We start from the raw sequence: 68,602 nt of genomic DNA, 5'->3' as shown, positions 1-68,602 counted from the left end.
CCACTACCATTTTCATTAAAGTTCTCGAGATGTGTTATAATTTGATCCACCCAATCTATGAAAGCTCCCTAAAAATTTTCTAAATTTGAATAAACCAAACGCATCTCGGAATGTATAAAATGATAATAAACCTCACTTTTTCCCACATTTATATAAAACACTTTTAAAACAATGGAGACCTTAATTGAATCCCTCCCCCACAACTGAATTTGATTCTCCAGAAGTGCACGAATTTTGTCTACATATGCATGCACAATTTCTACCGGGTCAAAAACAAAATTTCCACACAAAAGCGAATTAAAAGGATCCCCAAACATTGTAGTGAAAACAACTATATTATATAAAATTGTGTTGGATAGTTGATATTCTGGGTGAGATGTTCCCTCCACCCCCTGTGATATCTTATAACCTCACCCCCGCGGGTAAACACAAAATTGTGAATGCTCCAATTACGGTTTGCGAAATGGAATCGAGCTGAGATAGGCGATTTGAGGGCTACCGGTTAAATCATTTAAAATTTTTAATTTGTTCGGACTCAAGTCTACCTGCTCAACAGTGCTATTATCTACTTTTAAAAATTAAGCATAAAACTCATCAATATTAAAAGGTACTTCAATGCTATCGTCCCATAGTAAATTGTCTTGAAACTCCAGTGGCGGTGTTAGAATTGGTTCTTCCTCTTCTTCACTGGACGGCGAATATGGGACCAATGCAATCTATAAATGAAAAAAAATAGCTTATTTTCAGAGTGTTCAAATCAGCCCTACTGTTTTAAAATTTGGATTATTATTGCTTAATAACATTTGGTTAATTCAACTGAAATAAAAACAAATTTAATATAAGATAAATACAATCTAAAATGTCGCTTTACATGGAAGGCTGAAATTTTATTTTGTTCAAAAAAAAATAGCTAATTTTAAAAGTGTTAAATTTTTTTTTTTTTTTTCACAACCATGTACCCACTTTCCCTCCTGGTACGCTTCTCTGAATCGGGGCACCCCCCTAGGGCGCGTACCACTCCCCTGGCACGGGTCGGGGCACACACGCATCCCTGTGGGACTTCGCGGGCCCCCCAGCGCGACCTCCACTGCGTCACGGTCCCGTGGCGCTTCCCTGACCCGGGGCACTTCCCCCCCCGCTTCCCTGACCCGTGGCGCACCCCTGTGGCGCTTCCCTGACCCGTGGCGCTTTTCGGAGCCACAGCGCATCCCTGTGGCGCTTCTTGGACCCGCAGTGCTTCCCACAACGCTTCCCCGGCCCACCGGCTCCGCGGGTCCCGGGCATTTACATAATGTCTCAAAAAAAGTTGAAATATTTCTAATTCCGTTCTACAGGTTCGGTGAACACATGAGTTGTAAATTATGGAGGTTAGATGAACGAGTTTGAACTTCAAAATGTTGAGAATTGTTAAGTCACTTTCCCCATACACTTCTTATGCATTAAACCGCTATGTTTTGACATAAAGCACCCTGCGCGAGGTTATAAATAATTTTGGCATCTCCTTTCCCTGTTTTACATTAGCGGTTTTTAGTCAATCAGGGTTTCAATGGCCTTTGCGTAATTCTGTGTTTTCTGAAATGGCGGAGAACAAATTGTCTGTAAAATTAATATTTTAGGACATTGGAGTTCTTTTATTCTATGTAAGAGCGAAACATGGCACAATAGAAATATTCAGTGTAAATTAGAACGACAATGTGTGACAGATGGGATAATCTCTCTCTAAATTATGTGAAAAAGAGCATTCACGGAGTTTCAAAGGTACCTAAAAATATATGTGATAGCAATAGAGAAAATAGTAAAGATTAGAAAAAATAGCATTTTGAGTTTCAAAGGCAGTGATTATTAATAGAAATTACCTAAAAATATTTGCTTATGAAATAACGAAGCGATAGCAAAGATTAGAAAAAGAGCGGTTTCTCTGCATAAAAAATTACATTTAGATATGTAATAGGGGTTAATATCTCACAGAGATATGTTTATATTGGGATTGAAAAAGAAAAAACATTGGAAGAAATAGAAAGGTAGGAAAAAATGCTCACATTTGCATAATCCCTCTGTGCTTGGGTGCCGGATGGTCCAGGTAACGTGTGTTGGAGGGTGGACGGGGTGGCGTCGCTATTTTCTTGCGCGACTGGGCCGGGTCCAGGTAACGTGTGTTGGAGGGTGGACGGGGTGGCGTCGCTATGCTCTTGTGCGACTGGGCCGGCTATTTCACGATCTTGCATAGCTTCGGTAGGGTTGGTAGCCGTCCACTCTCTCTTTAACTTAAACCCAGGCTGCATTGGGGCTGGCACTGATGGGGCTGTCTTGTCATCTCTGGCTTTCTTAGCGGGCGGCGGTGCCATACATTCTTCATAATTGGCCTTAAAAAGAAGAGAAAAAAGTTAGTATTGAAATAATTTGCCCCTTTTCACAGAAAGAACGTTAGTACCCTCATCCATATAATTTTGTTTAGTTTATCACTAAGAAAGCACAACGTAAAAAATTTCGTGAAATATACTAATTGCATCCTTTTTTGAATCTGAGCATTACGACTCACTGAACCATTCAAAAGCCAGCCTAGTTTGTATATTTATCACACCCCCAGAAAAACAGACCACGGACAATAACCCCCCCGGAAAATATCACTGAGAAAAGACATGGAAAAATATCCCCTCCCCCCACCGAAAGATATGGTAAAAATGCTATTCAATTTACGCATAATAAAGCAATGTATCTTTTTCTTAAACTCACCCCCCTTACTTTTCACGCGAAGAAACAGTTTGTTTTCACCTTACAATGATGGCGATAGAATTGAGGCATGGCCCCCTGCCCCAAACGCCAATGTCCTAAATATATTATTAGATCTTAATTTGAAAATAACGAGATTTCGCCGGTTCTCCAAAAAGAGATTATATATGCCTGCGCTTAATTAGTGTTTTTATTTGACAGAAGAATAGTTCCTTTGACTTGACCGCGTTTGTAAGCCGGAAAGGGGTGACAGCTAATTTTAGCCACGCACTGGAGTCTTGTGTCAAAACAGAACGGCATTTTCACTAAAAATTGACAGAAGTCAGCGGTCACTTTAGCTGGAAATATCGATAAAAAGAGTATTATTTCTATTGCAAGAATTAAAGTCGTAAGGAGTGGAGGGTTTAGATGGTTAAACAGAGCATATTTTATAGTCTTCTAACGACTATAAAGATAGCATAGTGGAGTTTGTATTAGAGTGGGAGGCGGGGGGGGGGGATTTAGCTGGAAATATAGAGGGAAGCAATTTATCAAAAGGGTATTTCTTTTTGCGAGAATTTGGGGTTGTAAGACAATGGGGGATGGGGTTAGGGTAAAATGAATATATTTTATGTTTTCCTAGTGAGTATAAAGATGTTTGTATGGTTTGGGGGGGGGGGGGGGATTTGGGGTAAAGGAATATATTTACGTTTTAGCTGAATATACTGGAGGATTTCCAAGTAAAATTCGTTTGAAAAAAAAAAATGTACTTACATGGTAAATTGAAGTTGCCAAGGCTTCAAGTTCATCAAATTTATCCATTGTTGTTTACACAGCGTCAAAATACTTTCTGATAATTGAATCACATTGCATGTCCGTTATATACGAAATCTCAAGGGTGAATTGTTATGTAACGGGGAAAATCATATGTAAGCAGGTCTCTGATTGGCTGAGAAGGAGGATGTATCCGGCTCGCTGATTGGCTGAGAAGGAAACTCGTGATCTAACTGTTTCCGGGAAAGTCATAACATTTTGGCTCGAGAGCAACAACAACAAATACTATTTCTGGACACCATGACATTCGCCTGGTGCATGTACATGACCAAAACAACAACAAATACTATTTCTGGATCATAACATTCGCTGAGAGCGTGCACTTACAACAACAACAAATACTATTTCTGGACACCATGACATTCGCGATCGATTACGCAATCAAGTTCTCGGAAATTCACTTCCCCCTAGAGTCCTAGATCAATAACATTGTTCCCGTTAGAATTCAATGCACATGTGCAACCTTCGTCCCGGAGTTTTTACACATAGAAACAACAAATAAATCGACCTTGGAAAAAGAGGTCATTGACACACTTTGATTACGCAATCAATTTCTCAGAAATCCATCTCCCCTAGGGACTCTATGCCCATATTAGGACCATAAACCCCGTGGTAATGTCACGACTGGCACCCCCACTTCTACTCTCGCATTTTTCACAATTGGCCTTAAAAAGAAGAGAAAAAATTAGTATCAAAATAATTTGTCCCCTTTTCACAGAAAGAAAGTTAGTACCCTCATCCATATAATTTTGTTTAGTTTATCACTAAGAAAGCACAACGTAAAAAATCTCGTGAAATATACTAATTGCATCCTTTTTTTGAATCTGAGAATTACAGCTCACTAAACCATTCAAAAGCCGGGCTATATAAGTCAGCCTAGTTTCTTATTTTTAGGCATTTCTGTTCTTTTCTGGTTTTAATCTGTATTGAGCGTGCCTTGTTTGACACATTTAAAGTATTAACGCTATTTTTATCTTTCCATATCCTTTTACGATAGCTGGTATTTACCCTACCCCCAGAAAAAACAGCCCACAGAAAATAACCCCCACGGCCAATAAGCCCTGATAAAAGACCTTGACAAGTATCCCCTCCCCACCGCTACTGAGAACACATCCTTTTGAATCTGAGAATTACAGCTCACAGAGCCTTTCAAAAGCCGGTCTAGTTCCTTTTAAGAAAATACCCCCTCCTAATCCTAAACGTTGAAAATGTGTATATTTAGTCAAAAATCGAAGCATTGATCTGAGCTATGATTCTTTTTTTGTTATCCAATAAATAAAAACATGTTTTTAGTCGTGTCCTTTTGAATCTGTGAAATCTTTGGAAACTAAACTGCTAATGAGCAGGAAATGCTCTAAAAAGGGTCAGAGCTAATTATATGCCTCGCACCGGAGAGCCTTGTGTCAAAACAGAACGGCATTTACATTAAAAATTGACAGAAGTCAGTAGACACTAAATCACAATAGAGAAAAGTCAAACTTTAACGAAAAAAAATTATTTCTTTTTGCGAGAATTTGGGGCTGTAAAACATTGGGGGGGGGGGTTAGGTTTCGAGGGTAAAAGAATATATTTTATGTTTTCCATTGATTATAATGATGTTTGTATGGTTTGGGGGGGGGGAGGATTTGGGGTAAAAGAATATATTTACGTTTTAGCTGAATATACTGGAGGATGTCCAAGGAAAATTCGTTTGAAAATAAAAAATGTACTTACATTGCAAATTGAAGTTGACATGGCTTCTAATTCATCAAATTTATCCATTGTTGTCTACACAGCGTCAAAATACTTTCTGATAATTGAATCACATTGCATGTCCGTTATATAGGAAATCTCAAGGGCGAATTGTTATGTAACGGGGAAATCATATGTAACAAGCCCTCTGATTGGCTGAGAAGGAGGATGTATCCGACTCGCTGATTGGCTGAGAAGGAAACACGTGATCTAACTGTTTCCGGGGAACTCATAACATTTGGGCGAGAGCAACAACAACAAATACTATTTCTGGATACCAAGACATTCGCCTCGAGCATGTACATGACCAAAACAACAACAAATACTATTTCTGGACACCATGACACTCGCGATCGATTACGCAATCAAGTTCTCGGAAATTCACTTCCCCCTCGAGTCCAAGATCAATAACATTGTTCCCGTTAGAATTCAATGCGCATGTGCAACCTTCGCCCCGGAGCTATTACACATAGAAACATCAAATAAATCGACCTTGGAAAAAGAGGTCATTGACCCCATTACGTAATCATTCTCCCTAGGGAGGCTATACCCTTATATGGTGTGGGCGTGGGAGTTTTAAAAAAAGTGTCCGGATCGGGATTCGAAGGGGTATTGTGGGCGTGGGACCTCATGATAGGGTTCTACTATTACCAAAGTAACAATTAGAGACGTACATGACTTGCAGCCCCTATCCCAGGGGATCGGGGGGAGGGTGTTCGCACACGGAAGCATGTTTATTTTGCTTCTGGACTATTTTGAACAAAGTGGCTATCTAAAAAATTTGACCAGATGTATTGGGAGAAAAGAGGATGGGGGGACTGGTTGCCCTTAGATCACTTTTGACTTTAAAAAAAACTGGAAATTTTAATTTCCAATTGCATGAGCCCTCTCCAAATTCAATGCATCCATCCCTTCTACGAAAACCTTATGTGTTGACAATGGGCTAGTTGCATAAGCTACAGTCCTTCCCCTTGGGGCTGTGGTAAATTCGTCGACCCCTGAGTTACAGCTATTTGACTTTTGAACTATTGTGTACAAAATAGCTATTTCAAGATTTGGTCAGATGCAGTTGGAGAAAAGGGTGTGAGGAGAGGAGATGGTTGCCCTTTGATCACTTTTTACTCTTAAAAAGCGCACTAGAAATGTCTTTTTCTTACCAAATGAGCCCCATCCAAGGTTATACGACCACCCCTTCCATAAGAATCTTATATGTTTACAATGGGAAAGAAGCATAACTTATAGCCCTTGCCCGAGGGCTGGGCGGGGGGGGGGGTGCCAAACCTGGAGCCACTGTTTTTTGACAATTGGGGTATTTTGAATAAAGTAGTTATCTCGAAATTTTGATCAGAAGCATTTGGGAAAAAAGGTCGTGGAGGGGTCTTGTTGCGTTCCAATCACTCTTGACTCTTAAAAAGGGAACTAGAACTTTCAATTTAAAATCGGATGAGCCTTCTCCAAAGTCTCTACGATCACTCCTTCCATAAAAGCTTTATATGTTAACATTGAATAGCTTGTAAAACTTACAACCCTTGACCTGGGGGTTGTTGTTTTTTTTAACCCCAGAGGCATAACTGTTTGACCTTCGGACTATCTCGAACAAAATCGCAGTCACAAAATATGTATTGGATGCATTTGGGGAATAGAGGGCGTGGCGTGGGATTTATTTATGCTCCGGTCACTTTTAACTTTTAAAAAAGGCACTAGAATTTCCAATTTTCAATCAAATGAGCCCTTGTCAAAGTTTATGCAACAATCCCTTCTGTATGAACTGCCTTCGTGTAAATAATAAACTTCTGATTTCTAATCGTATGAGCCCCTTCTGAAGTTTATATGATCACTTTTTTCATATAAAGTGCCTATGAAAAAGAAAAAATAAAAGATTAAAGCCTTTTGGCCTTTAGTATAACAAACGCTAAAACGTTGGAAGAGGCTCAGTTGATTGGAAATTGAAACTCTAGTTGCCTTTTCAAGATTAAATGAAACCTTCATTTAAGATTAAAGAACAAATATAAGATTAAGATTTAAAAAAAGACAAAGAAAATAAATTAAAGCCAGTGATCATAGCAAACATAAAGATGACATCTGCGAATAAAGATGAATAAATAAATCTTAAATAGCTTCATTGTTTTATAACTTATTTATTATTTCTCCCTTGAGGCACTTCATATCGAAGGAACTACCGTCTAAGCCTTAGAAGGGGCTCGAAACGTATAATTTTAAACGAAATGATTACATGTTTTATTTGGAGAAAAATATTCGACACGAGAAAACTTCGCTGACGAAAGAGTTTTTACAGATCCTAGTTTAGATTCTGAGGGCATTATGAAATTAGTTATGCTGGTAAATCAATATTCCTTTATTTTGGTTTTAACGGAGAATTTTACAAGCAGGCATTTGGTTTGCCTATGGGGCATTCCTTAGTCCTGTGTTGGCATATATTTTCATGTATTCCATTGAAACGTCCGCTATACGCAGTTTTAGGCTTTACCCTTGTTTCTGGGGCAGATTCATGGATTATGTAGTTTGCATTTGGAAACACGGTTTAGATTCCTTAGAACTTTCCTGCAAACATTTAAATAGTTTTGAAAAAAAAATATAAATTACAGTGGAGTTCGAAGAACAGGACATTTAATTTTTCTTGATATCTTATTAATTAAAAAATATTGCCATTTACTTTTCTCAATATACAGCAAACCTACGATAGATATTTAAATTTTCATTCGTGCCACCCAGTTTCGGTAAAACGTGGGGTTATGATCTCACTAGTGGATAGAACTTTCAGAATTTGTTCTCAGGAATTTTTGGATTCTGAATTATTGTATTTGAAGGATATTTTATTTAGTAATAGTCACCCAATTAAATTCATTGATAAAATAATAGAAAATAGACGTATTAAACATAATAGTAAGATAATTGGGGTTTCGCAGTCTTTGGAATTAAATTTGTCTAAAAGTTTCATTTCTTTGCTATATGTACCTGGTTTGGGAGAGAAGCTTAACCGAATCTTGCGGAAATATAACATTGATACATGTTTCCTATCAATGAGACTAATAGGTAGTATCTTTAATTCTGGGCAGGATTTAACCAGGAGAAATTTATTATGTGGGATGTATAGGGTTCCTTGTTCTTATGGGAAGTTTTATATTGGTAGAGCTCACCAACAATTTCTTGAAAGCTTTATTGAGCATCGTAACTCAATAGAAAAAACTCTACAATTCAGCAAGCCTCCAGAAACCTTTATTTCGGCTTTGGCAGAATATAGTTGCTTTCATCTTGAAAATTTTGTACAACTTGATGAGGCCACGGCTATTTCTAATGATCGAGGTATTTCTCAATGGGCGATGGAGGCTATGGAAATAAAAAAACATATGTTTGCTAATCTTTCAATAAATAGGGATACAGGAAATTTAAATATTGACCCAATTTATAATATTCTTTTGAAAAATGAACCAATAGTTAATAAGGGAATTAAGATTTTTACAAAATCCCCAGGGGACGAGATTACCTACCAGACCAAACAGAATTACTTCCATAATAGCTGACAACAGGATTATTCCGCAAATAATACAAAATAATTAACTTCATTTCTATTTTTATACTTTTTTATCCAGTTGCTATTAGCCTCTGTGACCTATGTGGATCAATTTTGACAATTGCATTTTATTAATATTGGTGGTGGTCTTCTTCTTCTTCTATTTAACAGCAGGCGGGCTTTTCAGTAACACTATTTAGCCCTTTTCCTTTTGCTTCACTCTGTGGGCTACAGAGCTACTGGCTTGATTGCCTCATATTTATTAGATATATTCAGATATCTTTCAGCAGATCTTTCGACTCTAGGAGTTCAAATATAAGATGATAGATGTCGATTTCTATACTCTGTGTGCAGGTATAGTTGGCTAGGCTCTTGGCTGATAGTGGGATTTTGTGGTGTTTGAAGTATTTTAACAGTTTAGAAAGCAAGGTATGTTGTGCAGACGTCAGCATATTACATTCAAATAGGCAATGGTCAATTGTTTCATTATTCATATTACAATGCCTGCAAAGAGGGGACAGGGGAATTGAACCACTTGAATTAGAAAGCTTATATGAGAATGCAAGGAAATTTAGTCCATTTGTTCCAGAACGAATTCTATGATAAATTTTAGAAAGATACTTATTGGGAAAGGGGAAAGGATAGGATTAATCTTATTAAAATTAATATCTGATAGCCTCCATCGGTAAATATCTCTAATTGGGATTGGTCTCCCACTTGGCTGGTCAATATTTATAGCATTTTTTGCTATTTCATCAACCTGATGATTACCACTTATGCCAGAGTGGCTAGGAATGTACTGAAAGTAAGTTTTTATGCCACTTGAAGCAAGATTATCAATAATACTAAGACAATGATAAGTGTCAATGTCCAACTTATATTGAGGAGCTGAGGCCAGCAACTCAAGGCTTGATAAAGAGTCGGAATAAATGATAATATTATTCGAATTTTCAATCAAAGATTGGTTTTGCTTAAGGTGTTCTAATGCCATGATTATAGCATTTAACTCAGCAGACATTATAGATAAATTATTAAATAATCTCTCACCCATTGCAATTTTCAGGTGAGGAAGGAAAACACCACTTGCAACCTTCTCATCCATTTTTGACCCATCAACAAATATTTGGAAGTGATTTTTATAGGTAATTGTATTAAGTTCTGCAAATTTTTTCTGAACAAAAGCAATGGGGGTTAAATCTTTATTCCATTTTGAGAAATTCAGTATTTATTATGGGAAATGACCAATTCCATGGAGGGGATTGGGGGAAAGTAGGTGCAATTGACTTTGCTGGTACAGGGAACTTCTTTTGAATATTGGCATACTCATCTGCAATACCTCTATACTTGGCTGGATTTCTTAACCAATTATGTAATGTGTGTGAGCTATTTGATTCAATTTTTGTAAGATGTTTTATCAAGAAAAAGCTACGTCTCTCCCTTATTGTTGTTAATCCACTCTCCATAAGCAGAAACTTGGTGCTTGTGGGTTTCCTAAGACCATGAGATGTATTATATCATTTTGTGTTGTTTCAATTTTTTACATCTGGGTCTTTGCACATGCACCATAAACAGTGAGCCCATAGTCAATCTGGGGTCTTATATGTGACTTATAAAACTGGAGTAAGGTTTTCTCCTTACAACCCCAGGGTGTGGAAAGAAGTCTTTTAGTATATTTGCTTTTCTATCACATTTTTTTATTGTGTTTGAAATGTGGAGGTGGAAATTAAGTTTTTGGTAAGCATGAGACCTAGGTAATTAATATTATTATCTTCTGGAATAGTTGTTTTATTTAGAGTTAGTTTTGCATTAACATGGTTTCGCTTCCTGTGAAATTGGATTATTTTTGACTTGGTGGGTGCAATGGGTAAATCTGAATGTTGAGAGAATTTTTCAAACTGGAAAAGTGACTTTTGCAGATTTGACTGTGCTATCTGAAAGGTGTTGCCAGATGACCATAGCACCAGATCATCAGCATATTGTAGATTCGTGTGGGGTTGGTTCATGTCCCAGAGATATAGGGCAAATAGGAGGCAACTGAGGACTGCTCCCTGAGGTAGGCCTTTGGATATTGTCTTTTGGGGTGAAGAGGCTGAACCAACACAAACAGTGAAACTTCGCACTTCTATGAAGGATTTAATAAAGGATACTAGCTTGGGAGGTACTCCAAGGTTTGCAAGTTTATTTAAAAGGATTTGGTGGTTCACATTGTCATATGCTCCTTCAAAATCAAGGAAAGCTGCCACTAGGATATTATTTTTTGAGAAAGATTCATTTATTGCATTTGTTAGCAAAATGAAAGCATCTGTTGAGGAGTGGTATTTCCTGAATCCAGTTTGAGTGTGTGGGATCATGTTATTTTTCTCAACAAACCAGAGGAGTCTGTGATAAATCATTTTCTCCATTATTTTCCCCATCACAGGTGTAATCATTATGGGCCTATAAGACTCAGGGTTATCTTTTGGTTTATTTTTCTTTAGGATTGGTAGGAGGGACGAACATTTCCATATATTGGGGAACCTAGAGGATGCCCAAGCGTGATTATAACAATTTAGCAGTTCTTGTTTGTATGAAGGTGTGAAATTCTCTATCCATATAGGGTGTATATTGTCATAGCTGCTGCTAGTTTTGGACCTAATATGATGTATTGCATTATTCAATTCCTGGATTGAAAATGGATTAGTTATGTACTCGGATCCTGGGCGTGGTTGGTAACGAGGGTTCATAGGAATTGTGGACAGATTGCTTTGATTTTTTGATGTTAGCTTATTAACAAAAAGAGTTGCAAATAGGTTAGCCTTTTCAATATCATTGTCATAATGGGTATTATTATGTATAAGCTCATACAGGAATGGGTTGAGAAAAGTCTTTTTCCCACATATGTGGCTTATGACTTTATGTTTAATTGGCTCATGCGTTTCTCTGGAGAGATTATTTGCAAAATTATTCCAGTATTTATATTTAGCATCTATTATAGTCCTTTTTAGATTAGATTCTGCTTGTAATTTTTTTAAATATGTAGTAGGTGTTGGTTTTTTTATGAATTCTGTCCTAGCTGCCTTTTTTATCTTCCATTTATTTAGGCACTCATTTGTCCACCATGCTTTAGGAATTTGTTTAGGGAATGTTTTCTTAGGTGTTGTCCTGGGGATAGCATGATTAGCTGTATTTATTAGTAAAGATGTCAAGGCTTCAGCATGTGTGTCAACTGTTGTGTTAGAAATGCATGAACTTTGGGTGAAACTTGTAATTTCATCATTTAGCTTATTTTGGAAAATAGACCAATTTGCTTTAGTGTTGATATATTTGGAAGTATGAGAAGAAGTTTCAGCAGGTTCACTTAGGGAGCAAACTATAGCAAAGTGGTCTGTACACAGACTATCAATTTTATTTATGTAAATTTTGTTCAAAAAATTTAAAGACACAATTTGTAGGTCAATTGTGGAGAATTTGGCACTTTTGGGGTTAAAATATGTCTTTAGGTTTGGAGGGGTAGCAACAGCTAATTCATTATTATTTGAAATCATATGCTCAATAAATTTACCAGCTTTATTTGCTGGTTTATTCCCCCACAAAAGGCTGTGGGCATTGAAATCACCACAAATAATGATGTTTTTTAACATATTAGAATTATTTATATAATTAAAGAAATCCTTGGCATCTGAAGTTTGGCCATTAGGGTTATAAAAGCTTATTATGTAGGTTTTTAAATTATTCAGCCAAACACTTATACCAATTACATCAACATCATTTTCAAAATCTGGAAAATTGATGCCACAAAATTTTATATTATTATTAACTAATAAAGCTACACCACCTCCTTTTCTCTCTGAAGATCTATCCTTTCTCAGGATAGTGTATCCCAGAGAATTAATTTGTTGATTTTGGGTTAAATGAGTTTCCTGGAGGCAAGCAATATTAATGGACTTATTATTCATAAATGATATTAGTTCATTTAGCTTATTTTCTGTGAGTGATCTTACATTCCATTGGAGTATTGATAAATGTTGTGTTGTTGATTTATTCTTCATATGACTGTGTATCAATGTTCAGCTTTGTTAAAAGTAAAGCAAGATCTTTTTTTGCTTGAATGAGCATATCATCTGGGATGTAGATTTTTGCCAATTCTGCAATAATTTTTGTTTTCTGTAGTTGATGTATGTTCATGGCCTGAACTACATTACAGTTTAGAATGAATAAGCATATATTTGGGGATTGCATTTTTGGTAGTGCTTCCTATTTGTTGGTTAAGGGATTGATTCCAGGTAGTGTTTCTGGTTTGTTTCTTCTTGGGAGGGAGGGCCAGGCTGGCCTCATCTCACCGGAAAACAAGGCTTGCTGGCTTGGTGATTCCTTCTGATAGGGATTTGAGCTAGGGGGCTTAGAAGATGTTGTCTTATATGGGGTGCTTGATGCATTTGGGGCATTTGACTTGGGGGTTTTGGTTGGTTTCATTACAGGCTTTATTTGGTATTGTTGGGCAGCATTTGCTTCCATTGCTGCAAAGGGGTATGGGATGGCCTTCTCTGTTGATATTTGGAGTGTTAGAGCTCTTTTCTTGTATGCAGGGCATAATGATTTATTTGTAGATTCATGTGGACCTTTGCAATTGATGCATGTAGGCTGGGTGTTTTTGCAAGTTGTCAGCTCTTTAGGATGGAAAGATTTACAATTACTACACTCTTGGAGAATTTCATTGCATTTGTTTGTCGAGTGTCCCAGTTTGAAACACTTCTGACACTGAATAGGCTTAGGTTTGTATTCCTTGTGTGGTTTGATTTGCCCAAATAGGAATAATTTTTCTGGGATATCAATTTTATCCTTTAGTGTGAATAAGAAGGATCTACTAGTTTTTAGGCCAGTAGAGTTAGGTTTTCCAAGTTGGGTAACATCCTCAACTGGGATTGTGTTTCCAGCCCTATCTGAGAGGCCTTCTTTTAACTCCTGAGTAGATATCTCTGGGGGAACATTATAAACTACAATTTTTGTTGGTGATTGTTTTGGGTTCCAATTAGATGCAATAATTGGGATATTCAGAAGGGATTTAAGGTTAATTATTGTATCTGCTGATCTTTGATCTTCTACAGCTATAAGCAGAGATCCATCACGGTTAATGTTAAGAGAGAACATTGATTTTAGCAATTTAAAAATTGCAACTCTTATTGCAGTGATCAATTTTATTTCAAAGGGGGTAGTGGGAGTAATTTTAAAGTAAATTCGTAAGTTTTTGGAGGGAGGATCTTGGGCAGGGAGAGGGGAAATGCTTTTAATTGGGGAGATTTTTTTTCTTTTTTTAGAGCTTCTAGAGAGGACCTCTTGAAACCCATTATCATCATTTATGGTTGCATTAGGACCTACAGTTATCATTGTCCTATTCTCCGAATCGGAGCCATCATTAGAATTTTCAGATAATGTGCTTGACCAGCCAGGATGGGTATCTTTCACTATGGAATTTGATTTGGGATCTGGGGGGACGTTTTTTTTGGAGGACTTCTGAACATTACCTATTGGAAAAAGCTTTAAACACAAATATAAAACTAAAATAAGAAGGGAAAATAGATGATATCAAACCGTCTGCACTATACTATGGGAAGGATAAACACCACAGTATAGCCCTGAGGATGACTTGAGCAGGATAGGTTTGGTACAACTACTGATTAGAAGCGATAATAATCAAGAAAATTAATCAGGTAAATTAAGCGATAATAATCAAGCCAGTCAATATTTAATTCTTCCAGTTTTCGTTTTGAAATAAGAATTTCGATTTAAATCTTCGTTTTGTTACTAAGCTACAATGTCTTGTATTTCGGTGGTCTTCTTCTTCTTCTATTTAACAGCAGGCGGTTTTATTTGTTTTCTTCTTCTTCTTCTTCTTCTTCTTTTATTTGTTTTTCGTTTATTTTAGTTTTTTGCTTTTGTTTCTTCTGTGCTGAAGACGCCTCGTTTACATACAGGCAAAGTATCGTTCATTTTAATTTTTGATCTTTTTTCTCTACTAGCTACAGTCTCGTTTGTTGTTTTTATTGAGTTGTTTCTCCCTTTGATGTTTTAGCAATACAATAATAACATATCAATTTACAAATCCCCACAAGAATCCATGTCCTCTAGGAAGGAGATTATGAAACAGATCTCATAATTTTAAAAATTTAAACATTTAGCGTGTAAAGCACTTGCTTCATAAAAATGGACAAAAAACCAATAAAATGATATAAGGAGAGAGAATTCACTAAATAAGCTTTATCAAACTGCAATTAATCACAATATCTATAATTATAATAATAATAAAAGTAAAACACTGGATAGCACTATATATGTCAAGAAAAAATTAATTATATGAAAACAAAATTTTTTTACACGTCTTTTGAAGGTACCAAAGGACTGACATTTTTGATCCGAATCAGGAAGGGTTTTCCACGTCAAATAAGACGCAACGAAACGATTAAAATCGGATCTTATTGTTGGTAAATGCGGAATTTGAATATTTAAAGAACTACGGAGCTGATAATTGGACAGGTCAAATACAAAAGAAGATGTAAATCAAAGGCACCTAATAATATCACCGTGGGGCTGAAGAAAAGCGAAAGACGCACAGGAAAGAAGATAAAGTTTTTAAATAAGGGATCAGAAGGCACGACTTTGTTTCGAACACTCGACTAATGGCACTAACAAATTAGACCCCCAACTGTCGTTAGTTTGCTGTACGAACCTACGCTGGTTCGGTCATTAGGTCTGCAATTTAGCAGAAACACCCATCAACTCACAGTTTAATTTTGATCCGCCGGCATATAGCTGAAAGTGCCCTTCACAAGGCTGGGTTCAGATGGAGGAACAGCTTAATCTACAAGAAGCACTCACGCTTGCGCAAGAACGTTTCAATAGGACTTGTCTTTAATTAGAGTAAATGCTAATACACAACTGATTAACTTGTTCGTGAAATCTGGGAACAAGAACAAAAGCCATAAAATAATGATGTCCAAAAAGCACAAATTTGGATTTAAGAAAGCATAATTATCACCATCCCATATGTCAACACTGGATAAGTTTGAAGCGGGCAAATTCAAATCTAAAACATGCTAAAGCCGAAAGCCTTAACTGAACTTTTAAGTCAAGCTAATACTGCTGGTGTACAAAGCACTTTGTATGTATATCAGAATTTAACCGAATCTAGGGACTATTCTTGGTGTAAATGTATGACCATTCTACTACATTAAGGGACTTGTGAAGAAAACAATTCTTACTTCATAATAGGCTAGCCTATGGAGAATAATCCTAGTTAGGCCTAGTATATTTTTCAGTGGGAGAACCTTTATCATCACTTCTTTCACTGTTTTAAAATTTTTTTAACAAAATTTTTAAAAACAAACAAAGATTTGACTGCTTTTACCCATTTTCAAATAATCTATATATGAAACAATAACCATCACTACCATAAAGATAGTCCCTATTATTGGGCAAATATTGATAATTAGGTTAAGCTAGATTCGATTAGTTAGATGGCTCTTGGGTGTTTGTTTTATAAACAATTTTCAAGACTTGGAGAATAGACATAGGCTAAATACTGAAAAATGGGAAATCCAGGGAAAAAAGTGAAGGTAAAAGTTTGGGTAAGGTTTATATTAAAGACTAATCAGATAGATAAAAAAAACATACCACTAGCATCAGAATTTCATCCTGAGTCCAAGGTAAATATCTACCAAATCATATTATTGACTTACACATAAAGTGAATATACCACTTGATGGCTTTTTTTATGCTGATTGCAAATATAATAATCATTTCTATCAGAAATGAATTTCAGCCCCCTATATATGCCAATTCAGACTATGTATTTCTACATTAGGGGGGGTAGGGTTAAAGTTTAAACTTACCTCCCATTTACATCAGAAACAAAATTTGTCCCAACCCCCCCCCCCCTAATTTAGAAATATATACCCAGAATTGGCATATATAGGGGGGGGGTTGAAATTAATTTAAGATAGAAATGATTATTATATTTGTAATCAGCATATAAAAAGGCATCAAGTGGTATATTCATGTTATGTGTAAGTCAATAATATGATTTGGTAGATATTTACTACTACTAGTACTAACAACTCACCACAGCACCAAGCCGCTTGAGGCCAACACAGCTATGCATGCTCCTCCTCCATCCCAATCTATTCAAAGCCTCCCTTTTTACACCCGCCCACAAAGTTCCCATTTCCTTCAAATCTTTCTTTATGACATCCTCCCACCCCAGACGGGGACAACCTGCTTTCTGTTTAGCCCTAGAAGGTTAGCCAAACAGAACAATCTTTGCCAATCTGTCATCCTTCATCTGCACAACATGCCCTAGCCACCTCAACCTTTCTTTCATTATAGCCCTAGAGAGCTGTATTGAACCACATTTTTTGTATAGCCTATTGTTTGAAATATGGTCAGTCAGCCAGGTACCCACAACAATCCGTAAGCAATTTCTCTGGAAAACATCTAGCAAATCTTCATCCGCTTTTCAGAGTGTCCATGCTTCAGAGCCATATTTGACCACTGTTATCACTGTAGCTTCTAATATTCTAATCTTGGTTTGCAGATTTATATCTTCCTATTCTTCCAGACTTTTTTTAACTGTGAAAAAACACCTTGAGCCTTGGCTATTCTATTTTTAACTTCTTCACTGCTCCAACCATCTTTACTAATAATACTACCAAGGTAAGTCAAGCTGCCCACCTGATCAATCTTTTCATTACCCAACGTCACCTTTTCATCCTCACTTATTCCTAGCTTTAGTGAATTAGTTTCCTTAAAATTAATTTTTAAGCCTATACTATCACCTCGAACTCGCAAAACCTCTGAAATGTCATTCATTTTGCTCATAGTTTCATCTAGGAAACTTAACTCATCAGCATAATCCAATTCTAGGAGAGTTTTCCCTCCCCATTTGATTCTATGGTCTCCCATTGCCTTTCCTGTGCTCCTTAAAACAAAGTCCATCAAAATAATCCATATAAAGGGGGATAGAGCACAACCCTGCTTAACTCCTGATTTAATACAAAACCAGCTACTAACCTCATTTCCTACCTTAACTGCAGCAGTGTTATTCTTGTACATAGCAATAATCACTTTAATGTATTTGTCTGGTATACTATGCAAGGATAAAACCTTTGCTAAGGCTCTTCTATCAACAGAATCGAATGCTTGTTCATAATCTATAAAAGTGAGGACCAAAGGTGTTTGAAAACTCAGAATCAGAATCATTTATTAACATAAAAGCTTTCATAGTCAGGGTTTAAATCCCAACTAAATCGCGCTATTATTTACAAAGTGAACAAAGACACAAAAAAATTAATACCCATGTCACTTATTGTAGACAGAAACATAAAAAGGCACAAACAAATTGATGAAGCAATTAGTGCAACACTTGGGCTGGGCTAGCTTTGTTGCTTTTGATCTTGTAGTTACTTTTTTTGTCAGCATTGGGGGTAATATATTTCTGTGTTTATCACTTGTCAGAAGAAACTGTCCAAATTTACAGATAAGTTGAAAATGGCGGTCGTGGAGTGACGGCAAATTTAGTTGAGACAGTGCTGATTCGTAATCGGTGTACTGATCAGACAGTATGGCCTTCACTGCTCTTTTCTGGACTGATTCGAGTACTTTGCTCATATAGGCAGTGTTCTGAACCTGTGGACCCCATACAGGGCACGCATACTCTAATATCGGGCGAATATATGTCAGGTAGGCTGTTTTCAATTGCAGCACTGAAAAACCAAATCATCGCATCAGTAAAAGGGTACGCATGGCACAGTTTGCCTTTTTCACTACCTCTTGGAGGTGGAGGCTAAACAAACAGTCAACACTGAACGTAACACCGAGAATAACTGCCGACGATACGCTTTGGTATGGTGGAGGGGGGCACTGAAAATCCCTTTTGAGAGGGTTAAATTGAAGAATTTTGGTTTTCGTTTCGTTGATTCGGAGGCTGTTTTCAGAACACTGGTCTCTAAAGTTGTCGATAAATGATTCACTGAACTGGGGAACGGTTTGAGACTTCTCAATGAGGTATTTTAAGAGGGTGGAAAGGTCATCTATGAATTTGAACCGTTCATCAAAATCGGCAAGGACAAAGTTGATCACTGCCAAGAACAACAATGCAGCGAGTTTAGTGCCTTGTGGGGCACCACACGTAAGCTCAGACCATTCCGAATCAGTATCACCCGGGTAGAGACCATATACACTCTATAGTTGGTCGCGTAAGAAATCTATTATTAATAAGAGAATATGTCTGCAAGCTCCCATAACCTTCAGATTGTTCACTGCAGTATAATGGCGTATCAAGTCGAAGGCTTTTCTATTGTCGGCTAGGAGGAGATCTACAATTGTGCCTCCTTGGTCAAGCCATTCAACAATAAGGTGATACAGATGCACAAGATAAACAGTTGTACTACTACCTTTCAAGCACCCGTATTGGTATGGATCAAGAGAGCCCTGGACTTGTGACATAAGTTCACGATATATAAATGATTCCCCTACCTTAGAGAGGTTCGGAACTATCGAAATTGGGCGGAGTTGGTTGCAAGATTTCGGGTTTTTCACTTTTGGAATGACGTGCACATAAGCTCTCTTCCAAACACTGGGGAACACTTGTTCGCGAAAACACTGGTTAAGAATAGAGCTGAGTCGCTTTGCGAGAAAGATGGAGAACTCGTGTAACAACTTGACAGGGAGTTCACCAGGGTAAGACGCACAGTTTACTTTCAGTTTCTGAAGTTCCTTAAAGACGGCATATTCAGATACTTCAAATATCTCATCAGTCCTGGTGTCAGCAATGATACTCTCAATTTCTGAGTTTGTGATTGATGGGTATGTGGTGCATATGCCGGTGAAAAAATTGTTCACTTCAGTAGCTGATGTCAGTGTGCCGTCATCTTTGAGTAGTCTCATGTCCTTTGGCGTTGATTTCCCTGCAAGGGTTTTGACCAAGGAGTGCCATTTGTGAGGGTCAGTGTGTAGTAATGGCGTTATTTTCTCTTTTACATACTGTCTTTGGGCTAGTCTGTTTAACTTCACAATTCTGTTACGCAAACTGGCTGCAGCCACTTGATCTCCAGCTTTGTGGAGACTACAGCAAGTTTTTATCATCTGCTTGAGTTTGCGGGTGATCCATGGTTTGTCAGTGTCACAAACTGTAATAACTTTTATTGGAAAAAAAATCATGGAACTTTTCCAACAGAAGGCTGTTCAGTTTGCTGACTTTGACATTAATGTCGGCCTCTGCACAAATGTCCTCAAAATCGTAAGTACCAATCCAGCGACCGAATTGAGCTATTGAAGACATTGTGATGGGCCGAATTGTGGTTTTTGTTCATTTCGGTTGTGGGATACTTGCTTGTGCTTCCCAGAAAATTATAAAATGGTCAGAATTCTGAAGGGGACCTAGAGATCGGGGAGCGTTATAAAGATCTGCCGAGTTCGTAAAGATCATGTCAAGAGTACTGCCATTTTGGTGAGTTGGAATGTTCACTACTTGTTTCATATCCAAAACGCTTGAGACCCACTGACGACTGGTCTGATTGAAATCGCCAGCAATCACAAACGCAGGGGAAGTGTACTTGTGGCGCATTCTGTCGACGAACATTTGTATGTGCTCAATAAGTTCTTTTCTGTTCCCAGCGCTGTCTGGATAGTACACTGACGCAACTATTAAGCAGGAGAATCTTTGTGACAGATGCGCCGGTCTGCGCTCTACCCACACAATCTCATGGCTCGAATCATTGGGGCTACTTAACAGTTTTGATGGTAGGTCGGCACGTATATAAAGTCCTACGCCACCTCCGCGACGGTCAATGCCTCGGTCACGTCGAGTGTTGAGGTAGTTTCTGTAACCTTTAATCCGTGCAGTTTCCTCAGTAATAATTTCGGAGACCACACTGCCTTTCCATGACGATAAATAAAAGTTCAAATAGGGATAAAATCCTTTTAATAGACAGTGATTGATAGAAATTCACAAAAATACTAGATATTTCGGTCACATATACAGTGACCGTCATCAGTAGTAAAACTAAAATAAAACAATATAAAACAAAAGTTCATATACTAAATCAACTAACACTACATATTGTTTGAATCTCTAATTCTTTTCCAGCGACCGAATTGAGCTATTGAAGACATTGTGATGGGCCGAATTGTGGTTTTTGTTCATTTCGGTCGTGGGATACTTGCTTGTGCTTCCCAGAAAATTATAAAATGGTCAGAATTCTGAAGGGGACCTAGAGATCGGGGAGCGTTATAAAGATCTGCCGAGTTCGTAAAGATCATGTCAAGAGTACTGCCATTTTGGTGAGTCGGAATGTTCACTACTTGTTTCATATCCAAAACGCTTGAGACCTACTGACGACTGGTCTGATTGAAATCGCCAGCAATCACAAACGCAGGGGAAGTGTACTTGTGGCGCATTCTGTCGACGAACATTTGTATGTGCTCAATAAGTTCTTTTCTGTTCCCAGTGCTTTCTGGATAGTACACTGACGCAACTATTAAGCAGGAGAATCTTCGTGACAGATGCGCCGGTCTGCACTCCACCCACACAATCTCATGGCTTGAATCATTGGGGCTACTTAACAGTTTTGATGGTAGGTCGTCACGTATATAAAGTCCTACGCCACCTCCGCGACGGTCAATGCCTCGGTCACGTCGAGTGTTGAGGTAGTTTCTGTAACCTTTAATCCGTGCAGTTTCCTCAGTAATAATTTCGGAGACCACACTGCCTTTCCATGACGATAAATAAAAGTTCAAATAGGGATAAAATCCTTTTAATAGACAGTGATTGATAGAAATTCACAAAAATACTAGATATTTCGGTCACATATACAGTGACCGTCATCAGTAGTAAAACTAAAATAAAACAATTTAAAACAAAAGTTTATAAGCAAAGTTTTTCGGCTAAAGCCGAAAGCCTTAACTGAACTTTTAAGTCAAGCTAATACTGCTGGTGTACAAAGCACTTTGTATGTATATCAGAATTTAACCGAATCTAGGGACTATTCTTGGTGTAAATGTATGACCATTCTACTACATTAGGGGACTTGTGAAGAAAACAATTCTTACTTCATAATAGGCTAGCCTATGGAGAATAATCCTAGTTAGGCCTAGTATATTTTTCAGTGGGAGAACCTTTATCATCACTTCTTTCACTGTTTTAAAATTTTTTAAACAAAATTTTTAAAAACAAACAAAGATTTGACTGCTTTTACCCATTTTCAAATAATCTATATATGAAACAATCACCATCACTACCATAAAGATAGGCCCTATTATTTGGCAAATATTGATAATTAGGTTAAGCTAGATTCGATTAGTTAGATGGCTCTTGGGTGTTTGTTTTATAAACAATTTTCAAGACTTGGAGAATAGACATAGGCTAAATACTGAAAAATGGGAAATCCAGTGAAAAAAGTGAAGGTAAAAGTTTGGGTAAGGTTTATATTAAAGACTAATCAGATAGATAAAAAAAACATACCACTAGCATCAGAATTTCATCCTGAGTCCAAGGTAAATATCTACCAAATCATATTATTGACTTACACATAAAGTGAATATACCACTTGATGGCTTTTTTTATGCTGATTGCAAATATAATAATCATTTCTATCAGAAATGAATTTCAGCCCCCCTATATATGCCAATTCAGACTATGTATTTCTACATTAGGGGGGGTAGGGTTAAAGTTTAAACTTACCTCCCATTTACATCAGAAACAAAATTTGTCCCAACCCCCCCCCCCCTAATGTAGAAAAATATACCCTGAATTGGCATATATAGGGGGGGGGGGGGTTGAAATTCATTTCAGATAGAAATGATTATTATATTTGTAATCAGCATATAAAAAGGCATCAACTGGTATATTCATGTTATGTATAAGTCAATAATATGATTTGGTAGATATTTACTACTACTAGTACTAACAACTCACCACAGCACCAAGCCGCCTGAGGCCAACAAAGCTATGCATGCTCCTCCTCCACCCTAATATATTCAAAGCCTCCCTTTTTAAACCCGCCCACAAAGTTCCCATTTCCTTTAAATCTTTCTTTATGTTATCCTCCCACCCCAGACAGGGACAACCTGCTTTCTGTTTAGCCCTAGATGGTTGGCCAAAAAGAACACTCTTTGGCAATCCTTCATCTGCACAATGTGCCCTAACCACCTCAACCTTTCTTTCATTATAGCCCTAGAGAGCAGTATTGAACCACATTTTTTGTATAGCCTATTGTTTGAAATACAGTCAGTCAGCTGGGTGCCCAGAACAATCCTTAAGCAATTTCTCCGGAAAACATCTAGCAAATCTTCATCCACTTTTCAGAGCGCCCATGCTTCAGAGCCATATTTGATCACTGTCATCACCATAGTTTCTAATATTCTAATCCTGGTTTGAAGACTTATCTTTCTATTCTTCCAGACTTTTTTTAACTATGAAAAAACACCTAGAGCCTTGGCTATTCTATTTTTAACATCTTCACTGCTCCCACCATCTTTACTAATAATACTACCAAGGTAGGTGAAGCTGCCCACCTGATCAATCTTTTCATTACCCAATGTCACCTTTTCATCTTCACTTATTCCTAGCTACTACTACTAACAACTCACCGCAGCACCAAGCTGCCTGAGGCCAACACAGCTATGCACGCTCCTCCTCCACCCCAATCTATTCAAAGCCTCCCTTTTTACACCCGCCCACAAAGTTCCCATTTCCTTTAAATCTTTCTTTATGGCGTCCTCCCACCCCAGAAGGGGACGACCTGCTTTTTGTTTAGCCCAAGATGGTTGGCCGAAAAGAACAATCTTTGGCAATCTGTCATCCTTCATCTGCACAACGTGCCCTAACCACCTCAACCTTTCTTTCATTATAGCCCTAGAGAGCGGTATTGAACCACATTTTTTGTATAGCCTATTGTTTGAAATATGGTAAGTCAGCCGGGTACCCAGAACAATCGTTAAGCAATTTCTCTGGAAAACATCTAGCAAATCTTCATCCGCTTTTCATAGTGTCCATGCTTCAGAGCCATATTTGACCACTGCCATCACTGTAGCTTCTAATATTCTAATCTTGGTTTGCAGATTTATATCTTCCTATTCTTCCAGACTTTTTTTAACTGTGAAAAAACACCTTGAGCCTTGGCTATTCTATTTTTAACATCTTCACTGCTCCAACCATCTTTACTAATAATACTACCAAGGTAAGTAAAGCTGCCCACCTGATCAATCTTTTCATTACCCTACATCACCTTTTCATCTTCACTTATTCCTAGCCTTAGTGACTTAGTCTTCCTAACATTAATTTTCAAACCTATTCTAGCACCCTGAACTCGCAAAACCTCTAAAATTTCATTCATTGTGCTCACACTTTCATCTAGGATGCTTGAATCATCATCATAATCTTATTCCAGGAGACTTTTTCCTCCCCATTTGATTCCATGGTCTCCTATTGCCTTTCTGTGCTCCTTAAAACAAAGTTCATCAAAATAATCCATATAAAGGGGGATAGAACACAATCCTGCTTAATTCCTGATTTAATACAAAATCAGCTGCTAACCTCATTTCCTGCCTTATCTGCTGCAGTGTTATTCTCGTACATAGCACTAATCAGTTCAATGTGTTTGTCTGGTATACCATACAAGGATAAAACCTTTACTAAAGCTCTTCTATCAACAGAATCGAATGCTTGTTCATAATCTATAAAAGTGAGGACCAAAGGTGTTTGAAAACTCAGAATCAGAATCATTTATTAACATAAAAGCTTTCGTAGTCAGGGTTTAAATCCCGACTAAATCGTGCTATTATTTACAAAGTGAACAAAGACACAAAAAAATTAATACACATGTCACTTATTGTAGATAGAAACATAAAAAGGCACAAAGGAATTGCTGAAGCGATTAGTACGACACTTGGGCTGGGCTAGCTTTGTTGCTTTTGATCTTGTAGTTACTTTTTTTGTGAGCATTGAGGGTAATATATTTCTGTGTTTATCACTTGTCAGAAGAAACTGTCCAAATTTACAGATAAGTTGAAAATGGCGGTCGTGGAGTGACGGCAAATTTAGTTGAGACAGTGCTGATTCGTAATCGGTGTACTGATCAGATAGTATGGCCTTCACTGCTCTTTTCTGGACTGATTCGAGTACTTTGCTCATATAGGCAGTGTTCTGAACCTGTGGACCCCATACAGGGCACGCATACTCTAATATCGGGCGAATATATGTCAGGTAGGCTGTTTTCAATTGCGGCCCTGAAAAACCAAATCTTCACATCAGTAAAAGGGTGCGCATGGTACAGTTCGCCTTTTTCACTACCTCTTGGACGTGGAGGCTAAACGAACAGTCAACGCTGAACGTAACACCGAGAATAACTGCCGACGATACGCTTTGGTATGGTGGAGGGGGGCACTGAAAATCCCTTTTGAGAGGGTTAAATTGAAGAATTTCGGTTTTCGTTTCGTTGATTCGGAGGCTGTTTTCAGAACACTGGTCTCTAAAGTTGTCGATAAATGATTCACTGAACTGGGGAACGGTTTGAGACTTCTCAATGAGGTATTTTAAGAGGGTGGAAAGGTCATCTACGAATTTAAACCGTTCGTCAAAATCGGCAAGGACGAAGTTGATCACTGCCAAGAACAACAAGGCAGCGAGTTTAGTGCCTTGTGGGGCACCACACGTAAGCTCAGACCATTCCGAATCAGTATCACCCGGGTAGAGACCATATACACTCTATAGTTGGTCGTGTAAGAAATCTATTATTAATAAGAGAATATGTCTGCAAGCTCCCATAACCTTCAGATTGTTCACTGCAGTATAATGGCGTATCAAGTCGAAGGCTTTTCTATAGTCGGCTAGGAGGAGATCTACAATTGTGCCTCCTTGATCAAGCCATTCAACAATAAGGTGATACAGACGCACAAGATAAATAGTTGTACTACTACCTTTCAAGCACCCATATTGGTATGGATCAAGAGAGCCCTGGACTTGTGACATAAGTTCACGATATATAAATGATTCCGCTACCTTAGAGAGGTTCGGAACTATCGAAATTGGGCGGAGTTGGTTGCAAGATTTCGGGTTTTTCACTTTTGGAATGACGTGCACATAAGCTCTCTTCCAAACACTGGGGAACACATGTTCGCGAAAACACTGGTTAATAATAGAGCTGAGTGGCTTTGCGAGAAAGATGGAGAACTCGCGTAAGAACTTGACATGGAGTTCACCAGGGTAAGACGCACAGTTTACTTTCAGTTTCTGAAGTTCCTTAAAGATGGCATATTCAGATACTTCACATATCTCATCAGTCCTGGTGTCAGCAATGATACTCTCAATTTCTGAGTTTGTGATTGATGGGTATGTGGTGCATATGCCGGTGAAAAAATTGTTCACTTCAGTAGCTGATGTCAGTGTGCCGTCATCTTTGAGTAGTCTCAGGTCCTTTGGCGTTGATTTCCCTGCAAGGGTTTTGACCAAGGAGTGCCATTTGTGAGGGTCAGTGTGTAGTAATGGCGTTATTTTCTCTTTTACATACTGTCTTTGGGCTAGTCTGTTTAACTTCACAGTTCTGTTACGCAAATTGGCTGCAGCCGCTTGATCTCCAGCTTTGTGAAGACTACAGCGAGTTTTTATCATCTGCTTGAGTTCGCGGGTGATCCATGGTTTGTCAGTGTCACAAACTGTAATAACTTTTATTGGAAAAAAATCATGGAACTTTTCCAACAGAAGGTTGTTCAGTTTGCTGACTTTGACATTAATGTCGGCCTCTGCACAAATGTCCTCAAAATCGTAAGTACCAATCCAGCGACCGAATTGAGCTATTGAAGACATTGTGATGGGCCGAATTGTGGTTTTTGTTCATTTCGGTCGTGGGATACTTGCTTGTGCTTCCCAGAAAATTATAAAATGGTCAAAATTCTGAAGGGGACCTAGAGATCGGGGAGCGTTATAAAGATCTGCCGAGTTCGTAAAGATCATGTCAAGAGTACTGCCATTTTGGTGAGTCGGAATGTTCACTACTTATTTCATATCCAAAACGCTTGAGACCCACTGACGACTGGTCTGATTGAAATCGCCAGCAATCACAAACGCAGGGGAAGTGTACTTGTGGCGCATTCTGTCGACGAACATTTGTATGTGCTCAATAAGTTCTTTTCTGTTCCCAGCGCTTTCTGGATAGTACACTGACGCAACTAATAAACAGGAGAATCTTCGTGACAGATGCGCCAGTCTGCGCTCTACCCACACAATCTCATGATCCGAATCATAGGAGCCACTTAACAGTTTTGATGGTAGGTCGTCACGTATATAAAGTCCTATGCCACCTCCACGACGGTCAAGGCCTTGGTCACGTCGAGTGTTGAGGTAGCTTCTGTAACCTTTAATCCGTGCAGTTTCCTCAGTAATAATTTCGGAGACCACACTGCCTTTCCATGACGATAAATAAAAGTTCAAATAGGGATAAAATCCTTTTAATAGACAGTGATTGATAGAAATTCACAAAAATACTAGATATTTCGGTCACATATACAGTGACCTTCATCAGTAGTAAAACTAAAATAAAACAATATAAAACAAAAGTTTATATACTAAATCAACTAACACTACATATTATTTAAATCTCTAATTCTTTTCAAAGCAAAGGCGGAAGCTATTCTCTTTGATCTTCTTTGATTCGGTTCATTAGCGTTCAATGATATAACATTTGGACAAAGGTCAACTACATTGGGTGAATTGAACTTTACTCTGTTAGATTTTAATAAATAATCATAGATAGAGTTCAGGCCATATTCACTTGTATCCCGATTCAAAGCAATATTCTTGAATAAGATTTTCTTTATTTCAAAAATATCACGAAAAATTTGCTTCAAACCCCGATCCATAGAAATCAAAGAGACATTCTCGAACAAAATAAAGTGGTCTGGAAAATTAAAAATATGTTCTGAAAGGGCTGAAGTGAAATCTTCAGACTTAGAATCTTGCTTTAAAGCCGAAGAAATAGAATCTTTGTGTTGTAATAATCTCATTTCCAAACTCTGGTTAGTACGTCCCACATATGAGCTTCCACAAGTACAAGGGATCTGATAAACCCCACTTTGTTGCCCCAATGAAGTTAGATCCTTCCCAGAATTTAGAAAACTACCCAAAGTATTATTACTCTTTAAAGCTACCCTTAGACCATTGCTTTATAAAATTCTTTTAAGTTTTTCACTTAGCCCGGGTACATATGGTAAGGAACAAAAAACATCCTTCTCCTGAGTTGTCTCTAAGACTTCCTTAGAAATCTCTAGAAACCTTTTTCTTCTTTTTGAAAAAGTCTGGTTAATCAACCATTCTGGATACATGTTACTTATTAGTATTTTCCTTAGAAAAGACAACTCCTCCTCAACAAATTTTGGAGAGCAAATACTAAAGATCCAATCAGTTAAAGAAATGATCAAACAAATTTTTACTTGGCGAGCGTGACCGGAACTATAAGACAAAAATAGATTGTTATTTGTCGGTTTTCTGTAAATTTTAAATCCAGACTAATTTTGATTTTTCAAAAGAAGAACATCAAGGAATGGAAGTTTCCCATTCTCTTCCAATTCAACAGTAAAATTTAAGTCCCCCCCCAAACAATTAAGATGTTACAAAAATCCTTTTAATTCCTCCTCCCTATAATCCCTTACTGAAATTATGTCACCAATATACCGGCCCCAAAAAATATGGTTAAAAAAATATGAGTCCAACGCAATTTTTTCAATATTCTCCACAAAAATATTAGCTAATAAAGGGGATAAAGGGACCCCATAGGTAAACCATTTATTTGTTCGAAATACTCCCCTCTGAATTGAAAAAAAATAAGAGAACTTATTGCACAACCTCACTAAATACATAATTACAGAAACTTCAAAATCTCTTTTGCCACTAATCAAATCCAAATTTCTTAAGAACTTTCCTTCTAGAAGAGTTTCGGCTGCTTCTACATCAATATTAGTGTACATTGATACAATGTCGAAGCTTGAAAGCAAAGAATTCGAAGAAATTTCTACTTTTTTCAGTTTTTCAACTAAATTCGAAGAATTCTTAATATATGAAATTTGTCTAGACAAGGGGTTTACAGATTGACACTAACTACTAGCTCAAAACACTTGTTGGCGACCTTGTATTTTAAACAATTCGTCGTAATGGTAGGTTAGGCTCATGAATCTTGGGAAATACATATAATTTAGGGCACAAGGAACTGCGTGGCAGGCATTTGTAATAGAGTTGAGGTGTAATTTTTCCTTCATCCTTTAAGCACTTCAATTCTCTCTTAAACTTATTTGTAAAAGAGTCTGTTGGATTATACGATAGCTTCTTGTATGCTTATTCATCCTTTAGTAAACTTCTTAATTTTGATTCGTAGTCCTCAGTATTCATCACAACTAAAGTGTTACTCTTATCTGCTTTTGTAATGGTAATTGAACCATCCTTTTTCAAGTTTTTAAGAATTCTTATGTCTTTGATGGTCGTACTAGGAAAATTTGGTTTCAATACATAATTAGACAGGGTTTTTACGGTAGAAGCTCTTACTAAGCTAACATCTTTTATTATATTTGTGTTCTTATGCAAAGATGTTTCTATAGAAGAGATAATGTCTTCCAAGGGGACTTTATCCGGTTTAAAACAAATTTCGGACCCTTTTCAAGCACTGATTGTTCTTGTATCGTTAAAGTTCTTGATGAAAAATTAACCACACCTGGTCCAAGAATTAACGAAGGTATTACCGCATTATTTGTTGATAATTTCGAAAATTTTTTTAGCAATCTTTCTCTGGAAATGCAGAAGTCATGATTGAAGTGATTTTTTCCTGTTTGTTGAATAAAACAAAAGTCACTTACACTAACCTTTTTTGATATAAGTTTTTCCAGGGAAAGTTTATCTCTCACTATTAAAGCTCTTTTTCGACTTTTATCCTTAATAATGTGATTCAAAGCCTTGAAATGTAAGCTTCGTTCAAACTTTTCTTCCTTGAAAGTGCCCAAATGTAAATTGAATTTTAGTGAAGGTGGTACAATTCTCATCTTCTTACATCGTAGAAGAAAATCCTGTTGGTTGATAACATTTGCATGTTTTTTCTGAGTGTTTATATATTTATCCACAATTTTGGTCAAATCATCCCCATAAATATGACGTAGATAATTTCGGAAACCACACTGACTTTCCATGACGATAAATAAAAGTTCAAATAGAGGTAAAATCCTCTTAATAGACAGTGATTGATAGGAATTCCCAAAAAAAATAGATATTTCGGTCACATATACAGTGACCGTCATCAGTAGTAAAACTAAAATAAAACAATTTAAAACAAAAGTTTATATACTAAATAAAATAACACTACATATTGTTTGAATCTCTAATTCTTTTAAAAGCAAAGGCGGAAGCTATTCTCTTTGACCTTCTTGGATTCGGTTCATTAGCGTTCAATGATATAACATTTGGACAAAGGTCAACTACATTGGGTGAATTGAACTTTACTTTTGTCAGATTTTAATAAATTATCATAGATAGAGTCCAGCCCATATTCACCTGTATCCCGATTCAAAGCAATATTCTTGAATGATATTTTCTTTATTTTAAGAGTTTCACGGAAAATTTCCTTTAAACCCCGATCCCTTGAAATCAAAGAGAGATTCTTGAACGAAATAAAACTGTCTGGAAAGTTAAAAATATTATATATATTATATAAATATTATTAAATATGTCCCGAAAGGGCTGAAGTAAAATCTTCAGACTTAGAATCTTGCTTTAAAGCTAAAGAAATAGAATCTTTGTGTTGTAATAATCTCATTTCCAAACTCTGGTTAGTACGTCCCACATATGAGCTTCCACAAGTACCTGGGATCTGATAAACCCCACTTTGTTGCCCCAATGAAGGTAGATCCTTCCCAGAATGTAGAAAACTACCCAAAGTATTATTACTCTTTAAAGCTACCCTTAGACCATTGCTTTGTAAAATTCTTTTAAGTTTTTCACTTAGCCCGGGTACATATGGTAAGGAACAAAAAACATCCCTCTCCCGAGTTGTCTCCAAGACTTCCTTAGAAATCTCTAGAAACCTTTTTCTTCTTTTTGAAAAAGTCTGGTTAATTAACCATTCTGGATACATGTTACTTATTAGTATTTTCCTTAGAAAAGACAACTCCTCCTCAACAAATTTTGGAGAGCAAAGATTAAAGATCCAATGAGTTATAGAAATGATCGAACCAATTTTTACTTGGAGAGCGTGACCGGAATTATAAGACAAAAATCTATTGTTATTTGTCGGTTTTCTATAAATTTTAAAATCCAGACTATTTTGATTTTTCAAAAGAAGAACATAAAGGAAAGGAAGTTTTCAATTCTCTTCAAATTCAACAGTAAACTTAAAATCTCCTTCCCAACAATTAAGATGTTCCAAAATTCTTTTTTATTCCTCCTCCCCATAATCCCAAACTTAAATAATGTCATCCATATACCGGCCCCAGAAAATATGTTTTAAAAAATATAAATCTAACGCAATTATTTCAATATTCTCCACAAAAATATTAACTAATAAAGGGGATAAAGGGACCCCCATAGGTAAACCATTTATTTGTTCGAAATACTCCCCTCTAAATTGAAAAAAATAAGAGAACTTATTGCACAACCTTACTAAATACATAATTACAGAAACTTCTAAATCTGTTTTGCCACTAATCAAATCCAAATTTCTTAACAGCTTTCCTTCTAAAAGAGTTTCAGCTGCTTCTACATCAATATTAGTGTACATTGATACAATTTCAAAGCTCGAAAGCAAGGAATTCGAAGAAATTTCTACTTTTTTCAGTTTTTCAACTAAATTCGAAGAATTCTTAATATACAAAATTTGTCTAGACAAGTGGTTTATAGATTGACACTAACCATTAGCTCAAAACATGTGTTGGCGACCTTGTATTTTACACAACTGGTCATAATGGTAGGTTAGGCTCATGAATCTTGGTAAGTCCACATAATCTAGGGCACAAAGAGCTGCCTGGCAGTCATTTGTAATAGAGTTGATGTGTAATTTTTCCTTCATCATTTAAGCAATTCAATTTGCTCTTAAACTTATTCGTAAAATAGTCTGTTGGATTATACTATAGATTCTTCTATGTTATTTCATCCTTTAGTAAACTTCTTAATTTTGATTCGTAGTCCTCAGTATTCATCACAACTAAAGTGTTACTCTTATCTGCTTTTGTAATTGTAATTGAACCTTCTTTTTTTTTATTTTCGTAGAGTTCTTATGTCTTTGATGGTCGTAATAGGAAATTCCGGTTTCAATACAAAATTAGACAGGGTTTTTACGGTAGAAGCTCTTACTAAGCTAAAAACAAATCTTCCTTCACATCCAAGGTATCACAAACTTTTTCATTTTCCTCTACATTTTTTCTTGCAACTCTATCTCGGTTAAGCAAGTTCTCAAAATGTTCAGCCCATCTCTCTTTAGTTTTTTTCTTATCGCTAATTGCGACCCCATTCCTATCTTTAACTGGGACAAGTCCGGATTGACTACTCCCTCTTAATTTATTAACATGCCAGTACAATATTTTACTATTATGCCGTCTAGCTGCATCTTCCAGATCCTCGCAATTTTATCCATGGCCTCCACTTCACACCTCCTTAGTTCATATTTTAATGCTTTCTCTACTTTCTTTTGTTTTCATATGATCTATCACTCAGATAATTCTTGTACAAGTTTTATCTTTTCTATTAAACATAAAGCTTTTTCACTAATATTGTTAGCTGCAGTTCTAGCTTTCTTCCCTAATACACCTTCAGCAACTTCACAAAATTATTTTTATAAAATTATTCCAACCATCTTCCACATTATCAAATTTTAATCTCTGAAGTTTAGTATTCAACTGTTCCTGGAAATGTTCTCTGAAATTCTCATCCTGGAGTCAACCAACATCATAACTTCCCGGGAGGTAGTTACACTTCCCAAATTTGAGCTTAAAATTAACCCTTGACGCTACTAGATGGTTATCTTCATTTTTAACATCAGTAACGGCACTCCTATTTACCCTAGTATTTCGTATTGATCCGGCCAGTCTTCGGAGTACAATAACATAATTACTAAGATTAGCTGTCATACCATCATATGAATACCAAGTTAACGGATGGGCCATTTATGATCACAGACTGTATTGGTTATAACTAGATTGTTATACTTACAAAATTCCAGAAATCTTTAGCAACTACTGTTTTCATTTCGTACATCAATTTTAACCAGGCTAGTATACCATCTATCCCTATTTCTACCAACCTGGGCGTTAAAATTTCCCTGTAATAACATTATATTTCTACCTGGGACCTTGTCTATTTGCTCCTGTAACTGTAAGTAAAATTCATCTGAGTCACTAGTATCTCTGTCAGTCGGTTCTACAGGGGCGTATACTACTATAACCGATACCCTGAACTTTCTAGTCATAAAATGAGCAATTAGTATTCTATTATTAATACCTTCCCAGCCTAAACAAGACTTAGCAGCTTTCTTATTCATCATGAGCCCTACTCCCTGTCTAAGTACCCCATCCTTCCTGCCTGAGTAAACAATATCTATATCACCCAATTTCATGCTTCCTACCCCTGGGATATGAGTTTCTGAAACTCCTAATAAATCCAGTTTGAATCATCTGAATTCGTCAGTCAAAATGTTGATACGATAGTCATTTTTTAATGTCGTTTATTAATTTACTGAGAACTTCAGAGTTCTCAGTGGGGCCTGCCCCAGGCCACTCAGCGCGTCCCCAGGTGGCGGATAGGGAAACGCCCTGCAGATATGTAGGGTACCTCATGGGTAGTGAGGCGGGGACCAAGGGAGGACCCAGTTTCTGGGGATATTGCAGTATTGCTGGAGCACCACCCTCGTCTGGGGGCCTTAAATTCAGACGGAGGAGGAGGATGACCCCTCTAATGTGCACTGGGCAGGGCCCATCAGTGTATGGATACGTCCCATCAGTCACAAATCTTTCCCCAGCAATGGGTTAAATTGCTGGTGTTGCAGGACACCAAAAGGGCGCACTATCGGTAATAGATACAGTCGGCCCCTGCTAGGGACAGAGAGGAGTGGCTTACAGCTGTCCCGAAGCCAGCCAAGAAACCCCTTCTTTTATTTTAATGATGAACATGAATACGAAGAGGAGATCAAATATGAGAACCAGTGCTACCGCGTCCGGGGTAACCGACGATTATGCGTTAAGAAATACCGTGTCCGGGGCAGCCAACGAATCGACGATCGTGAATCGCGCGAATATATGTACGTTGACAACTCCAGCCCTAGAGGCTTTTGTTTCTCCAAAAATAACTATGTCAATAGGTACCCTCAACACCAGAATCCTCGCTAAACAAGGAAAAATAGACCTACTCCTAAGAGAGATAAAACGGTACAGCTGGAACGTTATCGGTCTCGCAGAAACCCATCTTCCAGTCACTGGTGAAGAGAAATATGGAGATGTTACCCTTCTACTTTCGGGACGTAATGATGAGAAACATCGACAAGGTGAATGTTTTCTATTGTCTAATAAAGCTAGAAAATCTTTAATATCCATAAACCCGGTCACGGAACAGTTCACCATGATCCACCTATAAGGTTTACACACCAACCTGATAATTATCCAAGCATACGCTTCAGACTCCAGAAGAGACGACGAAGAGTCTGAACGCTTCTATCTCCATCTTCAAAGCCTGGTTGATTATGTCTCTAAAAAGGACCTAATCTTTGTCATGGGTGACTTAAACACTATCGTCGGAAAAAACCACCCAGGACACAACGATATACTGGCCAAAGTTGAACATGGAAAAATTAATAGAAGGGGAGAACACTTTATCACCTACTGGAGATGCAGCACTATAGTAATTACAAACAAACTCTTCAAGCACAGATCTCATCGTAAGACAACCTGGATCTCACTGGATGGAAAAGCTAAAAACTTAATGGACTACATCCTCGTGTCTAGACGTTGGAAAACATCTGTTCTAAACACAGTCATGCTAGCTGGTGGCGACTTTGACAGCGACCATTCGCTTGTCATGTCTAAGTTCATAACAAGACTTAAAACAGCATCAAAGTTATCTCAGAAAACCCCCAAGTTTCGAGTAGATCTACTGAAAGACGAAAACACATGTATGACCTATATCACCATTCTATCCGAAAAAATTTCAGAGCTCACGTCGAGATCTCCACCTATTCTGTCTAAGGAAGATATTGACAACCTGGTGACTAGCAGCACAAATATCATATGTGATGTCGCTCATTCCACACTGGGTACCCAAAAAAACATTCAGAAACCTTGGATAACAGATGAGATCATTTCACTCTGCGATGAAAAGTGCCAACTCACAAACAAGCAAGATAAAGAAAGTAGGGACTGGTACAAGCAACTCAAACGAGCTATTGACAAAATCCATCAGACGTGCTCATTGTGCTTTTATTAAAGAAACGTGTCATCAATGTGAATCGGCCTTCAAGAAAGGAGACCCCCACTACATGTATAGAAGAGTGCGGGAATTGGCCAAAAAGAAGGAAATCAAAGCGTTCTCTCTTCTCGACGAACATGGAAACCAAATACAATCCACAGATGGAATCCGCTCACGATGGAAAAACCATTTTAAGAATAAACTGAAACTGGACATCCACCAAGACCCTACAATTCTCAATACTTTCCCTATAACCTCTACAGATCCAAGTCCTCCCCCTCTTAAGTCTGAAATAGAAACAGCTATCAGAGACTTGAGAACAAACAAAGCTGCCGGCCCCGATGGAATCCAGCCCGAACTACTGAAAGTAAACTGCAAACCACTCCTTGACCTTTACCACAAAAGTGCCACAGCTGCTTCGGAAATATGTCACTTCCCTTCACCCTGGTGCAAGGCCGCGATAAATCCTTTGAATAAAATAGGCTCAAAAGCTGTCTGCAACAACTACCGCCCAATAAGTCTTACCAGCCACGCAGCAAAAATCCTCATCAGAGTCGTGCTCGGGCGTATACGACCCATTTCCTCACTGGTCATTCTGGAATACCAAGCCGGCTTCCGACCTAATAGATCAACAATTGATCAGATATTCACTGTTTGGCAGATCATGGAAAAGTATAGCAAACTTGGCCGCAGCATCTACCACCTTTTCATAGACTTTAAACAAGCTTTTGATCGGATATGGAGAGATGGTCTATGGCACATCCTTCTTTCCTTTGGTATCTCATCCAACGTGATCTTGCTTAGCAAAGACATGTATGTGAAGTTCAGTAGCTGCGTCATGACTGGAGAGCGACTTGCCTATAGCTTCAAAACCTGTACCGAAGTACTTTAAGGTTGTCTAATATCACCGGAGCTGTTTAATCTCTTCCTAACTGCAGCCCTTTCACTCACAGATAACCCGCCCGGCGCCCTTGTCGGAGGAGTGGTGATAGATAAACTGGCATATGCTGATGGCATAGTCCTAATAGTCGAGTCCCTTCAAGATCTACAATCTCAGGCTAACAGCGTTCACTCGTCCACCAACCTCTTTGGGATGGCAATCAACACCTCAAAAACGAAAGCCATGCGCTGTTCACGCAAATTCGATGCACAGGTAAATCTCAGCCTTCAGCTTGGTGACGGTACCATTGAGTGGGTGGAAGGCTTCGCCTACCTTGGGAGCTTACTTACTTATGATAACAACCAACTCAAAGACATCAAGAGACGCCTGACACTTGCAAACTCCAGTTTTAAAGTTCTGATGCCCATTTGGAGGAATAAGAACTTAACAACAACTCTCAAAACGAGACTCTTCTACTCCCTCATTATTCCGATCGCCATCTATGCCTGTGAATCTTGGACGCTTAAAACAGACGATCAACGCCGCCTAGCTGCCTTAGAAACCAAATCCCTATGACGTATCGCTGGTATCACCTTCCATGACAGAATCTCCAACTCCAAGCTTCTCCATAATCTGAAAGTCAAATTTACAATACTGGACAAAATAAAACTACAACAACTCAAATGGCTTGGACATACACAATGCATGGCTAGCACTCATCTCTCGAAGATAACCTTCGATAGACAAGTACACGGTTCTCGACCCAGGGGTCGCCCTCCGAAGAGATGGAAAGAAAACTTTCCACCTTACAACCTGCCACAACTCTGCCGCCTGGCCGAAAAAAGAAGTACCTACAAGAGGCACATCAATGAACTGGTTAAAGAAGAGGCCCCAAAACGACCTTCAAGGACGAATGGGACATAAGTCAAGTCAGTAAACATTCCAAGTTCCAATTTTCATGTTCTTTAACTCATTGAAATTATTTTCACCTCAGGAAAAGCAATGATCCCGGAAACCAGTGCAGGACGGGGATCACATATCTTCTCAAGTCTACACCGAAGTGCTTAAGCCGGCTTAGAACCGGACAGCAAGAAGTCCCTGGGACCTCCAGTATGAATGGAGGCTTTGTGCAATCTTAGGCCCATCTTGGTCACAACATGGTTTTCAGCACTTGGCGATGCTCTTCTATCAACAAGAGTCGAAATCCTGCACAGACAGTCTCAAGCCTATTACCTCCAACTCATTATATATTCATGCCTACAAATATTATGCTACTACAGGGAGGCAACCCATAATTGATAAATTAGCTAGGAAGAGGTTTTTTAGCCCAAAAACGCCCGTCAAAACAGACCAAGCCCAGAAGAATTTTCCATTAGTCAGAATCCCGTGCAAATGCTGTGTCGTTTGCTAGGCTATAATTTTCTCAAGGGGCGCCACTCCTCAAGTGGGAATAGAGTTGACCGCAAGGTCCCCAGTCTTGCAGGTACCCCGAAAAGGTCGAGGCAGCCCTTTGCAGAGGCCGTTGTCCATAGATCTGGATCTTACGCCCTGCCACAGCATCACCATGCAATTTAACCCATTACTGGGAGAAGGTTTGCAACTCCTGGGACTTTTGTGGGCCCTTTTGAGTGTACATTTGAGGGGCCTTCTTCCTCCTCCGCCTGTATTTATGACCCCAGGAGAGGGTGCCCCAAATTCTATTATGGACCCCAGGGACAAGGCCCCCCCCCCGTGGTCCGTGCCTCCTATGGAGGTACCCTACATATCTGTAGAGCGTTCCCCTATCGCCACCTGGCTAGAAAAATACGCCCAACGTGGGGCTCGAACCCACGACGCTGAGATTAAGAGTCTCATGGTTTACCGACTGAGCTAGCCGGGCTTTAAAGATTTAAAGGGCTTTAGCTAATTTAAAGATTCCATATATATACACTTTCCTTAGTTATTCCTAGCCTTAGTGACTTAGTCTTCTTAACATTAATTTTCCAACCAATTCTTGCACCCTGAACTCGCAAAACCTCTGAAACTTCATTCATTTTGCTCACACTTTCATCTAGGATGCTTAAAGCATCAGCATAATCCAAGTCCAGAAGACTTTTTCCGCACCATTTGATTCTGTGGTCTCCCATTGCCTTTCCTGTGCTCCTTAAAACAAAGTCCATCAAAATAATCCATATAAAGGGGGATAGAACACAACCCTGCTTAACTCCTGATTTAATACAAAACCAGCTGCTAACCTCATTTCCTACCTTAACCGCAGCAGTGTAATTCTCATACATAGCACTAATCACTTTAATGTATTTGTCTGGTATACCATACAAGGATAAAACCTTTACTAAAGCTCTTCTATCAACAGAATGGAACGCTTGCTCATAATCTATAAAACTGAGGACCAAAGGTGTTTGAAAACTCAGACACTTGTCCATTATTAGCCTAAGAGTGAAAATTTGGTCGACACATCCTCTACCTCTTCTAAAACCACACTGCTCTTCTCTTAAAACTTTGTCTAAGGCATCTCTCAGTCTAAAAAGTATCATATTACTAGGTAATTTACTACCTACAGAGATCAGACTAATGCCTTGATAATTACCACACTCACTTTTATCACCTTTCTTATAAGGTGGCTTGATTAAGGTTTTCCTAAAATCGTTAGGTACTTCCCTTTTTTCAAAAATAATATTCATAATTTTCAATAACTTATTTCTAAACTCCGAGGAACCATATTTCAAAAACTCATTTACCGGCCACTTTGCATCTGAATCTTTATTACTTTTTAATCATTTTGGTACTATTGGTCATTCCTCCTGACCAAACAAATTTTACTTTACATCCAAAGTATCCCACAATTTTTCATTTTCCTCTATATTTTTTCCTGTAGCTCTATCTCGGTTAATCAAGTTCTCAAAATGTTCGGCCCATCTCTCTTTAGTTTTTCCTTATCGCTAATTGCGAGCCCATTCCTATCTTTAAGTGGGACAAGTCCGGATTGACTACGCCCTCTTAATTTGTTAACGTGCCAGTACAATATTTTACTATTAGGCCGTCTAGCTTCATCTTCCAGATCATCGGCAATTTTATCCATGGCCTCCACTTCAAATCTCCTTAGTTCGTGTTTTAATGTTTTTTCCACTTTCTGTACATTCGTTTTATTTTCACACGATGTATCACTCAGATGATTTTTGTGTATGCCCCTTTTCTCCTCTCTATTAAACATAAAGCTTTTTCACTAATATTCTTAACTGCAGTTCTAGCTTTCTTCCCTAATACACCTTCAGCAACTTCACAAATTATTTTTCTAAAATTATTCCAACCATCTTCCACATTATCAAATTTTAAACTCTCAAGTTTAGTATTCAACTGTTCCTGGAAAGTTTCTCTCAAATTCTCATTACTGAGTCCAAATATAACACTCATTTCTGTCGCAAATTATTTTCAAAATTACTTCTAAGCTTCTTTAAGTTTCTTCAATTTTCCTGTTTTTCTTTTCACAGAAATGTCATGCCAGCGATTCAATTTGAAAAATACTACATTTTGCTGAAAGCTACAATTTGAATTGAAATATACTAAATCTTGTTGAACAATGATTTGATATGAAAAACACTAAATTTTGTTAAGTGTTGATTTGATTTAAGAAATACTAAACAGTTTGAATTATTAATTTTTGGGAAAAATTTACCACTAGCTTCAGAATTTCATCCTGAATCCAAATATGACATTCATTTCCGTTGCAAATTATTTTTGAAATTGCTTCTACGCTTCTTTAAAAACAGCAAAACTTCTTTCATCCAAACAAATACTTTATGGCACCTACATATACAGTTTTATAAATATCAGATAACTAGCACTTAATGTAAACAAACTAATCACTCATATATAACTCTTCATCATTACTTTCTGATGCACTAGGGGTGTCACTGCCTGGTGCTCTAGGTGCCTTATCAAGTCCAGGGGGATAGAGCTTTGCAGCTTCAATCAAAAAATTATGAGGTTGATATTTTTGCTCAAAATTTTGCAGAAATAAGAAGCACAACACATAGGCCTACTGCTTTTTATATGCTGTTTGCATCCCTGGCCTTTTAGAGTGCTTTTTGAAGTGTCTCTACAGACTTTCTATATTTTGAGTATGAATGGAACAGTCCTGTGGATCAATAAAATTGGCTGAATGATTGATTTGGTAATGAGTATATCCATGGCTGGACAATGTACTATAAGGTCCCCATTTATCACTGTAAATAGCACTTCCAGGCTTAATATATTTTTTAATAATAGGAATTAAAGTTTCCTTGTTTCTTTGGAGGCCTTCTTGGCCCTCAGTCAGGGGTACAATAATTTTTCTTTTGCTCTCTCTCTCTCTCTCTCTATTCCACCAAAAACCCAAACTTGCTGTGAAATCCTTCCCCTGTTGTACTTTCTTCTTGCCATTAAAGTTTCATCAATTTCAACTTCAACACCCTGCCCTCCTATAGGTTCTTGGTTTCCTTTCCAAGCCATCAGAACTTCTGAGCAAAAAGACCTCCAGTCAATACTTGTTTTTTTACTTATCTGGAGTTCCTCAATAACTATTTGATGGTCCCAATAATCCAACAGAAAGTGATTTATAAATATCAGGATTTGATGAGGCTTAATCCTGGCCTGATCGCAAGAAACTCCCTTTTCTGTTGGATACTGAATAGCTGCAAAATCTTCTCTTTTTGGTCTTTGGGATGACATAGCTCTTGCTGCATTTCCACATATATTCCACCTATTGTGTACAGCTTCACCCAAAACTAGGTTAAGTTATGAAACTAGGTCTAAGTTATGAAACTAGGTCACTTTAAAGTGACCTAATTTATTTAGTGGTATGTATTTGGACTAGACCCTGGCGCCACGCCAGCGTATTGACTGAACCCCACCAATAAAAGGCCAGGTTAACTGCCACTGAAGTGTCACAATGCTACTGGTACAAAAACAGATTTTGTTCCCACAATCCCCAAAAATCACCCAATCATGGTGCTGCCGCCAAAGTGTTGCAACGCCACCGGCGCGCCACACGCGGCGTGTGTGGCACAAACTGGCACTATGAGCATCCAGTTTCAAACAGTTCATGGTAACAAACTGTATATAAGGAGCAACCTGGCTCAATAGTAATCAAAACTCTAAAAAACTGAAATTTGATACCAATGGAACATCAACAGAATTGGATATTTATGCTGATTTCAAATATATAAGTTTCATCAAGTTTAGTCTTACCTGTCAACATTTACAAGACCGAAAAAATTGCTTTATTTTTGAAAAAGGGGGAAACAACCCCTAATTCATAGAATCTTAATGAAAACACCATCATATTCAGCAAATCAGAGAACCCTACTGTTCAGGTTTCAAGGTACTATCTGCAAAAATGTGGAATTTTGTATTTTTTGCCAGAAGAAAGATCACAGATGCACGTTTATTTATTTTTTTTTTCCAGGGGTGATTGTTAGTAGTCCTAGAATATCACAACAGCACTCATTCAAACAGAAATTAGAAGTTATAGTGCCTGTTTTAAGTAACCAAGAAAATTTTAGGGCAACTAGGCCCCTTCCCGCGTTAATTTTTTTCCCAAACTCAGCCAATCAAAATATTGAGATAGCCATTTTGTTCAGCATAGTCAAAACATTTGATAACTATGTCTTTGAGGATGACTTAATCCACGACAGTCCCCAGGGGAAGGGCTGCAAGTTATGAGCTTTGCCCATTTTACATACAGTATTGGTTATTGGGAAGTATACAGACGTTTTCAGAGGTTTTTTTTTCTGGTGAGAGGCAGAGAGAGGGAGGGGGTTCGGGTGAGGTGGGTACGTGGGACGACCCCCCCCCCTTTACCAGAAAAAAAATCCCTCTGAAAATGTCTGTATACTTCCCAATAACCAATACTGTATGTAAACAATGGGCAAAGTCAAATCACCGCTCAACAAGATTTAATATATTTCAATTCAAATCACAGCTTTCAGCAAAATTTAGTATTTTTCAAATTGAATTGCCACCATGATGTTTCTATGAAAAAAAAACAGGCAAAATTGAAGAAACTTAAAGAAGCTTAGAAGTAATTTTGAAAATAATTTGCAACAGAAATGAGTGTTATATTTTGACTCGGGATAAAATTCTGATGCCAGTGGTATGTTTTTTTTTTATCTATCTGATTAGTCTGTTAATATAAACCTTACCCAAAAGTTCTCCTGCTAGAAAACATGTTAACTAGGATTATTTTGCATATAATGAAGTAAGAATTGTATTCTTGACATGTCTCCTTATGTAATCCAAGCTGGAATTCATCTCTAGTGGACCAGTTCTAAAAGAAACACTACCTTAGGCCTACCTTCATTAATTACCTTAATTTGCACTTAAGAGCAAATTAAGATCCATTATGATCTGCTAAATGCTCTATACTTGATGATGTGAATAATTAAACATCAAATACATCCCACTGGTACTTCCAGGGAACACCATTAGCCTAATAAAGTAAAGTTAGCCCCATTGAATTCTTTATTGTATGCTTTTTCTGCATATTATTGGTATTTTTTTCAATATACTCCCTCCCTCTAATTGTCTTGCATTGTTTTTGTAAATAGGCTAAGGCATAGGCTATGAATTATTACATTACTCATATACAACAAGGTAAACACACTGCTCAATGTTTTTTTGCTCTTTCCAAATATAATAATCATTTTACTCAGAAATACAATCCAAGATCTACTGATAATTCCAAATACACCCCTTACTTCTAAATTCTTGTGTTATTTTGCATCTGTTAATGTTTTTAAATAACAGTTCTAATAGGGATAAATCCTTTTATTGGAGAATGAAAAAAAAAATATATACTGGATATCTTGATCACACATACAGTGATCATCATCTGCAGAAACTCCTTTTTATTATACAGAGAAAAAAAAAACAGTAAAAAAATATTCTAAATATCTTGATCACACATACAAGGATCATCCTCAGCAGAAATACTGATGATGATCACTGTATATGAGATGGAAATATCCAGTATGTTTTTGATTTTTTTGTTTTTTCTTCTGTATAATAAATGGATTTATCACTACTCAAACTGTTATTTATCATCATGGAAAGGCAGTGCGGTCTTTAAAATTACCTATGTTTATATATTTTTTTTTATTTGCTAATGTGTTGGTAGGCCTTGACCTGTCAAGACGATTATATTGAATTTATGTCTGACTGTTAAAGAATTTCAAATCTATTTGGTATTCAAAAGTACTTTGGGATTTATAAATGTGGATTGCAATGGAATAATATAATTAATAGAAACATGCTTTATTTGTAAAGCAAGTGTTTGGTAAATTTGTAGTTGATACCATAATTTACAGGATTTGTCTGGAAAGTAATAGGACTGAGTTGATATAAAACATTTATTGAGCCAATTGTTACAATTATTTAAAAACTTTCAAAATAGGCTACTTCTGCATCAATGCAGTGCTGCCAGCATGATTTCCAAGCATTGAAGGCGCCACAGTATGTATTCTCCACAATAGCCTTGAGAGCCATGGTGCATGCTGTCTGGATCCACTCTGTCACCCCAAAATACTTGCCTTTCCTCAGCCTTTCCAGGCGAGGAAACAAAAAAGAGTCTGACAGGGCCACATCTGGGCTATAGGGTGGCTGCAGAAGCATTAGGATGCCAGCCTTGGTCAGATAGCTCTTCACAAGAAAGGCAGTGTGAGCTGGGGCATTGTCATGGTGCAACTTCCAGTCATCTGCAATATCTTGTCAGGCCAATTTACCCTTCATTTGAGTCTTTTGAGCACTTCCACATAAAACTTGGCATTGATGGTTTGTCAAGGAGGAACACATTTATGAGGACAATGCCTTTCATGTCAAAAAAGACAATGAACATGGTTTTCACTTTGGATTTGCTGATTCTTGTCGTTTTTGGGCAAGGAAACGCTGACGTGTTCCACTTGGAAGATTGTCTCTTTGTTTTGGGATCATACTCAAAGATCCAGCACTTGTCACCTCTGATTACATTATGCAAAAATTGGGGGTCACTTTCACACTTGTTCAAATTTTCTTAGCACACCTCCACTTGCTGCATTTTCTAGTCATCAGTGAGTACTTTTGGGAACATCTTCATGCACACCATGCACATGTTCAAATGTACTGTCACAATGTCATGAAGGACAGATTTTGGTAAATTTAAGATTTGAGCAGCTAAACAAATACTTAGTTGATGGTCTGAGTTCAAGAGTTTGCACACACAAGTCACATTGTCTGTTTTTGTTGAAGTCGAAGGTCTTCCTGCACACCACTTCTTGCTAAAGCAACATCTGGGTAAGCCTGCTTGATCATATCAAACGTCTCTGTTGCAGATATACCAAGTTTCACACATAATTTAATGGCATACCTCTGCTCTAACGAATGCTGCATTTTTGGCTTGCACCACTCACAGATAACACGTCACGCGAAAATGCCTGTCCTGACTCTCCAGGTGCTCAGAGACAGCTGACCAGCAGCTCGTTTTTTAGCTAGTAAAGCCCTCTACCAAATCCAGTCAGAGCGCGCACACTCTGAAGTACAGTTGTGGCAAAGGAAAGTTAGTCCTATTACTTTCCAGACAAACCCTGTAGCTAGGATAAAAATGAATACATCACTTGATGCTTTTGTTTTACTGTCATTCATAATTCAATAATTGCTTTTGAAGGAAATTGCATTTGAGCCCTTAATGGGGCCCAAAAGATAAAATAGTCCATAGTAACGAAAAGTTTAGTAAAATTACCTTAAATCACACTTGCCAGCAATAAGAACAAGTCCTGTGAATGCCAGTCACTGATGATGATAACTCATTAGGTGCATCCCGTGTTGTGAGCCAAGGTTTCTTGCACCAGTCTTTGTCAACTGTTGACTTGAAGGCTTCAACACTAGGCCACATAAAAGCATTCTAGTTAAGGGAGTTCCATAGGCTGACTATGCAGTTAGAATAGGATTTGTTTTGCAGCCTGGTGTTAGCATGTTTTTGATAAAGCTTTAAGGGGTGGCCTCTAGTACTTGGTGAACTGACTCTCTGGAACAGGTTGGGGATCACACTCCGGTCATGTACTAACTTGTATGTCATTATTACATCTCCTTGCCCATCATAGGCAGCGCGCTAGCGCTGCCTAAGTAAAGAATGATGTGGGCACAATGTGTTTTTTTTTTTGGTTTTTTTCTCCATACCCGGGCACTTAGTATCAAAGGAGTTGTCATCGAAACTTCGAAAAGGGCTCATTCGATTGGAAATTGGAGTGGCTAGTGCCCTTTTTAATAGTCAAAAGTGATCGGAAGGCAACTAGCCCTCCCCCCCCCCTATGCCCGTCATTCCCCCAAGCACATCCAATCATAATTTTGAGATAGCCATTTTGTTCAGCATCGTTGATTTCCAGATAGAAAATATCTTTTTGAGGAGGACACTCCCCCACAACCCTCGGGGCAAGGGTTTTAAGTTAAGCCCTGAGGGCATATAAGATCAATGTTGACACAATACATTGTTTATTATTTTTTTTCTTTAAAGCAGGGCACTTCATATAGAAGGGGTTGTCGTCGAGACTTCAAAAGAGGCTCATTCGATTGGAAATTGAAAGGGCCAGTGTCCTTTTTAATAGTCGAAAGTGATTGGAGGGCAACTAGCGCCCCCCCCCCAAGCCCATCATTCCCCCAAACACATTCAATCAAAATTTTGAGATAGCTATTTTGTTCAGCGTAGTTGATTTCAGTATAGAAAATGTGTTTTTGAGGAGGACACTCCCCCACAACCCTCAGGGCAAGGGTTTTAATTTATGTCCTGGGGTATGTAAGGTTTTTATAGAAGGTGTTGGAAATTCAACGGTTAAAACCAGGGCAAGGGTTTTAATTTATGTCCTGGGTTATGTAAGGTTTTTATAGGAGGCGTTGGAAATGAACCCCTTCAAAAGGGGCTAATTGGAAATTCAAACGGCTAGTGCCCTTTTTAAAAGTCGGAAGTGTTTGGAGGTCAACTAGCCCCCCCCCCCTGTCCATCATTCACCCAAACACATCCAATCAAAATTTTGAGATAGCCATTTTGTTTAGCATAGGCTAGTTTATTTCCAGATACAAAATATGTTTTTGAGAAGGACACTCCCCCACAACTCTCAGGGCAAAGGTTCTAAGTCATGCCCTGGGCGCATATAAGGTTTTAATAGAAGGCGTTGTTGTAGAAACTTCAAAAAAGGCTAAGAAAATGTGTTTTTGAGGAGGACACTCCCCCAGAACCCTCAGGGCAAGGGTTTATAGTTATGTCCTGGGGTATGTAAGGTTTTTATAGAAGGCGTTGTCATAGAAACTTCAAAAGGGGCTCATTTGATTGGAAATTCAAAGGGCTAGTGCCCTTTTTAATAGTCAAAAGTGATTGGAGGGCAACTAGCCCCCCCCCCCCGCCCAATTTGCCCCCAAACACATCCAATCAAAATTGTGAGATAGCCATTTTGTTACACGTAGCTGATTTCCAGATAGAAAACAGGTTTTTGAGGAGGACACTCCCCCACAACCCTCAGGGTAAGGGTTTTAAGTCATGCCCTGGGGGCATATAAGGCTTTTATAGAAGGTGTTGTCTTAGAAACGTAATAAGAGGCTCATTCGATTGGAAATTCAAAGGGCTAGTGCCCTTTTAATAGTCGAAAGTCATTGGAGGGAATCTAGCCCCCCCCCCCACCCCCATTATTCCCCCAAACGCAGCCACTCAAAATTTTGAGATAGGCATTTTTTCAGCGTAGCTGATTTTAAGATAGAAAATATCTTTTTGAGGAGGATACTCCCTCACAACCCTCAGGGCAAGAGTTTTAAGTTATGCCCTGGGGGCATATAAAGTTTTTATTGCAGGCGTTGTTGTAGAAATTTCAAAACCGGCTCATTCAATTGGAAATTCAAAGGGCTAGTGCCCTTTTTAATAGTCGAAAGTGATTGGAGGGCAGCTAGCCCCCCCCCCCACGCCTATCATTCCCCCAAACACATCCAATCAACATTTTGAGACAGCCATTTTGTTCAGTGTAGTTGATTTCCAGATAGAGAATATGTTTTTGAGGAGCCACTCCCCCACAACCCTCCGGGCAAGGGTTTTAAGTTATGCCCTGGGGTAGATAGCCATTTTGTTCAGTGTAGTTGATTCCAATATAGAAAATATGTTTTTTAGGAAGAAACTCCCCCACAACCCTCAGGGCAAGGGATTTAAGTTATGCCCTGGGGGCATATAAGGCTTTTATATGAAGGCGTTGTCATAGAAACTTCAAAACAGGCTCATTCGATTGGAAATTCAAAGGGCTAGTTCCCTTCTTAATAGTCAAAAGTGATTGGAGGGTACTAGCCCCTCCCCATGCCCATTATTCCCCCATACACATCCAATAAAAAATTAGATGTAGCCATTTTGTTCAGCATAGTTGATTTCCAGATAGAAAATATGTTGTTGAGGAGGACACTCCCTAACAACCCTAAGGGCAAGGGTTTTAAGTTATGTCCTGGGGTATGTAAGGTTTTTATAGAAGGCGTTATCATAGAAACTTCAAAAGGGGCTCATTTGATTGGAAATTCAAAGGGCTAGTGCCCTTTTTAATAGTCGAAATTACTCCCCGTCCATCATTCACCCAAACACATCCAATCAAAATTTTGAGATAGCCATTTTGTTTAGCATAGGCTAGTTTAATTCCAGATAGAAAATATGTTTTTGAGAAGGACACTCCCCCACAACTCTCAGGGCAAAGGTTTTAAGTTATGCCCTGGGCGCATATGAGGTTTTTATAGAAGGTGTTGTCGTAAAAACTTCAAAAAAGGTTAATTCGATTGGAAATTCAAAATGCTAGTGCCCTTTTTAATAGTCGAAAGTGATTGGAGGGTCAGTAGCCCCCCCCCCCTCATGCCCATCCTTCCCCCAGAGACATCGAATCAAAATTTTGAGATAGCCATTTTGTTCAGTGTAGTTGATTTCCTGATAGAAAATATGTTTTTTAGGAGAAAACACAACCACAACCCTCAGGGCAAGGGTTTTAAGTTATGCCCAGGGGACATATAATGTTTTTATAGAAGGCGTTGCCGTAGAAACTTCAAAAAAAGCCCATTCGATTGGAAATTCAAAGGGCTGGTGCCTTTTTTAATAGCCGAAAGTGATTGGAGGGTAACTAGCCCTCCCCCCTCCCACCCATCATTTCCCCAAACACATCCAATAAGAATTTTGAAATAGCCATTTTGTTCAGCGTAGTTGATTTACGCATAGAAAATATGTTTTTGAGGAGGATACTCCGCCACATCCCTAATGGCAAAGGTTTTAAGTTATGCCCTGGGGGCATATAAGGTTTTTATAGAAGACGTTGTCATAGAAACTTCAGAAAAGGGCTCATTTTTTTTTAAATTTAAAGGGCTAGTGCCCTTTTTAATAGTCGAAAGTGATTAGTAATATTTTTTGTTGTTGTTGTTGTTGTTGTGTAGACCAGGGCACTTCGTATCAAAGGAGTTGTCGTGGGAACTTCCAAAGGGGCTCATTCGATTAAAAATAGAAAGGGCTGATGCCCTTTTTAATAGTCGAAATTTATTGGAGGGCAACTAATCCCCCTTCCTCGCCCACCCTCCCATTGGCCCATTATGTTTAAGAACTAAATGTCCTCTCAAGATTCAATCAAAATGCTTTGTCATAATGCTAATTCCCAATAAGGCATCTCAGCAGTATCCGAAGAACAAATGAAGGTATAATGTTCCAACTTTCGAGACTACTTCTGCTCTTAAAATATAATGAAATCAAATAGTGTAAGTGTATCCGAGCTATCAAAGAAAGTAAACAGATTTTTTTGCAAATGATATCAAGTTTTCTATTTCAGGTCAACTAGAGGAGGTATGAAACTAAGTTAAACAGTACTATTTTGTCCAGATTTTTAAAATGGTATATGTTGTTAAAAATTACTGAAAGTTTTTCTCCAGCATACAAATAGCAGGCCAAACCTATAAAGTCTAAAAAAACTAAAAGATTTAAAGTGTTATTTTCTTTTTCCCTGAAAAGACTATATCAATATAAAACGAACAGAAATTAATTAAAAAACTTTTTCCACAAATAAGTTTTTGAAAAAAAAGTAAAGAACCCCATTAAACCAAAAATGAGCAAAAATAAAATAAAAAAATCTACCAAGTGTGAAACTATCATAAATCAGCATCGATAAATAAATGAAACCCAAAACGAACAGAAATTACAATAAATAACCGAGTCAAACTCAAAACGAGCAGAAATTAATATAAGTTTGGCGCAAAACCCCTATGCCTTTCCAAGGTTAGAACAAAATTTGCACTTTACTGAAAAAACTATAAATGTTTTTACTTTTATAACTTTAAAAAATCAAATAATATTAACATTTTGACTACTAAATATAAGTATATGTATATAAAAATGACAATGCACATTCATTTGTAATTTTTAAGTAAAGTACAAATGTTGTTCTGGCCTTGGGAAGGCATAGGGGTTTTGCGCCCAACTTATGTTAATTTCTGCTCGTTTTGAGTTTGATTCGGTTATTTATTGTATTTTCCGTTCGTTCTCGATCTCATTTATTTATCGATGGTGATTTGTTGTAGTTTCACGCTTGATAGATTATTTGATTTTATTTTTGCTCATTTTTTGTTTAATAGTGTTCTTTACTTTTCTTTGAAAAACTTATTTTGCGGAAATAGTTTTTTAAATTAATTTCTATTCGTTTTATATTGACATAGTCTTTTCAGGGAAAAAGAAAATAATACTTTAAATTTTTTCGTTTTTTAAGACTTTATGGTTTGGCCTGCTATTTGTATGCTGGAGAAAAATTTTCAACAATTTTTAACAACATACACCCTTTTAAAAATCTAGAAACAAATAATACTGTCTAATTTAGTTTCATATCTCCTCTAATTGACCTGAAATGGAAAACTGGATACCATTTGCAAAAAAATCTGTTTACTTTCTTTGATAGCTTGGATACACTTACGCTATTTTGATTTGGTTAAATTTTAAGAGCAGAAGTAGCCCCGAAATTTTGAATATAATACCCTCAGTCGTTCTTGGGATACTGCTGAGATGCCTTACTGGGAATTTGCATTAACACAGTTCATTTTGATTTAATCTTAAGGCAACATTTAGTTTTTAAACATAATGGGCAAATGGGAGGGTGGGAGTGGAAGGGGGATTAGTTGTCCTCCAATCACTTTCGTCCATTAAAAAGGGTACTAGCTCTTTGAATTTCAAATCGAATGAGCCTTTTTTCAAGTCTCTACGACAAAGATTTCAACAAAAACCTTATATGCCCCCAGGGCATAACTTATAACCCTTGCCCAGAAGACTGTGGAGGGAGTGTCCTGCTCAAAGATATAATTTCCTGAACTTCAAACTTCGTGGAACAAAATGGCTATCGCAAAATCTTTATTGGATGTGTTTGGGAAAATGGTGGGCGTGAGAGGGGCGTTAGTCGCTCTCCAATCACTTTCTACTACTAGAAAATTCACTAGCCCTTTCAATTTCTAATATAATGAGTTCTTTGATAGCTTCTAGGCTTTCAATAAAGTCCTTATATGCCCGCAGGCCTTAGTTTACTATCCTTGCCCTGAGGGCTAAAGGGGGTTGTCACCCTCAAAGACCTAATTTCCAGAACTTAAAACTACGTTGAATAAAATGGATATCTCAAAGTTTTGATTAGATGTGTTTAGGGAAAAGGTGGGCGTGAGAGGCGGGTTATTTGCCCTCTAATCACTTTCGACTATTAAAAAGGGAACTAGCTCTTAGAATTTCCAATCGAATGAGCCTTTTTTAAAGTTTCTGTGACAACAGTTTCTATAAAAAACCTTATATGCCCCCAGGGTATAACTCACAACCCTTTACCTAAGAGTTGGGAGGGACTGTCTTCGAAAATTTTATTTCTATCTGGAACTCAAACACACTGAAGAAAATCGCTATCTAAAAATTGTGCTTGGATGTTTTCTGGAAAATAGTGGGCGTAGAAGGGGTGTTAGTCCCCTTCCAAACACTTTCGAATATCAAAAAGGGCACAAACCACTCCAATTTCCAATTGAATGAGCGGTTTTCGAAGTTTCTACGACAACTTCTTTGATACGAAGTGCCCTGCTCTAAAGGAAAAAATTAATAAATAATACATTGTGCCAACATCGTTCTTATATGCCCCCAGGGCATAACTTACAACCCTTGCCCTGAGGGTTGTGCGGGAGTGTCCTCCTCTTTACTTAGTCCCCGTTTCTTGTCTCGTTCTCGAATGTCCCCGTTCTTTACTTAGGCAGCGCGATTGCGCTGCCTATAATTTGTACAACAACTTTCTATTTAAGCCTTATATGCCCCCAGGGCATAACTTTCAACCTTTGCACTGAGGGCTCCGAGGGGGTTATCTTCCTAAAAGACCTTCCTTTCAACCATTAAAAAAGGCAATACCCCTTTCAATTTCCAATTGAATGAGTCCTTTTTAAGTTTCCATGACAACCCTTTCAATAAAAACTTTATATGCCCCCAGAGCATAACTTACAACCCTTGCCCTGATGAGTGTGAGGGGAGAGGTTGTCATCCTTAAATACCTAACTTCTAAAACTTTCAACTACATTGAATATAATGGCTATCTAAAAATGTTCATTGGATGTGTTTGGGGGAATGATGGGCGTGGGTGAGGGGGGCTAGTTGCCCTCCAATGACTTTAGACTATTAAAAAGGGCGTTAGCCCTTTGAGTTTACAATCAAATGAGTCCCTTTTATAGTTTCTGCGACAACTCCTTTTATAAAAACATTATATTCACCCAAGACATAACTTGAAACCCTTGCAATGATGGTTGTGGGGGAGTGTTCTCCTCAAAAATATATTTTCTATCTGGAAATCAACTACGCTGAACACAATGGTTATCTCAAAATTTTTATTTGGATGTGTTTGGAGGAACGATGGGCGTAGGGGGGGGGGGGGGGGCGAAGGGCCCTCAAATCACTTTCGACTATTAAAAAGGGCACTAGCCCTTTGAATTTCCAATTGAATGAACCTGTTTTAAAGTTTCTAGGATAATGCCTTCTATATAAACCTTATATGCCCCCAGGGCATAACTTAAAACCCTTGCCCTGAGGGCTCTGGGGGAGTGTCCTCCTCAAAAACGTATTTTCTATCTGGAAACAACTAGGCTGAGCAAAATAGCTATCTCAAAATTTTGATTGGATGTGTTTGGGGAAATGATGGGAGTGGGGGGGGGCTAGTTGCCCTCCAATCACTTTTGACTATTAAAAAGGGCACCAGCCCTTCGAATTTCCCATCAAATGAGCCTTTTTTGAAGTTTCTTCGACAACGCCTTCTATAAAAACCTTATATGCCTCCATGGCATAACTTAAAACCCTTTCCCTGAGGGTTGTGGGGGAGTGTCCTCCTCAAAAACATATTTTGTATCTGAATCAACAACGCTGAACAAAATGACTATCTCAAAATTTTGATTGGATGTGTTTGGGGGAATGATAGGTGGGGGGCTAGTTGCCCTCCAATCACTTTCGACTATTAAAAAGGGTACTAGCCCTTCCAATTTCCAATCGAATGAGCCTTTTTTAAAGTTTCTACGACAACTCCTTCTATAAAAACCTTGTATGCCCCCAGGGCATAACTTAAAACCCTTGCCCTGAGGGTTCTGGGGGAGTGTCCTCCTCAAAAATATATTTTCTATCTGGAAATCAACTACGATGAACAAAATGGCTATCTCAAAATTTTGATTGGATGTATTGAGGGGAATGATGGGCGTGGGGGGGGGCTAGTTGCCCTCCAATCACTTTCGACTATTAAAAAGGGGACTAGCCACACCAATTCCCAATCGAATGAGCCCTTTTTGAAGTGTCTACGACAACTCCTTCAATACGAAGTGTCCAGGTATTGAGAAAAAAGAACAAAAAAAAACACTTTGTGCCCACATCGTTCTTTACTTAGGTAGCGCTAGAGCGCTGCCTATGATGTAAACAAAAACAAGGCTCCCTACGGCTTCCAGCTGCACTTTTTCACATTCATTAGACAATTAAAAAAAAAACATAATGCAACAATCAAACACAATTCAATCTATTTCCCATGAGAAGTTGATTCATAGCATCGATTTGAAAAAAAAAAAAAAAAAAAAAAAAAAAAACTAGAAAATCAGCAAGCTTTGGAAATAGAAGCAAATTGGCATACGCCCCCTCAACCTTAGTAAACAGAGTGAGGTACCTTGATTCAGACCTATATTACAGAATATCCAGGAAATCTATTCCTTAACTTGTTATCCTTTTTTTGTCCTCTTGTAAATGGATTGGAAAAGAGATCTATCAAATCAGAGATCTATCAAGAGATCTGTAAATCCTACATACAGATTATTTTTACTTTTACTATACTTAGTAATTAAACTATTTAAAATAAAAATTCAACTAAATGTCAAGTAACCAGACCTAAAGTCTCCCTGTTTTTCTTCCAGTGCTCTTTTCTTATCCATCCAAATAACTCAATCTCTTATCAATAACCCTATCAAATCTCTTGTTTAAACTGTTTTGAAAGCTAATAGGCCTGTAGTTAGTAACAGGGGCGGATGCAGGATTTTTTTTATAGTTTGATCTGTTAGACTTGCATTAGGAGCAAGTTTATTTAATGCAAACTTGCGTCAATTAAGTAAATTGAGCTACTTTAGACTACGTTAGGAGGGCGCCCCCCCCTCGCCCCTTGGATCAGCCACTGGCTATTATATAATAGATATTGACGTATCATCTCTGGAATTTTACAAGCCGTAGAAAAAAGGAAAAGGTAAGATGTAGCTTGACAATACCTTCCCAGTGTGCATTATATACACTTGGTTTATTCCTGAAAGTTTCATTCACCTAACTTAACTACTTTCTAAGATAGACAAAGAACCGCTAATACCTCTTCTACTATCTAAATAGTAGGCTATCTAGTATGGTGGAATATTTCCAAATTATACCAGCCCTATATAGCTTATGACTTAATTTGCCTTTTCTTATAAGTTAAGGGTAGAAAGCCTGTCCCTGCAAGTTTCTTTGACTTAACATCAATATGAGTTATATTTCTGAAGAGACTATCAATATATGGAGGTTCAAGAATCGGTGGGGGGGAGCAGGTACTCAATTTACAAGCGAATACCTATTTATAAGAGACGAAGTTCTTCAAGAGCTCCAAAAATAATTCAATTATTAGAAAATTGTAATTATATCATAATTCAGGTAGGAGGTTCAACCTCAATGAAACCCTGCATCCCCCCCTAATAAAACATGTTCTTATGTTTGGCCCTTGCTTGATCAAGCAACTAAAATTAAGAATATTCAAAAGAGGGCTTTGAAAATTAGTCTTTGATTTTTCTTCACTGCTTACAATGAAGGTCTAAATCAACTTTGTTAGATATGTTGTCTGCATCAAGACAACATGCAAAATAAATTAATCTGTTTTGGAACTTTTCAACAGACACAGCATATTAAGAACATGCTTAAACAGTAAACTGGCCTCTTCTTACAAATACAAAAATATTAGCAAAATGAATTTTTTTTTTTTTTGCAGATTTGTAGAGTTCATAGTGCAAGAATAGGCTTGATAATAAATGTTAAGAAGACCAAGTTGCTTAGACTGTGAATAGATGAAGGCAAAGAGGTGACGGTGGGTAATGAGAATATTGATTGAGTGGAAAGCTTCAATTACCCAGGTAGTATTATTGTTAGAGGTGTTGGATTTGGTGAAGATGTTAAAAGTAGAATAGCCAAGGATCAGGGTATTTTTTTTTTCGCAGTTGAAAAGTTCGGACTACAAACCAAAATTAGAATACTGGAAGCTTCAGTGATAACATTTGTATGGTTCTGAAACATCCTTCAGAAGATGGAGCGGGATTTGTTACATGTTTTCCAGGAATTCTTTACAGATTCTTTTCAACGCCCATCTGACTGACCATTCTTAACAAGAAGCTGTACAAAAAGATATGGTTCTGTCTTACCTTCTAGAACTACAATAAGAGAAAGGTTGAGATGACTAGAACATTTTCTGTAAATAAAGGATGACAGATTGCCAAAGATCACTTATTTTGGCCAACCATCTAGAACCAAAAAAAAAACAGTGTGGGAACCCTGTTTAGGAATGTTTCCATATCCCTAACCTTGTTCCCATATGGTGGGAACATAAAATAGGATTCAAGGAAAATTAGAACTTTTGGGAGGTTTTAAAGAGGGATGCTTTGAATATATTGGGACAGAGGAGGAGTATGCATAAGTGTGTTGCCCTCAAGTGGATCGGCTTTGCAGAGTTGTTAGTGGTGGTATTAGTCTAATAGCAGTATACATTACAGGCTTATGGCTCATTACTTAGGAAGCACTAGAACACTGAAAGGCAGCATTTTCTTTACACTATTTGAAGTTTGTAAAATATGTATACTTATATAAAATACAAAATTGTCTGGCCAAGCCATGAAGTAGCTTGATCTATTATTAAGAGAATATCTCGGTAAAAGCTGGCAAAAGATATGCCTGTATTGAATATTGATCTTTATAGCTTGCAAAACCCTTCAGCCCTTCAAATACCAATTTTTCAGGCTGTTGAACAGTGAAGGTGCCCTACTTGCCTACAGCTCATATGCAAATAAAGATGGTACTGTTACTGCAGCGATTGCAAGTAACATTTGGACTGCATACTTAAAAAATGGAAAAATTGCATTCAATGAAGATAAGCTGCAAAGTATTCTAATTGAATGTTTGGTATGTTGCTTAAGTTTCTCTAGATACGTAATATATATGTTTTACGTTATTTTAATGTTTTATGCTTTTTCGTTCTTCTTCAATTTGAGCACAAGTTACTTAAGGTTTAGCATATTCTCTATCTTTTATTGAACCCATTACTTTATGCCAGGATTTAACACAAAAATAACAGAAAATAAGAATTTTTTTATACTTGTGTAATAAGTTTTAATTGCAGATTTATAGGCTTTTAATTAAAGGTGTATTGTCAGGGCTTTAGTGGCAATGCAAATAAATATTTTACTTTGATTTTTTTAGGTGGGGGGATCTTCTTCTTCCTTAAATGAACCAGCATTAATTTTGATCCTTTGTTTTGTGACTGGAAGTTTATCCTGTTTGATGGCGATGCACTGCATGGCATCAGACTAACTTTAAGCCCAGGTAACTTGTAAGACCACACTGCCCTCTCAATGTAGATTTTTTTAAAAAGGGAAAGAGGATAAGATTGTATTTTGACAGTGAAAAGCTTACTATAAGCCCAATATTTTAGGATGTTTTTGCGACCATTTTTCAATGGGAAGTGAAAATATTCAAAGATACATAAACTAGCAGAAGGAAAAAAAATAGACAACACAGAAAATTTTGAATTCGCATTTTTTTTTTTTTTTTTTTTTTTTTTTTTTTTTTTTTGTGAGACAATTCGTTGCACCACCCCTGCAGCCTCCAGGGAAAGGTTATGCAATTTTGCAATTTGAAAAAATGCAAAAGTTAAGCAATTTTGCCTATTTTGCCAAGTTATGCAATTTGTCTATTCTTTACTTTGCCTATTCTTTACTATAATTAATTAAAAAAACTTTCCACTAAATAAGTTTTTCTAAGAAAAGTAAAGAACTCCATTAAACCAAAAATGGGCAAAAATAAATCAAATAGTCTACCAAGCGTAAAACAACCACAAATCAGCATCGATAAAGAAATGAAACCCAAAACGAACAGAAATTACAATAAATAACTAAGTCAAACTGAAAACGAGCAGAAATTAACATGAGTAGGGCTCAAAACCCCTATGCCTTCCCTTGGCCAGAACATAATTTGCACTTATAGTAAAAGTAAAAGCAACAGTATAGTAAAAAAGAACAAAAATTAATCAGAAAACTTTTTGCACAAAATAAGTTGTTTATTATTTAAAGTAAAGAACTCTGTTAAACCAAAAATGAACAAAACTAGAATCAAATAATCTACCAAATAATCTACACAAATCAGTATCAATAAACAAATGAAACTCAAAACAAACAGAAATTAAAATAAGTCAAACTCAAAACAAGCAGAAATTAATCTTAGTAGGGTTCTAAACCCTATGCTTTCTAGAAGCCAGAATATACTTTGTACTTTAATTAAAAAAAATCTTTTAAATTTTTTCACTTATAACTTTGTACTTTACTGAAAAAAATTCTTTTAAATGTTTTCAGTTATAACTTTAAGAAAACAAAAATTAATTAATATTTTAGGAATAAAAATCAGCAGACTTATATTAAGCTGACAATGCACATTTTTTTCATTAAATTCATTTGATTTTTTTTTTCAGTAAGTACAAATTATATTCTGGCTTCTAGAAAGCACCAGCCCCTCAAATGCCTTCTTAATTGCAATCCCTCCAAAAATGTTTGTTCAAAATTTTGAAATAGACATCTGGTTCAAAATAGTCAAAAGCTCAAATAACTATGCCTATGGGGTTGACATCCTCCCACAGCTTTGAAGAGGGATGCTGAACACAATGAAACACACTGTGTGTGTACTGATTATCAGAAGGAAATATCATTAACATCTAAGGAAAGGCTGAGGGTATTAAGCTGAAAATTTCAGGGAATGTCATCAATATCAAAATTTGAAGAAAAATATTTTGTTCAAAAGTTCTAGTAACTATGCCTCCAGGGATGCAATGCCCCCCCCCCCCCAACTCCCAAGGCAAGAATTTTAAATTATACAATTTGTCCGTTTTTACATGCAGGATTTATCATTACGAAAAAGTAGGATTTTTTTATTTTAGATATGTTTGAAAAGGCTAAGGGTATTAAAGTAAAACTTCGGGAAATGTTAGAAGGGCATGCTAAACTAAAGATAATATGTGCATCCTGTTTATCAAAAAGGTGTATCTGCATTGTCACAAGAACAACTAAGATAATTAAGTTTAAACTTTCAGAGCATGCTGAGGAAGATGTTAAATATGGTCGGAGGGTCGCCAGTCCCCTTCCATTCTCTTTTTAGCGGTTATCTATCCAAAGATATGTGATAAAAATTTTGGAATAGCCATCTTGTTCAAACTAGTCGATATAGTGAAACAACTACACCTTCGGAATGACTTTTTCCGAATGTTTGATCCTGAGTCTCCAAAAAAGGCTAAGAATATTGAGGTCAAGCTGTTAGAAAATGCTGAGGGGGATGTAAAACAAAATCAAAGCATGTATGCTAAAAGTTTTTCGAAAGGATGCAACAGCAATATCTAAGGATCAGCTAAGGGTGTTAAGTTGAAACTTTAAAGGCATGTTGGGATACGCGTTGAAAAAGGACCGAAGGGCAGCTGCCCCACCCCCCCCCCCCTTCCTCTTGCCATTCTAGATTCTCTCGTTAACACTGACATAGATCTTAAAAAAAACATTTTATTCGAAATAGTCAGAACATATAATAGCTAAGCATCTGGGGATGCCATGCCCCCGCAGCGCCGGGGCAAGGAATATAAATTATGCAGTTTGTTTTATTTTTATGTGGAGAATTTATCATCAATAAATGGTGGAATGTTTGATCCTAAATGTGTACAAAAAGGCTAAGGATATTGAGGCAAAATTTCGGTAAATGCTGAGGGGTACGTTGAGCTAAATCAAAAGAAACTATATATATCCAAGTGATCTAAAAGCCCTATCTGCAATATCTTATGAAAGTAAGGGTATTAACTTGAAACTTTCAGGGTCATTGCTACTACTGCTACTATTGAGGCTGCAAATGAGACTGGTTGTGACTGCAACTGTGACTACTTCCAACTGCGACAACTTGCAAATGTGACTGCGACTGCTTGCAACTGCGGCTACATCTAATTGTAACTCCTATAAGGGAATGTAGAGACTGATGTTGAACTTTGAAACTTTAATGTTGAAAAAAAAAACATCACTTTAATGTTTTGATGCTTAGATAAAACTTTGATGTTGAAATGGGAAATATTGAAAAAATTGAAACTTTGGCAATCAAAAACAACCAGAAATTAATTAAAAGTCTTACTGAAAGAAAACTCTTTCAGAGAAAATTAAAGAGCCATATTAAACTTACGACCAGCAGAAATAAATTGCTATAATAATTCGGTTCTAGGCGTTTATCCCCCTGGCGTTTACCCCTTCCCCCCCCCCTCCGCCCCGGAAAATACCCACCAGCGGAAAATACCCCCCATGGATAATCTTCGTTACGGTAGTTTCTTTCAGCTTAGCGCGAGACAAGTTAAAGACAAGTGACAGAATAGATGGGAGATATATAATTTGGGCTATATATTTTTACATAGTGGGGGGGGGGGGTAAAGTATTTGGACAGTTTGAAGTCAGAAAACAGTTCTTACTTCGTATTATGCAGAATAATTGTACCTAACACATTTTGCATGCAAATCCGCTATACTTTATCCCCCTCCCCCTGATATGCAAATATATAGCCCGAATTTGTTTCTAATTGTTCTGGATTTTGCACATGTTAAATTTGAGTGATTGGCTTATAATACACAAGTACCGTAATATTTCATGGAGAGAGAGAGCCGGATTTCCCGTTATTATTTAAAAACGATCCGAAATTAAATTTTTAAAAATAAATTTTTTCAACTGAAAGTAAGGAGCAACATCAAAACTTAAAAAGTAAAGAAATTATTACGTATACGAAAGGAGTTGTCCGTTCCACATGACCTTGCTCTTTGCGCTAAAGGTTTCACTTTTTGTCCTAATTCTTTAAGAACGATTCCTGAAACACAATGGCCGTTTAATTAGAACTATGAGATTTGTTCTAAAACTCTATATAAAAAAAACTTAAGTGTAAAGAGAGAGGTCTTGAGGAAGAGGCAACCCCTTTCATACATGTAATTAATTAAAAAAAACTTTTCCACAAAATAAGTTTTTTTTAAGTAAAGAACTTCATTAAACAAAAAATGAACAAAAATAAAATCAAATAATCTACCAATCATACAACTACCAGAAATCAGTATCAATAAATAAATGAAACCCCCTATATATGATTAGGCTAAACCCCCTATGCTTTCTAAAAGCCAGAATATAATGTGTACCTTACTGAAAAAAAATGCAAATGAATTTACAGAAAAGAACGTGCATTGTCAGTTTAATATACATGTGCTGATATTTATTCCTTAAAATCCTAATTAATCTTTGATTTCTTAAAAAAATAAATTGAAAAACTTAAATAATTTTTGAAAAACGATTAGAAATTCTATAAAAAATAAGTTTTTTCAACTGAAGTAAGGAGCAACACTAAAACTCAAAAACGAACAGAAATTATTTCATATATGATAGGGGTTGCCCCCTCCTCAATACCTCGCTCTTTACGGAGAAGTTTGACTTTTTGTCCCAATTCTTTAAGAACGACTCCTTAAACAAAAGAGCATTTAATTAGAATAATAAGCTTTTTTAAAAGTTCTAAAAAAGACTTTAGCGTAAAGAGCGAGGTATTGAGGAGGGGGAAACCCTTTCATATACGGAATAATTTCTGTTCGTTCAGGGTTTTAATGTTGCTCCTTACTTCCAGTTGAAAATTTTTTTGTTGTTTTTCATTTAATGTATATTATAGAGTGAACATTAGAATATTTACAATTTATACAATATTATATAAAATGTGTAGAATATTTGTTCAGAGAACTGAAGGCTCCTTTTTGGCATAGCTATGTCTGTGCTATCTTTTAAAATAGTAGAGTTAATATATTGTAGAACTTTATATAGAATGCCATATAGAATGAATATTAAGCAGAATATATATTAGGCTTTATAATGAGCATTACATAGAACATTTTATTATATATAAAATATTACCCAAAACGTGTAGAATATTATTTTAAAGAGCTGAAGGCTCCTTTTTGGCATAGCTATGATTATTGTATCTTTTCAAACAGTTGAGGTAACATTTTGCAAACCATTATATGGAAGGATAGAATGTATTATATAGAATGAACATTAAACAGAATATTTTATTATTTACAGAATATTATGTAAAATGTGTAGAATATTATTTTAAAGAACTGAAGGCTAATTTTTGGCAGAGCTATGCCTGTGCTATCTTTTAAAACAGTAGAGACAGGGGTGCTCCGAGGAAGGGGCGGGGAGTGGTGCGCCGCCCCCCTATCTTTTTTGGCATTCGGTAAAATTTTGCCGAAGGCGAAAATTTCGGCAGAAATGGCCATCGTGGCGAAGCAGCGTAATTTGACATGTTCATGACAATCCATTGGACCCCTATTGTAATTCATCAAATATTCGCAAATTTTGTTGTTTTAGGCATTAAAAAAAAAAAAATCGGTTGTTCTACTTGTCCTGGTCTATCACTAAATTTATCAAAAGTTTTTTCTTGGCTCTTAGCTAATCCTTAACCAAACTTGTACAATTCGAGCATTAGGCACATCCCGGTATTGAATTGCATTGGTTTAGTACTTTCCCTCACAAGATTCGATAATTTCAGCTGGTTCACATTCATTACTTAACCGTGTAGTTTGGTTATTAGTCAGAAATGCAACTGAGAAGGTTAACGGAGAATTTCAGACGAATGGATAAAATGGCAGAGAATGCAAAATGCAATATTACGAAAAAAAATTCGAAAAAAGTAAAATCTTTCATTTTGCACAAAAACATAGATTAATTAAGCAATTGATTTTTCATAAAAGTCATTAGGCTGTGGAGCAAAAGACCTTTAAATGATGTCTGTTTTCCTCCATATTTTTTTTTTTTTAAGGAGAAACAAATAAGTCAATTACACTGAGCTTGAGACTTATCCAGCCAGACTGAAGTTCTCATTTCTTAGATTCATTTTATTTTTGTAAACGTACATGACCAGATATATTGAGCTTTCTGCTGGAAATTCTCTGTTAACTTAGGAGGGAAGTATAAGTTTTTTTCAGAAATTGGAAAGATGATTGGGCACTTGTCTGTTAAACGGGACACACTCAAGAATTCCGCTGTGTAAGATCTGACAGAAGCCGCTTTGCCTCTCTGGGATCGGTTAGGATTTGTTTATTTTGAGTGAGAAAAACTACAATGTATGTATATTTTTCAGAATTCTTTGTCGTAGTTTCCATAATTTTGTTTCTAAAGTATTATATTATCATCATATTTTGGTATATTTCATTATGATTAACCTAACTTCACTCATTGAGTGTGATCCGTTTAACAGACAAGTACAAATGATTTTTCACTTGACTGACAAACAACTTGTCAAATCGAGTGCCTTTTGATTAAGTTTGCAAGAAGTGCAATTCGAACTCCGACTTGATGGGAATTTTTACCCTTGTATATAACAATTGTTTCGTCTTCCATTTAATGTGTTCTGTAAATTTTTCCACTCTTCTTCCGAAGCTTCTTACGAGTTGGGTTTACCGTCCCTTTATCTTACCCAAGTTTGGTGTTCAGTGCCTTGGGAAACTAGAATTTTTTTTTTTATTAGACTGTATTTTTGTTAGTCAATCGGCCAGTCTGAAAGGGGCTAGAAAAGAAAGGTGAAGTAGAATTTAGGGCATAGTGACATTTCTTTTGAGTAATGTACCCGTGGTTTTGTAAAATTAGCTTGGATGGTAATAAAAAGCGTAATGTTTCTGTAACCAGACCCAACCATATAACCGTCAAATGCTGTGAATGTGACGCCAAAATAATTAAATACTATTTTAAAGACCATGTTTGTTGTATTCACAACGATCTTGAAGAATCACCGAAATATGTGATTATGCCGTTGCTTAAAGACCCGTTTACGGCGTCAAAGAAGCAAAAGCGAGATGACAATATTACTGTCACTCAAGCCTTTGTCAGTGAAAGTATTTCTGTGGTGATAACTGCCTCACTAATTCCTAAGGCCCTGCTACTACCTGATGACGCCTTAGTGAGTGGAGATGCTGGCTTACAATCAATATATTCAGGCATAAAATCTCTTTATCGCAATATATATGACTAGAATTATGTCCTGGACGTCTTTAAAGGAGTTAAACAAGCCCGTCATTTCCGGGTGTGGGGCAGAGGGGTGGCATCTTGAATCCTTGGAATGAATTTACATGTAAAAGAGCATTAATATTGCAGTGATTCCACCATCTTCATCCGTTTTTTACCGTTCCTCGTTCTTTCGATCTGTTCATCACTGCTCATATTTGCTAATATCAATTTACTTTGGATTATTACATTTTTCAATATCAGGTAAAAAATGTTTGTCGCTATGATTTTAGCAATCAATTCAAAGAATACTCTTGTCCAAGTATATGACAATTTTTTAGATTATCAGTGCATCATACAAAAGTTAAAGCTACCACCTATGATCCATCTGTGGCTGGCGTTTATGTCCCCAGAAAATACCCCCTTCCCCGCGGAAAATCGTTTTTTAAAGTTTCTTCCCCCCCCCCCGATACCGTCCGCCCAACAAAAGTCCTGGTTACGGAATTTTTGACCGGTTTTTTGAATTTTTTTTATTTGATTTTGATTTTTTGGACCAGTGTGACTTGTCTCAGATAGTTCAAAAGTGGAAAGGTATGAAAACTTGGCGAATTTCTATCCAATCATGATCTTGTACATATTATGCAATCTCTACATATTAAAGTATATTTAAAGGTCAGTCATTTTTTTTTAATTCGGTGAAAATAAGGTGGCTATTCGTAAAATTTACGAAGCTAGGCTTTCTGTTTAGCCCTACGGTGGGCCGAAAAGGACAATCTTCGGCAATATGTCATCCTTCATCCGCAGAACGTCGCCTAGCCATCTCAACCATCCTTTAAAACAGTACAGGTAATATATTTTAGACTGTTATATGAGATATTTCAGATAATGAATGTTATGTAGATTGTTTGAAAGAACAGTATATTATATTAACTACAGTTTTCTTTCAGAATGGTAGAGTTGCGATCGTACCTGTTGCAAATCTATTATTATGTCTGTATGCAAAAAGTGAAGTATGTTTTGGAATATTGAAAGCCAAGGCTGTCGCTTTGGCAGAGACGTTAGATGGTCCATTGAGACAAATTGCAACATCTTGATCCTTCATTCAGTTATTTATTTCGTTGTTTTTTGTATAAATAGTTTTTGAATTAAAATGATTGCATAGTTAAGTTTGTATCATTAAATTTTTGATCAGAAGTTTATTTTCTATCTTACTAGAACTCTAGCTTTTACATTCAAGTTACATGGTTCTAGCTACCTTCCTTCCCTAAATCTCTTAGACTATGGGAATGAAAAAAAAACAAATTAAAGATGGAGTAAGACTTGTTTGATCCTTCATTGAGTTGTTTATTTCGTTTTTCTTTTATATATATGTACATATACATATATGTACATATACATATATGTACATATACATATATGTACATATGCATATACATTCAAATACATATATATATATATATATATATATATATATATATATATATATATATATATATATATATATATATATGTATATTTGAATTAAATTTGATTGCATAGTTAAGTTTGTGTCATTATACTTTTGATCAAAAGTATATTCTCTATCCTACTAGAATTCTCGTTTTTACATTCAAGTTACATGAGTATAGCTACCCCGCTCCCCTAAATCTCTTAGACGATGAAAATTTAACAATTTTATAAAGGGAAGAAGTTAGACTTCTTTGATTAAAATTAAAAAGCTTTAGCATATCAACCCCCACGCCCTATGAACTATCCATGAACGTTTCACCAAAAAGCGTATACCTCTTCTTCAGTTAGAATTTCCGTTTCTATGTTAAAGGTACATAGGTGTAGCTACTCCTCTCCCCTAAATCTCTTAGACTATGAAAATGAAAAAAAATAAGGAAGGATAAACGACAAGCTTGAGCAAAATCAGAAAGCTTTAGTATATCCACTCCATTCCCCCAATGAACCATCCTTGGACGTGTCACCAAAAAGTGTATTCCTCTTCAATTGGAATTTCCGTTTCTACGTTAAAGCTACATGGATGTAGCTACCCCTCTCCCCTAACTCTCTTAGACCATGAAAGTGAAAAAAAAATGAGGAAGGATAAACGATAATTTTGAGTAAAATCGAAAAGCTTTAGCATATCAACCCCCTCCCCCTGTTAAGTATCCTTGGACATATCACCAAAAATTGCATTCCTCTTCAGTTGGAATTTCCGTTTCTATGTTCAATGTACATAGGTGTAGGTACCGCTCTTCCCTAACTCTCAGACCATGAAAATGAAAAAAAAAATAGGAAGGATTAAGACAAGTTTGAGTAAAATCAAAAAGCCTTAGCAGATCAATCCCATCCGTCTATCAAGTATCCTTGGACGTATCACCAAAAATTGTATTCCTCTTCAGTTGGAATTTCCGTTTCTATGTTCAAAGTACATAGGTGTAGGTACCCCTCTTCCCTAACTCTCTCAGACCAAAAAATGAAAGAGGGTTACGACAAGTTTGATTAAAATCAAAAAGCTTTAGCAGATCAACCCCATCCCCCTATCAAGTGTCCTTGGACGTATCACCAAAAATTGTATTCCTCTTCAGTTGGAATTTCCGTTTCTATGTTCAAAGTACATAGGTGTTGGTGCCTTTCTTCCCTAACTCTCTCAGACCATAAAAATGAAAAACATAAGGGAGAGTTATGACAAGTTGGAGTAAAATCAAAAAGCTTTAGCAGATCAACCCCATCCCTCTATTAGGTATCCTTGGACGTGTCACCTTGGAAGGCTTACGACAAGTTTGAGTAAAATGAAAAAGCTTTAGCATATCAACCCCCTCCCTAGACCCCAGCGCCGCACCGGTGAATTGACCGAATGCCACCAACGAGAGGTCCGGGTGACCGCCGCCACCGGCAGAGGCGGCGGCGTTCGGCTGACTTTGAATTAATTTTGCTGCAATTCTTTATTGCGTCAACCGCAATGTCGGAGTTTTTCTTTCTCGTGTGGTTTAGTATTTCGGTTTTCCTGATTAGAAACAGGGCTTGCAATATCCCCGAATTTTCGGGGATTTCCCCGAAAATCTATGCGTCACCCCAAAAAAAATTTGTTTCCCCGAAAATCACCTAATCACGGTGCCACCCCTAGCGATTTATCACCAGTGACTTTCCCTGCCAAATATTACTCTGCATACCATAATTCTTCACTACTCTATTGTTCGTTAATTTTCGTCTCTTTTGTTACTTTGCATAAAAACCAGACAGATGCAATTGCAATATAGGCTACACACTTCTTCATATGTTGACAAAAAAAGTATCGTCTTTATGGAATGAGACTAAATCATTTAGAATGTAGTTTCCCAATTGCTATTACTTACATCATTTATAGTCAAGAATATTATTTTTAAGTTGAATAGAACGCATTCACTATTATAAATCTTCAGTTATATTTGGAAATGATTGTCGATCTGCTGTTTCTGCAGTTGAATTGTAAGTGTGCATAATTCTGTGTTCTGGCGCTGCTTTTGGGAAATCAGTCATAGATGCTTGATGCACAATTGTTGAACGTCTGACAGATGAAAAACAAAAAAATCTTCTTTCTGAAATAGATTCCCCCTCCCCCCCAAAAAAAAAACCCTTCTATTGAGACAAAATTTAGCTATAGACTAAGCTATGTACAAGGTTGGGGATTAAAGATTGAAACGGAAGTTTCAATAATATTAATAAAAAAATAAAAATTATTGCCTATAGGGGGCTATCATTTTTAAATGATAATACCTCTTTTTTTATTGAAAGCAGGGATACCAAAAATATAATAAGTTTTTTTTATTTAAAATGGAGTCGGAAGAAATTGATACCAAATTCCCTGAGAAACCATTGAAATATTTTGATAGACCCAGGGCCCCCCATTGGGACTTGCTCATTGTCTTGGTTATTTTGCAATTTCTCAGAGGCTAGTGGCCTAATTTGGCTTTTGTGTGTGCTCCCTTTTAATTAGATTCTTTTGATCTTATTGAATGACACGGCAAATCTATGACTCAGTTTTCCAATAGTTTGAGGTATATCTGAATAATTTTGACATTTTTGCTGTTATATTTGTACCCCATTTCTCATACCCTTAATTTTTTTTTTCAAGGAACACTAAGCTGTTTAACATTGTTTCACGTGTTTGTTTGAACCATATAGTGACCTAGTGAATTATTAAATAAATTGTTTTTATAATGTAAAGCTGAGACGGTATCCTATCAAGGTGGTATCCAGAGGTGGGGGGGGGGGTTGGGAGGTATTTACATTAAAATAATAATATCTAGAATTATTTTTTTTTAATCAAACAGTTCGTGGCAACAAACTGTAAGTAAGGAGCGACCCGGCTCAATAGTAACCGAAACTCTAAAAGACGGAATTTTGATACTAATAGATACATCAAAAGAATCAGATTTTAATATTCATTTCAAATATATAAGTTTTATCAAGTTTAGTCCTACCCATCAACGCGCCATTTACGTGTCTGAGAAAATTTGGCTGATTTTAATATTCATTTCAAATATATAAGTTTTATCAAGTTTAGTCCTACCCATCAACGCGCCATTTACGTGTCTGAGAAAATTTGGCTGATTTTCGAAAAAAGGGGGAAACACCCCTATAAGATATAGATCCTTACTGAAAATTACACAATCAGATTGAGCGAAATAGAGAGAACTACTGTAGAGGTTTCAAGCTCCTATCTGCAAAAATGAGGGATTTTGTATTTTTTGCCAGAAGAAAGATCACGGATGCATGTTTATTTTTTGTTTTTTTTCAGGGATGATCGTATCGACCCAATGGTCCTAGAATATCGTGGGAGGGCTCATTTGAAGTGAAATTAAAAGTTCTAGTGCCCTTTAAGTGATCAAAAATGGAGGGAAACTAGGCCCCCTCCCACCCTCATTTTTTTCCCAAAGTCACCCGATCAAAATTTTGAGATAGCCATTTTGTTCAGTATGGTCGAAAATATAATAAATATGTCTTTTAGGATTTTAATATTCATTTCAAATATATACGTTTTATCAAGTTTAGTCCTACCCATCAACGCGCCATTTACGTGTCTGAGAAAATTTGGCTGATTTTCGAAAAAAGGGGAAAACACCCCCTAAAAGTTATAGAACCTTAATGAAAATCACAACATCAGATTGAGAATATCAGAGAACCCTACTGTAGAGGTTTCAAGCTCCTATCTGCAAAAATGTGAAATTTTGTATTTTTTGCCAGAAGAAAGATCACGGATGCATGTTTATTTTTTTTTTATTTTTTTCAGGGATGATCGTATCGACCCAGTGGTCCTAGAATATCGTGGGAGGGCTCATTTGAAGTGAAATTAAAAGTTCTAGTGCCCTTTTTCAGTGACCAAAAATGGAGGGAAACTAGGCCCCCTCCCACCCTCATTTTTTTCCCAAAGTCACCCGATCAAAATTTTGAGATAGCCATTTTGTTCAGTATGGTCGAAAATATAATAAATATGTCTTTTAGGATGAATTAATCCCCCAAAGGGCCAGGGGGAAGGGCTGAAAGTTATGATTTTTACCCAATGTTTACATATAGTATTGGTTATTGGGAAGTATACAGACGTTTTCAAGGGGGATTTTTTTCTGGTAGTGGGGGGAGGCGGGTCGGGGGAGGGGGTCGGGTTGGGAGGATC

General features: G+C 37.1%; 1 protein-coding gene and 1 non-coding gene across 3 annotated transcripts; one reads left to right on the top strand and one right to left on the bottom strand.

The window, feature by feature from the left end:
- The first annotated feature begins 15,847 nt into the window (after positions 1–15,847).
- On the top strand, positions 15,848–64,124 carry Lamtor2 (Late endosomal/lysosomal adaptor, MAPK and MTOR activator 2). 2 transcript variants are annotated; one of them, XM_089102855.1, is made up of 3 exons: positions 15,848–15,941; positions 55,672–55,834; positions 63,912–64,124. In XM_089102855.1, exons 1-3 carry the CDS (start codon positions 15,874–15,876, stop codon positions 64,056–64,058), a joined length of 378 nt encoding a protein of 125 aa, XP_088958981.1. In that variant the 5' UTR covers positions 15,848–15,873; the 3' UTR covers positions 64,059–64,124. The 2 variants fall into 2 exon arrangements, with proteins under 2 accessions (XP_088958981.1, XP_088958982.1); XM_089102856.1 differs by having other exon boundaries at positions 63,901–64,124.
- TRNAK-CUU (transfer RNA lysine (anticodon CUU)) lies at positions 37,942–38,014 on the bottom strand. Its single transcript has one exon. It is a non-coding gene; the product is annotated as a tRNA-Lys (tRNA).
- Positions 64,125–68,602: the final 4,478 nt, after the last annotated feature.

This window comes from Artemia sp. Qi Xiang Cuo, chromosome 17 (genome assembly GCF_049724085.1).
Source record: "Artemia sp. Qi Xiang Cuo chromosome 17, ASM4972408v1, whole genome shotgun sequence".
NCBI classification, from domain to species: Eukaryota; Metazoa; Arthropoda; class Branchiopoda; order Anostraca; family Artemiidae; genus Artemia; species Artemia sp. Qi Xiang Cuo.
Note: the sequence above shows the minus strand (reverse complement) of the source record. Positions and strands in the feature narration are given on the sequence as shown.

Excerpts from the sequence above, each read along its gene's own strand:
- Lamtor2 (XM_089102855.1), top strand. The coding sequence starts at position 15,874 with ATGCTAAAGCCGAAAGCCTTAACTGAACTTTTAAGTCAAGCTAATACT. Across the intron at positions 15,942-55,671 it reads GCTGGTGTACAAAGCACTTT|GCTGTTGAACAGTGAAGGTG; the intron begins GTATGTATATCA and ends CCAATTTTTCAG. Across the intron at positions 55,835-63,911 it reads GTATTCTAATTGAATGTTTG|AATGGTAGAGTTGCGATCGT; the intron begins GTATGTTGCTTA and ends GTTTTCTTTCAG.